General features: G+C 43.6%; 2 protein-coding genes across 4 annotated transcripts; one reads left to right on the top strand and one right to left on the bottom strand.

The window, feature by feature from the left end:
• Positions 1-11,585: 11,585 nt before the first annotated feature.
• On the bottom strand, positions 11,586-16,469 carry znf330 (zinc finger protein 330). 3 transcript variants are annotated; one of them, XM_030788091.1, is made up of 10 exons: positions 16,398-16,469; positions 15,902-16,044; positions 15,401-15,420; positions 15,151-15,221; positions 14,897-14,973; positions 14,127-14,253; positions 13,597-13,701; positions 12,679-12,725; positions 12,271-12,388; positions 11,586-12,026 (listed from the first exon to the last, which is right to left on the bottom strand). In XM_030788091.1, the coding sequence occupies exons 2-10, from the start codon at positions 16,019-16,021 to the stop codon at positions 11,752-11,754; spliced, it is 960 nt and encodes a 319-aa protein (XP_030643951.1). In that variant the 5' UTR covers positions 16,022-16,044; positions 16,398-16,469; the 3' UTR covers positions 11,586-11,751. The 3 variants fall into 3 exon arrangements, with proteins under 3 accessions (XP_030643951.1, XP_030643953.1, XP_030643954.1); XM_030788093.1 differs by having other exon boundaries at positions 16,213-16,430; XM_030788094.1 differs by lacking the exon at positions 16,398-16,469 and having other exon boundaries at positions 15,902-16,101.
• A 2,932-nt stretch (positions 16,470-19,401) lies between these two features.
• On the top strand, positions 19,402-59,466 carry rnf150a (ring finger protein 150a). The gene is made up of 7 exons (XM_030788146.1): positions 19,402-19,855; positions 38,806-39,056; positions 39,238-39,309; positions 48,955-49,037; positions 49,414-49,510; positions 50,081-50,279; positions 59,219-59,466. The coding sequence occupies exons 1-7, from the start codon at positions 19,402-19,404 to the stop codon at positions 59,335-59,337; spliced, it is 1,275 nt and encodes a 424-aa protein (XP_030644006.1). The 3' UTR covers positions 59,338-59,466.
• The last annotated feature ends 12,623 nt before the right edge of the window (positions 59,467-72,089 follow it).

Raw genomic sequence — 72,089 nt, 5'->3', positions numbered from 1 at the left:
CACCACATTGTGTTTAACTGCTCATTTCAGCACTGTTGCTGTGGCTGTTGCATGACTACACTGAACCACAGGAATCTACCCTGGGTCTCAGGTTGCAAGGTGCAGCTGATACCCTGAGATACAAGCACTGCAGTGTGGACTATGGTACTCTCTTCGTAATGTATACCAAGTCCTCACCTCACAATACAACCCTCTGGGATTCATCCTCCCATTCACTAGCCATGCAAAGATCCTTGTGCAGAAGTTATGGGATAAGCAGCATGAACGGGATGACCTACTCTTTCTGGAGGAGCTGCTCCAGGATTGGAACTCTTGGGAAAATGCACTCCAAAGCTGAAAAGGAGCTCAGCAGAGCTTTCGCTGACCTGAGTCCAGCCCTTCAAGAGCAACTTGCCAAACAGAGGATCTCCTTCCATTTTAACCCATCAGGTGCTCCACACTTGGGAGGAACATGGGAGAGAGAAATTCACTCAGTCAAAACTGATCTCTGTACAGTCATTGGAGGACAAAGTGTAACGAAAAAAAGAAGTACTCAGAGCGGTCCTCATTGAGATGGGCCTTTTTGTAGAACAAATATGCACTGCATATTTTGGGGGCGGCTGTAGAAAAGGCCCTTTGAATTACGCAGCATCCTTATGTGCATACACGTGACACTAACCGCAACAGATGCTGGGAGCTCCTCTCAATATGAAGAAGACATTGCATTAGTCACGCATTCACAAGTTATGTTGCACCTGTCTGCGTGGATTCAATTTAGTCTGTATTCCTGTTTATGATGTTTATGACAAGTAAGTGAACCTTTGTTTCTTTAGGTCTTAGACAGCATTGGCAAGTTCGCTACTGGTAACACTCAGTGATTATGGTCACAATGCAAACTAAGTTCTTTTTAGCTGTCATGGCGACATGCCTCAGGTGTAATGACTTAGAATATGTCCATATGTCTAAGATGAAACATAACTTTGTCTTGTTATTTAACCATTTACACTGGCACAAATACTTATAGTTGCTGCATGCATGTGCTGGGCAGATTTTATTTCAAAACATTGTCCAAAATCCAAGTCACCAACACAGGTGCACAGCACTTGGTGACTTGGATTTTGGGCAGTCTTTTCATAGATATGGTGTTCTTTCAAATGAAAGTAGGTCAGGAAATTAGCAACAATAAACAGGAACAGTCCAGGGGGGTATTTCAGAAAGCGGGTTTAGTGAAAACTCTGAGTTTGTTAACCTTGAGATGAAGGAAACTCTGGGTTTTCCGTTTCAGAAAGCGAGGTAACTCAAACTCTGGCTCAGTTACCGTGGTAATTGACTCTGTGAACCTAACCTGCTCGCTGGCAGGTTTTCTTCAACAAACCCTGAGTTTCTCCCTAACTCCTCCCTCCGGCTAAACCTGAAGCAGCTGTCAAACATGGCGTGTCCTTTCGTCGCTAACCCGATCGGCGTTGAAACCAAATTAATTCGCCTAGCCTTACCTCGGGAGAGGATTTTGAGACCCCGATTAGATGTATTATCATTCCCTGATGACTACCTAATTGAGCGTTGCCGTTTTTCATCACAATCTATCATTTATCTGAACAACTGCGGCCTACAACTTTAATATTACACACCGTGGACTTCTTGCTCTCAGATCGGAGCAAGTTCTTTGCTCTTCTTTTTTTTTTTTTTTTTGCGGACGGGAGTTTCCTTTATAACACTGGCGAGGCCGAGTATATCGGGAAAGCAACTGTTTGTAGAGCAGTAAAAAAGTGTCCCTTGTACTTAAACGGCTACTGCGTATTTTCGTAGTCTCAGACCTCTAAGGACCATCAAAGAGGAATTACACAGGACTGCAGGTGCGTGATGTAGAATCATTCAGTTAAAGGTAATGATATTTTAAATTATATTGTGTTCATGACATTCTGCTGCAACCTCAGACTGGGATCAGTCGTTAGTTTTTATGTTGCAGTGTTTCCCAGTATCATGGGCTGCATCGATGGCACACAGATCCCTAGCACTGCTCCTTCAGTTAATGAAGTAGACTATGTGAATAAGAAGTCTTTCTACAGCATTAATGTGCAGGTACACTGACTATTGTCTTACATGACAAAGACTATACATCACAATATACTGCAACTAATATATCTCATTCTCTGCACTGTCAAGATCATATGTGATGCAGTGCACTTTATCACAAATGTTGAAGCCAGTGGCCCAGCTCTGTGCATTATATACGAATGTATCATTAGTGTACCCTGAGCAACAGATTTGCACATGGTAAGTAAAGCTTTGCACAAATACCATTCCTTGTCTCCCTCTTTTAACACCCTTAAAATGTATCCACTATATAATTACAGGAGAGTTTGATGGCCACCTGCTTGGTGACAGAGAGTACCCATGCCAGCCCTTTCTGTTGAGCCCTTACCCTGACCCTGAGCTGGGCCCCCAACAACGTTCCAGTTTGGCCCACTGCAGGACTAGAGCCTGGGTTGAGATGACAATAGGCATGCTCAAAGCCCGGCTCCAGTGTCTGTGTAAACTCAGGGTAACCCCAGAGATGGCGTGTGACACTATTTTGCCATGTGTTGTTCTCCATAATAATATTGCCACAATTAGAGGAGAGCAGCACCCTGCCGCACAAATGAACCACCCTGAGGAAGACAGTCCCATCCACCCTGCAGAGGTCCTGGATGGAGGAGCCATCCGAGAGAATTTGCCAAAAACATTTCACAGATTAAGATACCACCACCCCCAGCAGTCAAATAAAAAAAAAATCAGTCACATTTTATTTGGTCTTCTTTATTTCCTACAACTGCAACAATTACTATATTTAGATTGTTCCAACAATTAACAATTCACCTGTGACCATGCACCCACCTCTAACTGCTGTTCCAGTAATTGAATTTCAAGATAGGCCATTTAATCTGCCACTGCAAGTGCATCATTTCTCAGTCAGTTTTAGCCATTTTCCTCCTTAATTCATAACTGAGAAAACATAAGGATGACATTAAATTCTACAGATCTACATGCAGAATTAACCTGCCATTTATTGAACATCTCACTGTGTCAGTCTGTGCTGTGGAGGCTGATGGACTCTCCTCCTGGTAATGCCCAGTCATGCTCTGTTAAAAAGGATAAGAACATGTCATCCCTTCAATGTGCATTTTAAATTCAAAATTCCACACAAGAATGCAAAATCATTTTAATAGGGAGAGAAATATCAGTAGCTACCATACATAATATTAATGTAAACCACAGTAGGCCTTTCTGAATCCCTCTGTGGCACCAGACAACGTGTCCTCATCATCATCCAGTGATGAAGAAGAGCTCTCTGTTTCAGTATACTTTAAACTAGCATAATTGGCAAAATCTCTGGGAGTATTTACAGCCCAAATGTTAATCTGCTAAGCAGGATATTAGGTGAGAGGACATTTGTGTGTCTTAAAACAGCATTCTGTTGGGGGTTAAAGCTACTCCAAGTTGAAATAGCCACTGAATGACATTTACTTTGTTTAATATGTCAAATATAATTAAAACCAAAATGAGGTACAACCATGAGCCTATAGGCCTAAGCAAAATGTGTCTTACCTGTTTGAACTATGTTTTTATATTTCATTTTCAGTGGCTACCAAGTCTGCTTTGTGCCCATGGGATTGCTCCTAAAAGAAAATAGAATTTTATTCAATTACATTCCACCACCTCCACCTGTAATATTAAAAGAAAGTGTGCTTACATGTTAAATGAATAGACGTCTGCATTCAAACCTACACATTGGTTCAGGCAGCAATTCTCTCCCACAACAATTGTCTCGCCTTTGCCGATGCAGGTGGGAATCGAACCAAACACCTTCTTGTTGTGAGGCGACAGCGCTATGCGCTGCGTCACCATGCCGCCTTAAACTGTGCTCATACTCGCCATAAACACATATCAGAATTTCTAACTGCAGCGGGGTGATGTAACGACTTTTGTTTTCGCTGGTTGCCATGGTGAATCGTAGTATCGGAGCTCGATTGATGATGGCTTTTTAGAATTGTCATGCACGCGCTTAACTCGGAGTTAACATACTCAGAGTTGATCGAACCAACTCAGATCAGCTTTTCTGGAACCGAAAACTCAGAGTTTCCCATCTCAGGGTTCATCAACTCAGAGTTCAGAATTAAACTCGGAGTTTGTTAAACCCGCTTCCTGAAATACCCCCCAGAGCACAAGAAAGGGAATGCTAAGGAGGAACAACAGGAGGAGGAGTTAAGTACACTCAGGTTGTCAGAGGCTTCACAGCTAACAGAGGGAAATCATGTTTGTGTTTTTATACAAGTGATTTAATGAGGTGAACATGATGATTAAATAATGAATTGGTTTGCAGATAAGCAGGCAAACAGAAGTCTGATTGGTTGGAAGAGAGAGTGGCAGAGATGGAGGTGTGCCATACTGGTTATCTGTAACCACTCCCCTTGAGGTTGAGTGGAGTACAATTCAAAGATGTTGTTAGTTGTCTGTGCTAATGTTTATGAACATTGTTTTTTTTGTTTGTTTGTTTGTTTTTTGCAGTGGACGTTTAATACGCTGTCCATCATGTCAGGGATATGTATAATGTGGTAAAAAGTCTCTTTTTTTTTTGTAAGAGAAGTGAGGCTGATTTGATTTAAATGTCTTGATTTGCATGTTAAATTTTGGAAAGAGCATTTACTATAGCCATGGTACTAATCTTTCCCATGGAGTTTTAGTTATTTTGTATAATTTGAATGAGGGTGTACTAGACAGGGGGACTTCAGATGATTACAGATGGATTAATATTTAACTTAACAATACTCGTTGTATATTAACTCCCGTCCCACTCCAATAATAAACTCTTTTGTTGAATGTCTGAACTGTAAGAACAACTTGCTAAATATCAAGGTTCACATACGATTTCAGGGGAGCACTTCAGTACGTGGATGATTTGTTGGATAACAATTCCTTCCTAGGATTGGACATCGTTTAGAAAGTCACAGTCTTAGAATGGGATTATTACTTTATCACTCTGTTCTGATCTCTCACTGATCCGTCTCTCCCTTCTTTAATCCTCACATACAAGATTTCTCTTGGTCCAACAGAAATGTCTCAGTGTTAAAGTGTGCCAGTGTCACAAGGAATAAAAAATGTGATTACATAATGGGTGAAAATGAAGTTTTATGTAATTAAAATGCATTATGTTTGAAGAAAAAAAAAATCCGTTGTACGGTAGCGCAGTGCAGGGGGTGACAGGAGGGTTTGAGCAACACGCACTAAACAAGAGGCAAACGGCGGCACGAAAATCAAGAACAATGGATGATCATGCATTGGGAGAAGGAAACTACAAAAGAATAAAAGAGGAAAAGGAGGAGTCGAGATGGGATCTTTGCAGACTTGTGGATAACAAGGGAAATTTAAAAAAAAAACCCTGCAGAACATTTGTAACGTTTGGCAATTTTGCCTCCAGATATGCTGAGAACAATGTTTTCTCTTAAGCCCTGGACGTTGCGGAATAGTCATTTTTATGGGATATAAGATACTGGTAAAATAAAACATAAAAACTGAACAAAACAATAGATACGCTCATACGCTCATTCTGCACCTGAACAAATTTATTGCCTCCCCTCCTACAATTCAGACATTTTTAGACCTTGAATATCAAAAACTAAATTTAAGACGAAGATTTACGTTTCCCTAGTGGAAATTCCAGTTGAAAACCAGTAGAAAATCCCAGTAGAAATCCAGTTGAAAACCAGTAGAAAACCAATAGCAATTTCAACTGGTTTCTATTGGTTTTTATAGGGAAACTGAAACACATTCAACTGGTTTCATAACTGGTTTCTACTGGAATGCCCAGTAGATAAAACCAAAAGAAATTTCTACTGGAATGTATTGGTCTGAACTGGTCTCAGAGGGTCTGTATTGGTTTTAGCTGGAGACAACTGGTTACACGGATTTTTAAAAATGGCAGCTGCAATCAACCCACACTTATGCCATGCATGGTTCCTCTTGTGCTGAAAATAGGAGCTAAAAATGTCCCTCAAAACGGCGTTCTTAGAACTACGATCATTCTCAGTTCCTGCAGTGCGAGCACGCAAAAAGGGGATGCGTCCTCTAACCATTCTAATAACTATGAAAAAGTTCCTCCTGTGCAAAAGCGGCTATTAATAGATAACGGTCACCCCGTCTGTCACGGCCCTCTGGGCTCTGCCCCTTTCCCCTCATGTTAATTTAGTTCTTTTTGTTTGTCTGCTTTAGGTTGCCCGGGGTGGACGATGTTAATTTAGTTCTTTTTGTTTGTCTGCTTTAGGTTGCCGGGGTGGACGATGTTAATTTAGTTCTTTTTGTTTGTCTGCTTTAGGTTGCCGAGGTGGACGATGGTAATTTTGGAGGCAGCTGGTCGGACCGATGTTGTGTTTACATTCATTGAACTTTTTTAGAAGCCCTGATGGCTCGCATCCGTTTTCTTTTGGGTTGATTAAATGAATTATATTTGTTCAAGCCTAATCCGCATTACACCCCCCCCCCCCCCCCCCCCCCCCTTACTTATTGCTGCACTCACCTTGTGGGCGTAACACCGTCACAGTTTTCAGTGTTGACTATATGAAGTCCTGGGGGGTATTCCAGAAAGCAGGTTTAACAAACTCTGAGTCTAATCCTGAACTCTGAATTGATGAACCCTGAGTTGGGAAACTATGTTAACTCTGAGTTAAGCGCGTGCATGACAATTGTAAAAAGCGATAATCAATGGAACGCAGCTACATCAGCAAAGGCGAGACAATTGGCGTGGGAGAGAATTGCTGCCGAGTCAATGCGTCAGTTTGAATGCAGACGTCTATTCATGTAACCACACTTTCTTTTAATATTACCGGTGGAAGTGGTGGAATGTGATTGAATAAAATTCTATTTTCTTTTAGGTGCAATACAAAGCGCACTTGGTAGCCACTGAAAATGAAATATAAAAACATAGTTCAAACAGGTAAGGCACATTTTGCTTAGGCCTATAGGCTCATGGTTGTACCTCATTTTGGTTTTAATTATATTTGACATATTAAACAGTAAATATCATTCAGTGGCTATTTCAACTTGGAATAGCTTTAACCCCCAACAGAATGCTGTTTTAAGCCACACAAATGTCCTCTCGCCTAATATCCTGCTTAGCAGATTAACATTTGAGTTGTAAGTACTCAATGCTCCAGAGATTTTTCCAAATATAGTAGTTTAAAGTATACTGAAACAGAATGCTCTTCATCACAGGATGATGATGAAGATTCAGAAAGGCCTACAGTGGATTACATCTTAATATTATGTGTGGTAGCTACTGATATTTCTCTCCCCATTGAAATGTTTCTACATTCTTGTGTGGACTTTTGAGTTTAATATGCACATTGAAGGGATGACATGTTCTTATCCTTTTTAACAGAGCATGACTGGGCATTACAAGGAGGAGAGTCCATCAACCTCCACAGCACAGACTGACACAGTGAGATGTTCAGTAAATGCCAGGTTAATTCTGCATGTAGAACTGTAGAATTTAATGTCATCCTTATGTTTTCTCAGTTACTGATTAAGGAGTTGTAAAAAATGCATCTCCTGAAGAAAATGTCTAAAACTGACTTTTAAATGGTGTACTTGCAGCAGCAGATTGAAAGGGCCTATCTTGAAATTGAATTATTGGAACACCAGCTAGAGGTGGGCGCATGTAATGATAATTTAAAATATCATCATCTGCTTCAACTGAATAATTCTACCCCAGTTACCTGCAATCCTGTGTAATTCCTCTTTGATGGTCCTTAGAGGTCTGACACTAGGAAAATGTGCAGTAGCCGTTTAAGTGCAAGGGACACTTTTTTACTGCTCTACAAACAGTTGCTTTCCCGATATATTCGGCGTTGCCAGTGTTATAAAGGAAACTCTCGTCGGCAAAAAAATGAAGAGCAACGCAAAGAATTTGCTCTGATCTGAGAGCAAGAAGTCCACGGTGTCTAATATTAGAGATGTAGGCCGGAGTTGTTCGGATAAATGATATATTATAATGAAAAAGGTAACGCTAGATTACGTAGTCATCAGGGAATGATAATACATTTAATCGGAATTAATTTGGCTTCAACGTCGATCGGGTTAGCGACGAAAGGACGCGCCATGTTTGACAGATGCTTCAGGTTCAGCCGGAGGGAGGAGCTAGGGAGAAATTCAGGGTTTGTTGAAGAAAACCTGCCAGTGAGCAGGTTAGGTTCACAGAGTCAATTACCACGGTAACTAAACCAGAGTTTGAGTTACCTCGCTTTCTGGAACGGAAAACCCAGAGTTCTTTCATCTCAGGGTTAACAAACTCAGAGTTTTCACTAAACCCCCTTTCTGAAATACCCCCCTGGTCTTGGTTAATGCAGTACTATATGCCGCAGTAGATAAGACTGGATCACATGCTAAACACTATGAGCTCATGCTGTAACATGAGACGCTTTGAGCTCGCATGATGCTCATGCAGTGCTTATCTTTTAACTGGACAGCAGCTGAACTACTCTGGAAGGGTTTATATATAAAGAATATTTTTAGCTTTATGATAAACTGTCTTGCTCTTTACACATTTCTCTTTCTCTTAATGACTCCACTGTTGATAAAATGAACTAAATATTTGAAGACTTTATTTGGAAAAATAAATCTCACAAACCTAAAAAAGCAGTGTCATTGTTCATTGTATTTCCAGTAATGCCAGGGAAATTCATTTGACAATTTTACACAAAACATAGCTGTGAACTCCATCATGTCCACATCTGTGCATGTTGAAGGGCTCCTGATCTTTTTGTGGATGTGCTAATGAAAATTTTATTCGTTTTTCATTTATTTTTCTTCCACGTGAAATAAGAAGAAATCCAGTCTGATGTTCAGGGTTCATACACATTTTTACCAATAAATGTCCATGAGTTTTCCATGACTTTGAGGCAGATTTCATGACCATACATTCTCTAAAACGTCACATGGAAAATAAGAATAAAAATCCATGTAAAACTTACCACAGTATATTTTAACTAAAATTAACGACTAGTTGTTAGTTTTGATTGAATCGCCCATTAAATCGCCCATTTCCTGGCAAATGTACATTTCGTTAAGTACAAGCTGCAACCCAGGTCGGAGTCTGACGTTACCCCACACAGAGAACAAAGTGAAGTGACGTGACTGATCTTTGAATATTGAAGTAGGCTATTGTTTAATATAGATTTTTCTCTGTCGATCTTTACTGTACCACATTTTATGATTAAGATGAGCGCTCGAATGCAGTTTTACTGTAATACAAGATATTTCGATGTCAAAGTGGCCTACTTTTATTATCATTTAAATTAAACAATTTTGCCAGTCATTTGCACGGTTTGAATTTCAGCGGAAGCCTCGTGTTGCTCTCCATCAAGGCGTCATAAATTCGCGCATGAGCTAGGAATAATGTTCGTTCGTGATTCTCAGTCCTGGACCATAAAAAGGTCCAAAAACCCCTGGTTTGGAAGCATTTTAAGCTCACTGATGATAGCAAAAAAAAAAAAAAAAAGCGGAGTACCAGACAAAACTCGTGTACCATCACTCAACAACAAATCTGGGAAACCATCTGAAAAGTGTAAGTTTACTTCTGAATTCGTAAAATGACTATCGAGGTAAATTAAGGTCTACAAAAAGTTTAGTTTAGCCTACTGCGCCGATAATCACTGAATTGTTTGTGAATAAAGGTGCGTCCTAAGGAAGGAACGCCAACCCTCGACACCGTAAAGACGGCGAACTCTGGATCTAATGATGTAAATAATGTCTATTAAAGAGTGTCAGACTTAAAAGTGTAACATGCAGTTTCTCATATTCATCATCTCTTTATTCATATTATTGAGTAGAAAGTGGAGTATTCCGAAACAACAGGCAAAAACGATGACGTCTCGTCAGAGACATTTGAAGCAATTCGCTCGAAAAAGGTTGGCTAAAACTCGATTTGCAAAAGATTTCCATGACTTTTCCAAAACTGTGTGGGTTTGTGTATTTTTCCTAAACTTTTCCAGGCCTGGAAGTTACTATTTTCAAATTCCACGGCTTTTTCAGGTTTTTCATGACCATACGAACCCTGGATGGAAACTGTCAGCTCTTCAGTCCAAAGTTACTCCATCACCGTGCCATTCCTGCGGTAAGAGTGATTTCTGTTTGAAAAGTGTGAGGTGAATGAAGCAGAGGTGTTGTCCCAGCGGGGTACAGGGCAAATACACACAGACACTGACACACAGACAGCAGCTGAGGAAATGGCCAGAAATGAGAGTGGGACTCATTACTGCTGTCCTACAGGGCAGGCATCAGACTGGTGCCGTGACATCCCTCACAACTCCTGGTGGTCCACCAGTGATATGTCTCTCTCTCTCACTCACACACACACACACACAGCAAAACCACAAAAATACTAACAGCAGTTGCCTAAGTAGCAAATCAAACTTTGTGAATTGATATTCATCGTGTCTTTACTGAACTCCACCTTTTCCTTGAGAGTTTAAAGTAATAGAGTGAGAACAACATAACTTTATCCCACAGGCCCTAACCTGGAGCAGGTTATTCAGAGTAACAGTTCAACAGCCTGGGACTTCAGCCTAGTCAAACTAATCAGAACCTAATTTGATGAGCTCAGTAAACTTAAACACATTTCATATTTCCCTCAGATTACAGGTCTCACTGCTGGTTCCGTCTAAATCAATTACACAGAAAATGTTTTAATTTGGCCTGGTATCTTTTAACGCCAGAAAGTTTTACCTCAGACGATTCCTGTGCATGCAGCAGTGTGTGTTACTCACTCTCTGTGTGGGACTTTACAGCAACACAGAGAACTGTCCACAGGTTCGCCAGGGGACGGGTCACGCTAACAAACAGCCCCTTCATTTACACTCTCACCTGTAATCTACCATCAGATAAGATACACCTAGGACACACTGAAACATACCAGGACTGCTAAACCTGTACAATCTCAATGATTCTTTAATATAACAAACTGGTCATCCACTCAACACAGAACTGCTACTTTTGCATTATTTTTACTAGGCTAAGACCTGGTCTGGTTGAAAAAATGACTTCTGTAATAAACCACAGAACAGCCATCATGAACATGTCAACTGGACTGTAATTTGTAATTTTTGAAAAGTAGCATACACCTATTTCTCTAGGCCTTCCAGACCAAAAGTGCCTCTCTCCCTGCTCTAAAACACCTGAATAAAATCACCAGCGCTAACACACCTGAGTAAACTCACCAGCGCTAACACACCTGAGTAAACTCACCAGCGCTAACACACCTGAGTAAACTCACCAGCGCTAACACACCTGAGTAAACTCACCAGCGCTAACACACCTGAGTGAACTCACCAGTGCTAAAACACCTGAGTAAACTCACCAGCGCTAACACACCTGAGTAAACTCACCAGCGCTAACACACCTGAGTGAACTCACCAGCACTAAAACACCTTTCTCAGCACTATCAGACTTTGGTAGGAAAGGGTTCATAGATGGAGGCCTTGGCAGAAATTTTCTTTCTTTAGCCAAGCAGCACAGCAGACATGCGGCCATATAGTGTGTGTGCGTGTGTGTGTTATTTGGGTGGGCATGTATAAGTATGTTCTACATTCATTTATTTTTCTCAGTCAATGCAGTAACAAAATTATTGCAAGACAAGTCCAAGTAAGATAATCTGTGATAATTCAGTGAAAAGCCCAGTTAGATTGGCAGGTTATTCCACTGTGTGATTCAGTGGAGTTTTATTCATGTATGAAAAGCAGTCAGTTACTCAGTCCCTTCCCCCACACTGCTACTGTTCTCATCATTCAAACTAAGACAAGTCATCATCTCTGATGTCTCCTCATCTTCATCTTCCTCATCTTCCTCATCCTCGTCGTCATCTTCCTCTTCATAGTCTTCCTCCTTTCCTTCATCCTCATCATTGTCCTGATCCGCTCCACCGAAAGCTGTGCTTTTCCAGTAACTCTCATATCCCGACGCTCCGTAGCCGTACGATTCATCGTCTGCTCCGGTCTGGCGGCCAAACTTCACCGTGCGAGCTGCACAGACAGACGGAGAGAGAGATGGAGAGAGAGACGGATGGACAGAGAGAGACAGACAGTTCTGACTGTAAAACAGGCCCCAGAGTCTGTAATGCTCTTCCCAGCCTCATGTCTAACACTAATGCACTGACTTCACTCCCCCAGAGAACAATCTCATTAGATGAAGCCCCTTCCTGGGGATGAGCACACTAATTGACTTGAAGTGAACGGTCATTTCCAGGAAGATAAAACACAGACTCACTTGACATGCTGAGGTCTTTTGTTTCTTGAGTCTCGTGACCACACTTGGGGCAGGGTGGGGCTTTGCCTTTCTCCTGTTTGAACACTTTGCTTCGGGCATGGTCGTCACAGAAGCACGCCTGCACAGGCCAGCATAGTCAACACATCACCACACACACACAACACACAACCGTGGTACTAAGACAGAGAAACTTTTGTAGATATTTTATACGCACAAGGATATAAAGACACTTATTGCGTCACTTATTCTGATGAATCACAGACGTGTGTTGATAAATATTTAAAGATGACATTACAATGGAGGCAACTGACCAACTACAGGCCCTAATGTCATTCAGCGCACTGGCCCTTTAAATGACTGAGGGCTGCACTGGCTGATGAGTCACTCAGAGCTTCAGCAGCAGCTCACCTTACAGCGCAGACAGGAGTGTTGGCCAAGACGATTACAAGACACACCTGCAAAGGAGGAGCCAAGCATGGTAAACGTACAGAGGTTAAAAAGGGGACTTCAGACATACTAAACTACAACAGCATGAAGCATCATCTGCATTGTCGCCCAGAGCTGATCACTCTGTGCCCTAACAAAGCCCATTTAAACCTGATCACTCTGTGCCCTAACACAGCCCATTTAAACCTGATCACTCTGTGCCCTAACACAGCCCATTTAAACCTGATCACTCTGTGCCCTAATACAGCCCATTCAGGCCTGATCACTCTGTGCCCTAACACAGCCCATTTAAACCTGATCACTCTGTGCCCTAACACAGCCCATTTAAACCTGATCACTCTGTGCCCTAACACAGCCCATTTAAACCTGATCACTCTGTGCCCTAACACAGCCCATTTAAACCTGATCACTCTGTGCCCTAATACAGCCCATTCAGGCCTGATCACTCTGTACCCTAACACAGCCCATTTAAACCTGATCACTCTGTGCCCTAACACAGCCCATTTAAACCTGATCACTCTGTGCCCTAACACAGCCCATTTAAACCTGATCACTCTGTGCCCTAATACAGCCCATTTAAACCTGATCACTCTGTGCCCTAACACAGCCCATTCAGGCCTTGAGAACCAGGCAAGACGCAGCAGCTCAGATGTTCAGCCACCATAGGCAGAACTGGGATATACTGGTCTTCAGGCCAGGCCTCGGTAAAAGACAAACACACAGTATCGTGGGCTGTATCTCCAGGATCACTGGCTGTAAGGTGTTTATCAGTAAATAGTGTCAGTAAACAGTATACAGTGGCAGTAAACAGTATACAGTGGCAGTAAACAGTATACAGGACACTTTGGTGAGACGCAGTCACTGTCGTGGGAAACTCACATTTGAAGGTTTCGGCCTCCAGGACCTGACAGCTAGCCTGGTGCTCAAACTGATCATCCTCACAGAGAAAATTGTGACAGAAAGAACATCGAAATATCCGTCCGCCTGGTACGGGAGCCAGGAATGCCCATGAGCATTGGGAAGACATGAATAGATCAGTTTCATTAACAAGCCAAAATTAGACTGGGAGGACTGAAAGCTATGTGATCTGAATGCAGACACACAGTATTCAAAATTCCTGTGTGGTTGTGTATGTATACAGACAATAGTCAGAACTCCTGTGTGGTTGTGTGTGTATTCAGACAATAGTCAGAATTCCTGTGTGGTTGTGTGTGTATTCAGACAATAGTCAGAACTCCTGTGTGGTTGCGTGTGTACACAGACAATAGTCAGAATTCCTGTGTGGTTGCGTGTGTATACACACATTAGTCAGAACTCCTGTGTGGTTGCGTGTGTATACACACATTAGTCAGAACTCCTGTGTGGTTGTGTGTGTATACAGACATGCATACAGACTGACGGTAATTTACCATGCTCCCAGACGCTGCGATCGCACTCGATGCAGTCGGCGTCCGTCAGGGGGCAGGTGCAGGCGTGTGTACTCAGGCACTTCCTGCCATGGCACACCCAGGCCTCGCAGAAGTCACATACTGCACCCTAGTGGTCAGGAATGATACAACAAGCATCTCTGAGTCCAGCTCAGTCAGGGCAGAACTTCAAAATACCTTTCCTCTCATCCAGTACATTCACCCAGTACCACACATTTCCCCTCACCCAGTATCACACATTTCCCCTCACCCAGTACCACCGTGTTCTACTGAACAGAGAGAGGACTTTGTGATCAGCTTTGTGAGGTGGGTTGAGTGAGCATGTGGTGTGTGTGTGAGGTGTGTTGAGTTGTGTGTGTTGGGTGAGCATGTGGTGGGTGTGTGTGTGTGTGTTGAGTTGTGTGTGTGTGTGTTGGGTGAGCATGTGGTGTGTGTGAGGTGTGTTGAGTTGTGTGTGTGTGTGTTGGGTGAGCATGTGGTGTGTGTGAGGTGTGTTGAGTTGTGTGTGTGTGTGTTGGGTGAGCATGTGGTGTGTGTGAGGTGTGTTGAGTTGTGTGTGTGTGTGTGTGTTGGGTGAGCATGTGGTGTGTGTGAGGTGTGTTGAGTTGTGTGTGTGTGTGTTGGGTGAGCATGTGGTGTGTGTGAGGTGTGTTGAGTTGTGTGTGTGTGTGTGTTGGGTGAGCATGTGGTGTGTGTGAGGTGTGTTGAGTTGTGTGTGTGTGTGTGTTGAGTGAGCCTGGTCAAGTGCTTACCACCATACCCATCCCGGTGCTGTGAATTCCAGCATGTTTAATGACGCAGTCCGATGACTTCATGCATTTTGTTTTTCCTTAAAAGAAAAACAAGAACATCTCCATCCAAACATTTCAACATTCATTATAACAAACACAAGATCTTAAATAATGCCATGCACTATATTCATAAAGTTTTACTGGCTGGTCTGAGATCAGCTTTAACTTTGTGTCACATGAAGACCAAAATTAAGAGAGAGAGTTGGTTTCCTCACCACACTGGGCACACATGGGAAGCTTTTGCACGGAGGAACAGAAGTAGCAGAATGCTCTGTTCTTCTGTCGCCTGGTGGGAAAACGACACGTCAAGAGTGTGAGGAAATAAAGCTGTATCTGTCAATGAACTGACAACAGTTTCCACTGGAAAACTGGACGTCTGACAGTTCCCAAGGTCAAGGTGAGATTAAAACATAGTGGGTCTGAGAAGAGAAACCCTGGGCCACAGGATGAGAAAGCAATACTCACCTTTGGCATTTGTCACATTCCTGTCAATAAAGTAAAAAAAAAAAAAAGTCATTCATGGTTGTTTACATTATGTTTATTCAGTTCATAAAGTGTAAATTACTAAAGTGTATCGGAGATTTAAGTATCAGATCTGTATCAAATTTTCATTCATATTTAAATACAAGACTCTACAACAGGGGTATCAAACTCCGGTCCTGGAGGGCCGGGGTCCTGCTGGTTTTTGTTTTCACCTCTTAGTTACCTGTTGATTTTCACCTTGAAAACAGGTGTGGACAATCTTCAGCCAATCAGAGATTCTATTTAGTTGGTCTACAAGAAAAACAGCAGGACCCCGGCCCTCCAGGACTGGATTTTGACACCTGTGCTTTAAAAGAATCGTTTCATTACAGCGTCAGCGGATGTGCGTGCACGAGGGGCGGAACGTCGCAGAATCTTTCTTTTAAACTTTGATAAACATCCTGTATCATTAATTGACAGGAGAAACTAATCAGACTCCGTTACCATGGCTGAATTGCAAGGATGTTTTGCCACATCCACGTGCTCCCTGTTGGCACGGCTCTGTTTTTCTCTCTCCTTACGGTTCTCCGCCTTCTTACGGGCACCAGTCTTCTTCTTCGGCATTGTTCCGTGAGGTGTCCTCAACTCTGCGAAGAATATCTGGTTATACACTGAAAGAAACACTTTACTACTACAAACTTACCTTCCGGTTATCTAGCCTTATCTAAAAGGTTATGAGTTCATAGCTGCCATTGATATATTGAGAAACACCGTCTGAAAACGTCATTGAAGCAATAAAATCACCAGTAGCTCACGTTAGTGATGACGACAGATTCCCATCAAACATTCGCTATCATAGGCGTTAAAAGCACAAATGCTAAGACAGCTAGCGAATAGGGTGGGTTCTCCTGAACATCAACTGTTTACGAGAGCTTTTACAAAAACATTTACGCTTAACTAAGGCTCAGTCATGAACACTCACTCAGAAGCAATAGCGTACCGTATTAGACACTTTAAAACTAACTATACAATGGTGAATCCCTGCGTTAAACCCAGATTACATGGGTGGGTGTTTGTGCCACTCAAAAGAAAATCCGTACTGGAAATAGCAGGTAGAAATTTTTAGTTCCTATATTTGCCTAGACCTTGCGTTTTATTCTTAGAAACAAGTTTTTTTTTTATAAAATAACTAAATATGTGGTTTAATTATATGGCGTTATTTTGCTGTGTCTTTATTATGAGAGCGCATACATAATATAAACGAGCGCAGGGACAGCAATCGAGCGTGTAAAAACAGAAATTGAGGCGTGAAAAATAATGTTGTGGTGAATAAAGCTGGTATCACGAGTGTACACAAGTTATGACTGAGTACAGACGTGAGATGACGTCTCGAGTTGCTCGCTCTCACTTTAATTTTAAGCACTCGCTCGAGTTTGCATCTGCTCGCCCTGTCTTTCAAATTCTCCTCGTTCTCGATGTATTGCTCCAACCGGAAATGCGTCATGGATTAAGGCTTGACTAGACGATCGCCCTGTGTATCGACGTACACTGCGTCTTAAGAAATGCCGCTAGATGTCAGAAGTGCAACTTCACTAGGCAGCTTTTTTATTTTGATTTGTTTATTTTTTCTTATTTGACAAACATTAATGATAATAATAATAATAATAATAACTTTATTTATACGGAACTTTTCCAAACAAAGTTACAAAGTGCCTTACAAGGATTAAAACATCTCAAGATTTGAGGCAAATTACAATAATACATTCCAGTCAGGCAGTCACAATAATCACAATAAAATGGAATTAAAAAAAATGACAACAACAGTAATAATAAAACAGGTACGACATGTTGGAAATAAAACGGTGTTTTAGAATTAATAAAAGGCTTTCTTAAAAAGAGACGTTTTAAGAAAGGATTTAAAAGAAGACACTGACCGTGCAGGCCTCAGATTCTCAGGCAGGGAGTTCCATAGCTGCAGGGCCCTGACCACAAAAGCCCTGCCACCTTTAATCTTGAGCCGGGAGTTAGGAACAGCCAGCATGCCCTGCCTGAGGACCTGAGGCTGTGGACTGGCTCGTAGGGGAGCAGTAATTCAGCAATGCAGCTGAGAGTTAGAGCATGAAATGCTTTAAAGGTGAAAATCTTAAAATCAGTTCTTAAACTTACTGGTAACCAGTGAGGGAAGGCTAAACAGGACTGATGTGATCTTGTCTGCTAGTGTTTATTTAAAGTCTAGCAGCTTGTACCAACTGAAGAAGTGAGATAGTGTTTTGGCTCAACCTTGATAAATGTAATCTAACCTAGATGAAATAAAAGCATGGATGACAGATCAGGCTGAGAGAGAAAAGACCTGATTTTTTGAGATGTTACGTAGCCTAACTGATAAAAACATACAAGAACTTGTAGAGACTATATACATATAATACACTGTAAATGTTATGAGCATAAATAAAAAAGGGGGTTATGTATGTATGTGTGTGTGTGTGTGTGTGTGTATATATATATAACAGTCATTTCTACATCACTGGGCATAAATAAGAACAATGAAAAAAAGGACCAATACTTCAAAAATAAGTAGCATAACACAAAACAAGAAACGCGATATATCCCCACAAATCTTTCTTGCTATTTTACCAGAGTAGATTTTTTAGTGATGAGAAAAATAATTTGAAATCACTTATAAATCAAACAAAGGAGGGTTTTCTATTTCTCCACTTATTACAATGAATATATTTACCCAACAGCTTCACCATGAGTCAGCAGAAAATATAACTTTTCAATATTTCAAAGAGTACATGTTCATGCTTACACACAGTGAATGTGACACATGCATTTTGTTTTCAAGTTCAAGCTGACATTTTAAAGAGGCATGAGGGAGTATCTATATTCGCGACCAAGGTAACTAGCTAACAGCCAGCAGACGTGCAAACCAGCAACAGCAAGGTTTTCCAGCTAGTTCACGAACCTGCGTATTTCACTAATATATTCAATAATAATATACAGTAATATTTTATATAATGATAATAAGATACAGTTCAGTAATATATCCTGGTGAAGTTGCACTTCTGACATCTAGCGGCATTTCTTAAGACGCAGTGTACGTCGATACACACAGGGCGATCGTCTAGTCAAGCCTTAATCCATGACGCATTTCCGGTCGGAACAATACATCGAGAACGAGAAGAATTTCAAAGAGAGAGCGAGCAGATGCAAACTCGAGCAGTGCTTAAAATTAAAGTGAGAGCGAGCAACTTGAGATGTCGATGCGACCCTCATGTCTGTACTCAGTCATAATTTGTGTACGCTCGTGGTAGCAGCTTTATTCACCACAACATTATTTTTCACGCCTCAGTTTCTGTTTTGACACGCTCGATTGCTGTCCCTGTGCTCGCTTATATTCTGTGTGCGCTCCCATAATAAAGAGCAAAATAACGCCATATAATCGAACATTATTAAAATTGATTTCTATACATCATTTTAATAATGTGTGCCATTTGTGCATTAATCAGTAACAATCATTCTAAATCACTGATAAAAAATCTCATTATTTCCTGTTACGCAAAATGCGGTCTAGGAGCCTGCACCGTTTGCGTTTTATTTAAAGCCCAATGAGCGTGAGATATGAAATAATTCGAAATCTAATTACACTCCCATCCAGATGGTGGCACCGACCAGTCTTTTGGCACATTCTGTCTTTTGCCGATTTATGGGTGCCATGTCTGAAAAGAGTCCCCGTAATCTTGTTTTGTGCTACCGGACGCAACAACTCTGTCTTGCTGTGGTGAAACTCTGGCAACCTATGCCACGATTCATAATACTGGGTGCCAGAAGCTGGAGCCAAGGTGCTGATATGGAGCAGCGCCGTTCTGATCTACAGTATTGGAAATAAAGACTTCTTATAACAGTTTGTTTTGGCTGATCTGAGAGGAAGCACGATTTGCGTTTCAGCAAATAAATATTTGTCGCTCCTGAAAAAGGCGATAACACAGTTAACTAGCGTTTACATGGCCATGTCACTTATTCGAGCTTGTCGCAGTTTGGCTCTGTCCACATGGCTTCTCTCGTTTTGTTTTGTGCATTTGCTTTGTCTGGACTTCACAGTGGCCGAGAAAGAGGAATGGTACACGGCCTTCGTTAACATCAGCTACCTGGACCCGGTTACTTCTGAAATTAAAACAGAGAAGACGGAATGCGGGCGCTATGGCGAGCACTCTCCCAAAAAAGAAGTCAAGGGCTTGTTATTGATGCCATCCTTATTGCAAGACCGACAGGCTTGCGATGCCAACACGAAATTTCCAATACCCCATCCAAACAGTCACTGGATTGCATTGATTGCGAGGGGGAATTGCACATATGTGGAAAAAATCCGACATGCAGCAAGTCTGAACGCGTCTGCAGTTGTCATTTTTAATGTAGGATCTAGCAATGCAAACGAGACCATAACAATGCCTCATCAAGGTAAGTTTTCAGTAAAATTTCTGACTGCAGTTATTTCTGAAATTATACTCTCTCTTGTGCCGCCATAGTTTGCTGAACTACGTTTAAGAATCATCCTTAGACAAAATCAAAATGACGTTGAATCCTAACATAGACCCATGCTATAATATCGATTCGCCTGGTGACACATGAAAAATGTAAATATTCCTCGTCTGTTTACCCAACTGTTCACAAGTCCTTTACGTTGGGATGGCACAGATTTATGTTTTATATGAAAGTTTTATGCGACAGTGTTATACGAAAAGCCATGATAAAGTGTTGAAGAATGGACGTAAGGTGAGTCGTGGAGTCGTCTGAGTAACAATAAAGGTACTGACAAGATTACAAGAGTCCTTTGTCATTTTATCATGCACTCACATACAATGAAATGCTGCTCCTCCTTTAAAACAACATATCCATATATCCATATTCATATATCCATATACAATACACACAGTACACATACACAGTGCAACTCAATACATGTGGTATACCAGAAGAGCAGAAAATTAGCAGTATGTTTGACAGTAAAGGGATGTGCTGTAAATTGTGTTTATGAATATTTGGTGAGGAATAGCAGCATGTACTGTCAATAAATAGTCTTTGTCGTCCGTTCAAAAAGTGCCTGGTGCAGCGTGAGACAGGATTACACTAGAACCCTTTTCCCCCTGCAGGGAACGGGTTCTGTTCTGGTTCATGCATCAAATTTTTAACCGTTGGGAGCATTTTGACCAAAAATAAATTTGTTCAGAACCTGAAAATTTGGTTCCCAGCTGGAACCAAATGATAGCTGGTTTTTCCAGTGCGAACTGTGACCACATCAGTGGGCGTGTCAGAAAGCTCGCAGGTAATCAGTGGGCGTGTCAGAAAGCTCGCAGGTAATCAGTGGGCGTGTCAGAAAGCTCGCAGGTAATCAGTGGGCGTGTCAGAAAGCTCGCAGGTACTCAGTGCGATCTGCCATCTTGCTACTGCTGTTTACTTCCGTTGTGCATTGTTCAGCGCCCTCTGTTGATGATGATGCATCCTTGATTACAATGGTTCCGCTCAAAACTGGTCGAAACTTGGGCTGATCCGCTAGATGGCATCAAGGTTCGAAGACTCCTGAGTAGAACCGGTTCCAGAACCTGTTCTCTGTTGGTGGAAAAGGGGTTCTAGTGGAGAGAAGTGTCTGTGGTGCTATGGAGGGGTTAGTAGTTCGTTGGGGGCGAGGAGGGGGAAGAGTGCTCATGATCCTCACAGCCTTGGCTATGAAGCTGTTTAGAAGCCAGGTGGTCCTGGTCTGGATACTGCTGTGTCTCTTTCCCGATGGCAGGAGGGAAAACAGCCTATGTGAGGGGTGGTCGGGGTCCCTGATGATGCTGGAGGCTGTGCGGGTGAAGCGCTGGTTGAAGATCTCCAGCAGGGATGGGAGAGGGGCACCAATGATTTTCCCCGCTGTTCTCACTGGCCTGTTCAGCTATTTCTGTTTGGAAGTTGTGCAGTCTCTGAGCCAGGCAGTGATACAGTAGGTCAGAACACTTCAAGTGGTGCCCCTGCAGAGGGTGGAGAGGGCTGGAATGGGTTGGCCGGCCTGCTTGAGCCTCTAGAGGGGATGGAGCTGCTGATGGGGCTTCTTAACGATGGACATGGTGTAGTGGTCAATGACAGATTGTCTGCCAGGTGCACTCCCAGGAACTTGATGCTACTGACCAGTGACGTGTCATGAGGTCAGTGGCTGGGTAGGCAGTGGGTCTTCACAAATCCAAATTACATCCTTTTGTGCTATCTGATGTTTTATAACAATCTGATCCTTCTTTTTTTGTAATTTAAGTTTTTATTTTAAACATTGTACAGAACCGCTCATGTGGCACAACATACAGAAAAACAAGTCAGACAGTGGCATGGCAGAACAATGAAAAAACAAGTGCTCCTGGTTAAAGGAAAATAAAGTTGTACATGTTAAACACTCAGGAATTTTGGTATTTAAATATTTCAGAAGAGGGAGGGAGGAAAATAAAGAAAATTATACATTCAAGCTTCTAGTTAGCAGTCAAATGAACCATAAAATAATCCCAAATTTCCAATGCTTGACAACCTTTCCCCCCCATCCTAGCCAACATAACCTCATATGATGCTGTTTCACTCATTAGCACTTTCCATTCTTGAAGTGTCGGACGCGTGGTTGATTTCCAATGTCTCAGTATAATTCTAGCGGCTGAGACTATCCCAACCATCAAAACTGAATATGCACTTTTTGTCACATTTGGTATTTCTGTTTTATCTCCCAAAAGGCATAAGCGTGGGGAAACCGGTAAGGTTTGTCCCACCCATGTCTCCAAAAATTCCAGCACTTCATGCCAGAATGGTTTGGCCTTAGAGCATTCCCATATAAGATGGAGAAAGGTGCCCATCTCTTGTTTACATTTCCAGCACGTACTGCTATTTATTAATCCTATTTTAAAAAGCCTACATGGTGTCCAGTAATATCGGTGCAAAATTTTATATTGAATAAATTTCCCTCTAGCTTCCCTAATATATTTACCACTATTGGCCATAATCTGTTTCCAATCGTCCTTGTCAATTTCACAGTTAAGGTCTCTCTGCCATATCATCCTCAAATTATCACATGTACTACTAATTAAATAAATTGAGTTGTTGTAAAATGTTGACGCTTTAGGGTTGAATGGGTTTTCAAGATATTTAACAATTGGATTATCTGCATCATCTGACTGAGACTTACTAGTGATACAATGTCTGATTTGTAAGTACTTCCAAAAATCTTGCTTCTCTTGTAATTTGTACTTTTGAACTAATTCAGAGAATGACATGAATGTACCATCTTTATAAAGATCATTGATTGTATGTATTCCATTATCCAGCCACCGTTTCCAGAACACTTTCTGCTTCCCTATTCGTATTTCTGGATTGAGCCAAAGTGAGGCATAGCGCTGTTTATAATGTGAGATCTTATGCATCTTTTGTACCTTCGCCCAAACCTCGCTAGAGTGTTTAATAATTGGATTGATTTCTTTTTTTGTGTCACTCAAATGTTGGGATATCACACTGATAGGATGAAATGGTGCAGCAAGACTCTGCTCTATAGTAACCCAGTCCAAACCAGATGTACTTTCCCTCCAGTGGATGGCTATCTTAGTCATTTCAAATGACAAACTGTATAATCTCACATCTGGTAGGCTAAGGCCACCTTTATCTTTAGGGGCACACGTCTTGCTAAGCTTAAATTTGGGTTTCCTCCCTGCCCAGAGGAAGTCTCTAATGAGATTCTCGTATTGTTTAAAAATGTGATCAGGTATACTGAGTGGCAGCATCATGGATATGTAGTTAAATTGGGGGGCTATTATCATTTTAATAACATTTACTTTGCCCCATAAGGACAAGTTTAGTTTCTCCCATTTCCCAAGGTTTGTTTTAATTTTTTGAAGGAGTGGTTCAAAATTCAACGTTATTATCTCGCCTAGGTCTGGACTAAGCTTGATACCTAGATATACCATGCCTTTTGGGATCCATCTAAATTTATATTGTGTTGTTACTTGTGGGTGGCAATGTTTGGATATTGGCATCACTTCAGACTTGTTCCAGTTAATTTGATAGCCTGATAACTTTGAGTAGTCATGAATGGTATTCATTAAGGGCGGTAGGGAATTTTTGGGATCACTAGTCAGTAGCAGAATGTCATCAGCGTAGAGCATTAGCTTATGCTGACTCCCACCACCGTCCACTCCCTTAATGGCTGGGTGTGCTCGTATGGCTGCCGCCAAAGGTTCCAAGGCAATTGTAAATAAGAGTGGTGAGAGGGGGCATCCCTGCCGTGTTCCTCTGGAAAGATTAAAGAATGAGGAAATGAGACCATTTGTCATAACTGCGGCTTTGGGATTGTTGTACATTAGTTTTATCCATGCACTAAACCCCGGACCGAAGCCAAACCCCGACAGGGCTGCATATAAAAAACCCCACTCGACCCCGTCAAAGGCCTTTTCAGCGTCCAGTGAGATGGCCGCCATTGGCACCATGCTTGAAGAGTTTAACCACATTAAGTGTAGAAGCCTTCGTAGGTTATCAGTAGAGGATCTCCCCTTTATAAAGCCTACTTGGTCAGTGTGTATAATGCATGGCAAAACCGTTTCCAGCCTTAGAGCCAGTACTTTAGCCAGTATTTTACTGTCGACATTAATGAGGCTGATTGGTCGGAAATTAGCAGGATCTGTATGGTCTCTACCTTTCTTAGGAATCAATGAGATAAGTGCTTCGTTAAGTGTTGGTGGAAGTGAACTGGTATGAAAAGCTTCCTGGAATACATTTGTTAGTATTGGAGTAATTATATCTATATATTTTTTATAGTACTCGACAGGAAGTCCATCGGTTCCAGGTGATTTCCCTGCCTTCATAGTCAGGATAGCATGTTTCACCTCCTCCTGTGTCACTGGTTCATCGAGAAAAGCTGCGTGCTCAGGAGATAATTTTGGAAGGTGTATATTAGTAAAAAATTGCTGCAGCGACAATTTATTTGGAGTACCAGATGATCTATATAGATTCTCATAGAATTTTTTAAAAGTATCATTAATTTCCTTTGAGGATGTCACAAGAGAGCCCCCTGTTCTAATCGCAGGGATTATGTGGGAGAAGTTTTGTTCCTTTAGCTGTCTGGCTAATAGCCTGCCTGTTTTCTCCCCTGATTCGTAAAACATTGTTTTAAGTCGAAACAGAGCATATTCTGACTTCTTATTGTAAATTTCGTGAATATCAAATTTACATTTGCAAATATTTTTAAATAGGCTCTCAGAATAGTGTTTGGCCAATTCCTTTTCCATTTCACTTAATTCTGTCTCGAGTTTCTTAATTTTATCTATACTTTCTCTTTTTCTCCTGGAAGTTTGTGCGATAATTTTCCCTCTGATGTAGGCTTTAGATGCCTCCCAAACTATCGCCACACTGTCTGTACTACCAACATTGATCTCAAAGAATGATAACAGATCTTCCGCAAGAGCCTTAGCAAATGTCTCGTCCTGTAGCAGAGTTGTATTCATTCTCCATCTGCCTCGTCTAAGTTTGTCGGCATTTATATTTATACACAGTTCGACAGAGGCATGATCTGACAGAGAGATTGTATTAATGTTGCTAGCTATGACAGCACGAGCTAGGTTCTGAGAAACCAAAATAATGTCAATTCTTGAATAGGACTTGTGGCAGTGTGAGTAAAATGTGTATTCCCTTTCCCTTGGGTTAACTAATCGCCAAACATCGATCAGACCATTGTCCTCTATAAGCATGTGAATGGCAGCCCTATCCTTTGGGATTGAGGACCCTGAATATCTGCTTTTATCGAGCACCCCATCTAAAACCTGGTTAAAATCTCCTGCCAAAATTATTTGCCCTTGTGCATTTCCCAAGATACTATTAACCTCATGAAAAAAGGATGGATCTTCTTTGTTAGGAGCATATATATTGCACAGTGTTAGCTGCATGCCATTTATGATGGTTTCAACACAAATAATTCTGCCACTAGTGTCCTTAACTTCCCTAACTACTGAGAAGGTCAACCTTTTGTGCACCAAAATTAAAACTCCATTCTGTTTGCTAGAAAATGAACTATAGTAAACCTGCCCCACCCAGTCTCTTCTAAATTTTTTCACCTCGTCGTCCTTTAGATGTGTCTCCTGAATAAATGCTATATCAGCTTGTTTGTGCTTCAAGTATAAAAGTACCTTTTTCCTTTTCACAGGATTTCCACAACCATTTATATTCCAGGACACTAATTTAACATAAGCACTGTTAGCCATTCACACGTGATAAAAAATAAAAACAGTATATATATAGGGCATTTAGGAGGGCCTGCCTGATTTTGTCTGATGTTTTTGAACCAATAACATATTCAGAAACTGTTGTACCATCGATGAGCTTAATCAGAATGTCTGTGGTTTTTAAGAAAACGAACATGACCAAACTGGTCAACAAAAACCACCCCCCTTCAATAGAGGGGAAACTATTAACACAAATAAGCCTCCGACAACCAAAGGAAGGCATAAAAATGAAACGAAGGAAAAAAAAAAAAAAAAAAAAAATCAATTTGGGTCCGTGGAATGTCCGATCAACCCACTAATCCTCCCCTTAGGCAGCTACAGAAACACTGTCCAGCCCCACCATACCTCACTCACAGTCTCCATTTGGATATTTATGTATTTTGTACAGTCCCTTTAATCTCCTTCAGCCATGTGCTGCTGGATGAACTTGACAGCCTCCGATGCAACTTCAAATTTTTGGTTCCTCCCCTTCCATGTGAAACGAAGTATTGCTGGGAAGGCAAGCCTGAACTTCACGTTCTTGTCACGGAGTAGTTGCTTTGCTGTTATAAAAATTTTTCTCCTCTCGGCTAGCTCCTTGGTCATGTCTGGGAAGAGGGAAAGGTTACATCCATTCCACACAGCCCCTCCTTTCTCTTTCGCAGCTTTTAGGACTTTATCCCTCGCGGTTGAACGCAGAAATCGTATGATTACCAATCTCGGGGGTTGATCCTGATTTGGACGAGATCCGGGAGAACGGTGTGCTCTCTCAATTTCGAACTCGTTATCAATGTCTATACCAAGACCCTCCGATAGGATCTTCTCTATGCATGCAATCATGTTGTCCCCTTCAATGCCCTCTTTCAGACCGATAAGTCTGATATTATTGCGACGACTTCTGTTTTCCAAGTCCTCCACACGGCCCCACAGTGTATCTATACGCTTCCTATGTAGCTCGCGGTCGTTCGCTAATTGTTGAATGGTGTCCTCTATGTCGGATATCCGGCTTTCCGCCTCTGTTAGCCGTTCTTGCATAGCGTTCACTGCATTTTTCAATTCCGCGGTAGTTTCTTTAATCGTTGACACATCTGAGGCCACTGTATGAAGTGTCGCACTAATTTTACTCACTTCTGTGAATAGGTTTTCCAGACTGACATTCTGCGTAGTTTGTTGTCTTGGGCTAGTGGAGGAGTCCATTGTAGTTGTCTGCCTCGATGTCGCCCGTGTATTTTTGAAGTATTTCGAAGTTGTAGACATACTAGCCTCGGGCTAAATCACCTCAGTCGATTCAAGGGTTGCTAACGAGATACTGGGTGCATGAAAATTAGGAAAAATGCGGAGAAAATAACGGATATATAGCCAATTATTTAGTGGGGCTCAGGACAGTTACTAATGTGCCGCCATCTTGCTTGGCGATCCCACGTGACTCCCAATCTGATCCTTCTTAACTCTTCTACCTGCCACAGAATTCTAGAATACTGTGTGCCCCCCCCCCCCCCCCCCCCCCCCCGGCTGAACTACATTCCAACTCAAAGCCTGAACAGAAATACTGTCAACAGTGCTGCCAGATTGGCAGTGTTAAAGTATCGTATCAGAGAATTAAAATGATTGCATTTGAGGAAAATTATTGCACATGACTCATAACCAAGAGAACAAATACGTGTAAATGTGTAATTTCAGAACACACGCACTGAGATGAACGACTGTTTGTTAAAGTATATATGAAGTAGTTTTTTATTGTTTTGTATGGTTTTTGATAGCTGTGAAATGACTAAGTGACACCATTGCCTTTCCTTAGAGCTCCCATACCATTGTGGATTTCACTGTGGTCAGTACAAACAGCAGTTATGAGATACTATGTGTAAATATTGTTGAGACATTACCTGAAAAGAAGTGACCACTTGCGATCAGATCTCACTTCCCTGCTCTATATGCAAATGAGCACATATGTCATTTCTCGTGAAAGGGACAGCTTAGTCTGTAACTGCAGGACTTGGCGTTTGTGTTCTTCGTTTTTGTACATGCATTCTTAAGATGTTTGATTTCTCGTTGGCATTGCAGCCATGACCAACTGTAGCCATTCCCCTCCATCTGTTTTCCGATCTCTTCATAAATCGCTCGGTTGCGATACGCTTTGTCTGGTTTACACTGCACTGATTCTTTGGCCCAAACAGAACTGACCTCAGTGAGTTTGTCTGGTTTACACTGCACTGATTCTTTGGCCCAAACAGAATTGACCTCAGTGAGTTTGGTGTTTGGTCCATTTTGCTTTCTCTTCTTCTCTTGTTCTCACTGAACAGAAAGTTTGGGATGGCGGTTGGTTCTTGCTATTTATCCTTGTTGTATTGCACTTTAATTGTCGAGTACATACTTCCGTGTATGCAGTGGACGTCAGTTGAGTAGGTGGTCATTCAGTGTGGCTGAGATCGCGTTCATGTTTACAGTGCTGAAAGAATATGATCATATGTGGCCCAGACCAACCTCTGAATGTGGTCTGAGCGATTGGATCTTGACGCGACTTCAATGCATCCTGGGTGCGTTTACACCTATACTTTAGAGCTTGTGATCGGATCACCAAGATCAGATCTAATGCAAGGTCTGATCAGGGTGATTGTATGGGCCGTGCATGGCGGGGGTAGGGAGTGGCCTACATAAGTGCAGATTTCCCCTCTCTGGTCCTGCCTCGGTAAATATCACATCCAAACTCGGAGCCGTTACGCAATTTAAAGAAGCCTGAAGTGAAAACGGACAGTGATGACAGAGGTCACCGTTTCTCAGGCCTGATTAAGCCGATCAGCTGATTACGTGGCTGGAGCATTAGGCTTAGGGCAGTCTGTCTTTAAGGGGTTAAGGGAGAAGCAGTACAACAGTAAACTTAACCTGGAGCCAGTGGACTGGTCAGCGTTGCCAAAATGAAGGGAAGCTGGATTGTCTGCTGCAGACTCAGCTGCCTGAACGGTTTCATGTTGTCCTGGACATTATACAATGCTCAGCTAGTGTCCCAGTCATGCTCTTCTTAGTCAAGTGTCCATTGAGAGAGACCTGTCAGCTGTTGAGGTGTTTCAGACTCAGTAACCCTGACCAACACTGACCTGTTCTAACATTTGAACTTCACACTCTCTGGCCATACAACACACATTTGAAATGCTTTAGTGGGAGTATATCTGAGTATAATTGCATGGAGGTGAATGTATGGAAGAAAAGGTGTTGTGTCATCTATCAACCAAAAGCCCATATCGCTCTCTTCTTCCCTGACTTCCACTTTCACTCCAAATCCAAACAACCTTCATGCTGTAAAATTGTGGTGTGTAGTAGCCTTGTTAGGTTAAATGTGAGGACAGTAGAAAGGCCAGTGTCATTCTGTGTGTTCTGTCTGTTTCTCCTGTCTCCCAGGTTTACCGTCTCTTACAGCTGCCGTAGTAACCCTGCTCTGGAAAATGTCTGGAACATTTAGGCATAAAGCTGTATTGTGTTTGTTTGATTTCAGGGATACTCCTATTGCAAGTTTTCTGGTTCTTTCCACTGGGAGTAGTGAGTCTAGAGTGAGACTTTAGAGTTTTGAGACATTCTAGTGTTTACAGAGAGGCACTGAGCTTCACCACAGCTCTGCCCAATCTGGAGACTCTCACCCTCACTCTCAGTCTATTCCTTTTCTCTCTGGAGGATCTTTTCCATTTTAGATACTTTAGTAATCCCCGAAGGGAAATTGGGTCTCTGCAATTTAACCCATCCGCAGCAGTGAACACACGCACACACACACACACACACACACACACACACACACACACACTGAGAGTAGTGAGCAATCAGCACACACACCCAGAACAGTGGGCAGCCACACAGCTGCAGGGCCCAGGGAGCAGTTGGGGGTTAGGTGCTTTGCTTAAGGGCATGTATTGAGGGAGGGGAAAGCTCTGTTCATGCCCCAACACCCCCCCTTTTGGTCCCAAGCTTCACTAACCTTTAGGCCACGACTGCTTTGGCAGAAAAGGCTCAGAAGAGATTCAGTGGTGCAGGGACTACAGGCCTCTCACCATACACAGGCCTCTCACCTTACACACACCTCTCACCATACACACACCTCTCACCATACACACACCTCTCACCTTACACACACCTCTCACCTTACACACACCTCTCACCTTACACAGGCCTCTCACCATACACACACCTCTCACCATACACACACCTCTCACCTTACACAGGCCTTTTACCATACACACACCTCTCACCTTACACAGGCCTCTTACCATACACACACCTCTCACCTTACACACACCTCTCACCATACACACACCTCTCACCATACACACACCTCTCACCATACACACACCTCTCACCATACACACGCCTCTCACCTTACACACGCCTCTCACCTTACACACACCTCTCACCTTACACACACCTCTCACCTTACACACACCTCTCACCATACACACACCTCTCACCTTACACAGGCCTCTTACCATACACACACCTCTCACCATACACACACCTCTCACCATACACACGCCTCTCACCTTACACAGGCCTCTCACCTTACACACACCTCTCACCATACACACACCTCTCACCATACACACACCTCTCACCATACACACACCTCTCACCTTACACAGGCCTCTTACCATACACACACCTCTCACCATACACAGGCCTCTCACCATACACACACCTCTCACCATACACACACCTCTCACCTTACACACACCTCTCACCATACACAGGCCTCTCACCATACACACACCTCTCACCATACACACACCTCTCACCATACACACACCTCTCACCTTACACACACCTCTCACCTTACACACTCCTCTCACCATACACAGGCCTCTCACCATACACAGGCCTCTCACCTTACACACACCTCTGACCTTACACACACCTCTCACCTTACACACACCTCTCACCTTACACACACCTCTCACCTTACACAGGCCTCTTACCATACACACACCTCTCACCATACACACACCTCTCACCATACACAGGCCCCCTTTTGGTCCCAAGCTTCACTAACCTTTAGGCCACGACTGCTTTGGCAGAAAAGGCTCAGAAGAGATTCAGTGGTGCAGGGACTACAGGCCTCTCACCATACACAGGCCTCTCACCTTACACACACCTCTCACCATACACACACCTCTCACCATACACACACCTCTCACCTTACACACACCTCTCACCTTACACAGGCCTCTCACCATACACACACCTCTCACCATACACACACCTCTCACCATACACACACCTCTCACCATACACACACCTCTCACCATACACAGGCCTCTCACCTTACACAGGCCTCTCACCATACACAGGCCTCTCACCTTACACAGGCCTCTCACCTTACACACACCTCTCACCTTACACACACCTCTCACCTTACACAGGCCTCTTACCATACACACACCTCTCACCATACACACACCTCTCACCTTACACACGCCTCTCACCATACACACACCTCTCACCTTACACACACCTCTCACCTTACACACACCTCTCACCTTACACACACCTCTCACCATACACACGCCTCTCACCTTACACACACCTCTCACCTTACACACACCTCTCACCTTACACACACCTCTCACCATACACACACCTCTCACCATACACACACCTCTCACCATACACACACCTCTCACCTTACACAGGCCTCTCACCTTACACAGGCCTCTCACCTTACACAGGCCTCTCACCTTACACACACCTCTCACCATACACAGGCCTCTCACCTTACACAGGCCTCTCACCATACACACACCTCTCACCATACACACACCTCTCACCATACACACACCTCTCACCATACACACACCTCTCACCATACACACACCTCTCACCTTACACACACCTCTCACCATACACAAGCCTCACACCATACACACACCTCACACCATACACACACCTCTCACCATACACACACCTCTCACCTTACACACACCTCTCACCATACACAAGCCTCACACCATACACACACCTCACACCATACACACACCTCTCACCATACACACACCTCTCACCATACACAAGCCTCACACCATACACACGCCTCTCACCTTACACACACCTCTCACCATACACACGCCTCTCACCATACACAAGCCTCACACCATACACACGCCTCTCACCTTACACACACCTCTCACCATACACAAGCCTCACACCATACACACACCTCACACCATACACACACCTCTCACCATACACACACCTCTCACCTTACACACACCTCTCACCATACACAAGCCTCACACCATACACACACCTCACACCATACACACACCTCTCACCATACACACACCTCTCACCATACACAAGCCTCACACCATACACACGCCTCTCACCTTACACACACCTCTCACCATACACACACCTCTCACCATACACAAGCCTCACACCATACACACGCCTCTCACCTTACACACACCTCTCACCATACACACACCTCTCACCATACACACACCTCTCACCATACACAGGCCTCTCACCTTACACAGGCCTCTCACCTTACACAGCTCACACTGAAAGGCAGAGAGCAGCAGGCAGTGAGAGAGAAAGACAGAACAGGGGACAGGATGGAAGAGAGAGACAGAAAAAGAAAAAAAGGGAAAGAGAGAGAGATAGGAGATCAGTGGTAAGAGAGACAGTGGCAGGTGCTGAGGGATTGTGTCTGACTGTGGATGATATTGATCTCGCACTATACGAAAGATGGACAGAATGAGAAGGAAGTAGAGAAATAATGGATGGAGAACAATTCTGTCTTTTCTTCAGTTTTCATCAGTGGCCATATGGACCTCCTAACAGTGTCTCTGTTGCCCCTCACCTGAAATAAAGCACACAGAAATATTTAGTCTGTGTGAGCAGTCAGCCCGTCAGCCTGGGTTTTCTCCTATAATCTTATCACTGCTTGCTGTCGTTCTGATGCTATGGAATCTGGAGTTTATGCCACAGATTCTGAATGTTTAATGATGTCAAAATGGAATCTACCATTTCCCGAAATAATGACCAGATAAGGATGTTTTTTCGTCGGCCTGCCAGGCCATGTTTGCCATGGTGATGTGAGGATTTTGATTGGTGAATGTACAGTGGCACTCTAAAGGTAGGTGCTGGCATTTCCCACGATGCAAAACTGACATAGCAGTGCTTCTTTAAGGAAGGCACTTTAAGTTCCCACAGAACCATTACGCACTACAGACAATGATTATGTCAGGAGACAAGTTTAATGAGCCCTCAAGCCGTCCTAAACCTGGAGTCTGACAGATGAGGATTAACGTTCTCTCTCAGTGGGGATTCTCAGTTCAAAACGCAGTTATTCTAATCTAAAGACAAGGACCAGTCTTACAAGGGATTCTTAGTTCAAAACGCAGTTATTCTAATCTAAAGACAAGGACCAGTCTTACAAGGGATTCTCAGTTCAAAACGCAGTTATTCTAATCTAAAGACAAGGACCAGTCTTACAAGGGATTCTCAGTTCAAAACGCAGTTATTCTAATCTAAAGACAAGGACCAGTCTTACAAGGGATTCTCAGTTCAAATGCGGTTATTCTAATCTAAAGACAAGGACCAGTCTTACAAGGGATTCTCAGTTCAAAACGCAGTTATTCTAATCTAAAGACAAGGACCAGTCTTACAAGGGATTCTCAGTTCAAATGCGGTTATTCTAATCTAAAGACAAGGACCAGTCTTACAAGGGATTCTCAGTTCAAAACGCAGTTATTCTAATCTAAAGACAAGGACCAGTCTTACAAGGGATTCTCAGTTCAAATGCGGTTATTCTAATCTAAAGACAAGGACCAGTCTTACAAGCCTCGTCTCTAGATTCCTCATCTGGAAAGCAGCCTTTGAGCTGCCTTATGGTCTGAGATGTGTCCAGACATCAGAGGGTCCACCCTAAAGCCCCTTTCCCACACGCATTGCATTTTGGACAAAATGCAAACCTGATTCTGCAGATATAGTCCATAATGCATATGCGAAAACGGCTTGACAGACACGAATAGTACGCGTGTCACTGAGCACGTAACAGAGTAATAAACCTCCATATATCCACGGCTCACCCCCCCCACCAGGGCTCAACCCCCCCACCACGGCTCACCCCCCCCACCAGGGCTCACCCCCCCCACCAGGGCTCAACCCCCCCACCAGGGCTCACCCCAGGGTCAGTGCTCAGTAATAAACCTCCATATATCCACGGCTCAACCCCCCCACCAGGGCTCACCCCCCCCACCAGGGCTCAACCCCCCCACCAGGGCTCAACCCCCCCACCACGGCTCACCCCCCCACCAGGGCTCAACCCCCCACCAGGGCTCAACCCCCCCACCAGGGCTCACCCCCCCACCAGGGCTCACCCCAGGGTCAGTGCTCAGTAATAAACCTCCATATATCCACGGCTCAACCCCCCCACCAGGGCTCACCCCCCCCACCAGGGCTCAACCCCCCCACCAGGGCTCAACCCCCCCACCAGGGCTCACCCCCCCACCAGGGCTCACCCCAGGGTCAGTGCTCAGTAATAAACCTCCATATATCCACGGCTCAACCCCCCCACCAGGGCTCACCCCCCCCACCAGGGCTCAACCCCCCCACCAGGGCTCACCCCCCCACCAGGGCTCACCCCAGGGTCAGTGCTCAGTAATAAACCTCCATATATCCACGGCTCAACCCCCCCACCAGGGCTCACCCCAGGGTCAGTGCTCAGTAATAAACCTCCATATATCCACGGCTCAACCCCCCCACCAGGGCTCACCCCAGGGTCAGTGCTCAGTAATAAACCTCCATATATCCACGGCTCAACCCCCCCACCAGGGCTCACCCCAGGGTCAGTGCTCAGTAATAAACCTCCATATATCCACGGCTCAACCCCCCCACCAGGGCTCACCCCAGGGTCAGTGCTCAGTAATAAACCTCCATATATCCACGGCTCAACCCCCCCACCAGGGCTCACCCCAGGGTCAGTGCTCAGTAATAAACCTCCATATATATTCACGGCTCAACCCCCCCACCAGGGCTCACCCCAGGGTCAGTGCTCAGTAATAAACCTCCATATATCCACGGCTCAACCCCCCCACCAGGGCTCAACCCCCCCACCAGGGCTCACCCCCCCACCAGGGCTCACCCCAGGGTCAGTGCTCAGTAATAAACCTCCATATATCCACGGCTCAACCCCCCCACCAGGGCTCACCCCAGGGTCAGTGCTCAGTAATAAACCTCCATATATCCACGGCTCAACCCCCCCACCAGGGCTCACCCCCAGGGTCAGTGCTCAGTAATAAACCTCCATATATCCACGGCTCAACCCCCCCACCAGGGCTCACCCCAGGGTCAGTGCTCAGTAATAAACCTCCATATATCCACGGCTCAAGCCCCCCACCAGGGCTCACCCCAGGGTCAGTGCTCAGTAATAAACCTCCATATATCCACGGCTCAACCCCCCCACCAGGGCTCACCCCAGGGTCAGTGCTCAGTAATAAACCTCCATATATCCACGGCTCAACCCCCCCACCAGGGCTCACCCCAGGGTCAGTGCTCAGTAATAAACCTCCATATATCCACGGCTCAACCCCCCCACCAGGGCTCACCCCAGGGTCAGTGCTCAGTAATAAACCTCCATATATCCACGGCTCAACCCCCCCCACCAGGGCTCACCCCAGGGTCAGTGCTCAGTAATAAACCTCCATATATCCACGGCTCAACCCCCCCACCAGGGCTCACCCCAGGGTCAGTGCTCAGTAATAAACCTCCATATATCCACGGCTCAACCCCCCCACCAGGGCTCACCCCAGGGTCAGTGCTCACTGGAGGCTGAGTTGATCTTTCTTTGTGGCAGTTAAAATCGACAGGTTTTGAACATGCCCTACTGTAGTATTTACTCTCTTAAGATGCGCTGCACGCCAGAACTTGTTCTCAAGTCTGTAGCTTTGGGACAGTTTTTCTTAGGTTTAGGAACCTCACACACCCTTTCCAGACATATATGCAGTGAATCAATATGCAAAAATCAAATGGTGAAAATGTGGGAAAGACGGCTGACCGTACTCACTTTGGGTTTTCCACAGTTCAGTATTTCACTGGGCCGTTACACCACAGAGCTGTCACTCAGCGTTCCTGGGTTTATTCCTGAGACAGGGTCCTTACTGGATGACACCAGCTCTTTTTTTTTGCCTGTCGTAGTGGGGCTCATGATTACACATTTAATTGTATTACAGGTTGTTGGTGCATTTTTCCTTGGGCTGATTTTGTTACATAAGCTAAACGACACCCCCCCCCCCCCCCCCCCGTCGAGCGCGGGTGTCTCGGGTCAAAGCACAGGCCAGTGGAGAAATGCGCTTCTATTCTCTCAATGATCAGATCTGTTTGTTTTTTTATCCTGCTTTGTTTTGATTCATTTGAAAGATAAAGTGAAACCAGGTTGTACAGTCTGAAATAGCACACACTGTGTACAGATCAATACCAGACACATTTGAGAAAAAATATCAGTCAGCAGATTTGTTCCATCTCCTGTTGTGAGTGTGCTGGCCTTGGCTCTGACTGGGCAGGTGTGTGGTGGTGGAGTGAGTGTTGGCTACAGAGTGCAGCCGTTCTGAGAGCAGAGGTGGCGTAAGTCAACGCTGTTAAAAATGCCACTGTGAGCAGGTTTGTGTTGGCATGTGGGCAGGTTTGTGTTGGCATGTGGGCAGGTTTGTGTTGGCATGTGGGCAGGTTTGCAGAGCCTTTTAGAACTTTAGCCGCACCAGCCATCTGACTTTTTCTGTTTTGATTGTTTATTGTCACATGAAGAGAAAAGAATTCATAAACCGCCCCTTACTCCTCAAACTGGGGTTTAGAAAATACCATGTCACAAATAAAACATCAACATTATACTGAGCTTAACCAAAGAGTGCAAAAATCCATTAAGCCATCAGTAAATGATCTTGTGTTTACTTGCACAACTATTTAGCAGTAACATCCCACTTCATTGTAAAATTGAGATGCATCAGCCTGTAGCTTTTTCTCTTCGGCTGAATTACTGAGGACTCTGTTCCAATCATCCTGTTCTACTCATCTCGCTCAGTACCTGCTTTATGCTCACAGAGGTGAGGTTCAATTGTACGTTTCTCTGCGTGAGGTTCTACTATACGCCCCTGAGTGTGAGGTTCTATTATATGCTCCTCTGTGTGAGGTTCTATTATACGTTTCTCTGCGTGAGGTTCTATTATATGCTCCTGTGCATGAGGTTCTATTATACGCTCTTCTGCGTGAGGTTCTATTATATGTTTCTCTGCGTGAGGTTCTATTATATGCTCCTCTGCGTGAGGTTCTATTATATGCTCCTCTGCGTGAGGTTCTATTATATGCTCCTGAGTGTGAGGTTCTATTATACGCTCCTCTGCGTGAGGTTCTATTATATGCTCCTCTGCGTGAGGTTCTATTATATGCTCCTCTGCGTGAGGTTCTATTATACGCCCCTGAGTGTGAGGTTCTATTATATGCTCCTCTGCGTGAGGTTCTATTATATGTTTCTCTGCGTGAGGTTCTATTATATGCTCCTCTGCGTGAGGTTCTATTATACGTTTCTCTGCGTGAGGTTCTATTATATGCTCCTCTGCGTGAGGTTCTATTATATGCTCCTGAGTGTGAGGTTCTATTATACGCTCCTCTGCGTGAGGTTCTATTATATGCTCCTCTGCGTGAGGTTCTATTATATGCTCCTCTGCGTGAGGTTCTATTATACGCCCCTGAGTGTGAGGTTCTATTATATGCTCCTCTGCGTGAGGTTCTATTATATGTTTCTCTGCGTGAGGTTCTATTATATGCTCCTCTGCGTGAGGTTCTATTATACGTTTCTCTGCGTGAGGTTCTATTATATGCTCCTCTGCGTGAGGTTCTATTATACGTTTCTCTGCGTGAGGTTCTATTATATGCTCCTCTGCGTGAGGTTCTATTATATGCTCCTCTGCGTGAGGTTCTATTATACGTTTCTCTGTGTGAGGTTCTATTATATGTTTCTCTGCGTGAGGTTCTATTATATGCTCCTCTGCGTGAGGTTCTATTATATGCTCCTCTGCGTGAGGTTCTATTATATGCTCCTGTGCATGAGGTTCTATTATACGCTCTTCTGCGTGAGGTTCTATTATATGCTCCTCTGCGTGAGGTTCTATTATATGTTTCTCTGCGTGAGGTTCTATTATACGTTTCTCTGCGTGAGGTTCTACTATACGCCCCTGAGTGTGAGGTGGCTGAAAGCAGTGGCGAATGAATGTGGAAAAAGGACAGTGACTGGGAGACAGAGACGTCTGTCCTTGGTTTGACCTTTGCAGCCTCAGCCAAATATGAGTTACCAAGCGACTAATCGAATGTTCTGAGAGATGGTTGGGCTGCGCGCTGATTGGCAACTGGTTGCCAAGGCAGCAGGCAGGGCTGTTGTTAGGTCCCACCCTCAAGCTGTGTATGAGGTCAAAGGAGAGGAGGGCTTACTGCGTGTGAGGATAATTACAATGTAACTGTGCAGAGTAATCTCTGGGTTCTCCTCTGTGTTTGTTTTGGAGGAATCTGCACAGGGACGTGTTTCAAATGCCCTGAATCTGACCCTAAACCTGGCCCTAACCTTAACCCTAACCCTGACCCTGACTCAGTGTGGGACAAGGAAGAGATGTTGTGGTTTGGTCAGGGCACCCTTTTCTCTTTATAGACTGTTTTCCATCTATGAAATAGGAGCTGTTTTGGCAGAGACTGATTTCTGCCTGCGTAACAGGTGCGTATGATCAGCTGGTTCATAGACTCTGACTAATGGAAAGCCGAGGGATGTCTGGATTTAAGGGTCAGAGGTGAACAATATGTTTTTATAATTTGTTTTAATGAATGAGCACCTCCCAGCCATGCTATGCATCAGAGCCCACTGAGGAGGGGAATTTCTCTACACGTATCAGCAGTCAGGGGAGGCGGGGCTTCATATGTGTGTGTGTGCAATCACAGAGATTTGCATTTACATTTACATATAATGATTCCCTGTAAAGTCTCCATGGTTACCTGAAGTTATAGATGAAGGCCGTCTTAGGCCGCCAATTACAGTTCATTCAGCCGAAGAATACAGGCATGTCAGTTTGTCCTGGGTGGAGTGTTCACCTCCGTGTTTGAGGGATATGTTTTTGAGTTGTGATTTTTGGTCCACAGGAACAGGTGACGTGGTGGCTATAATGATCCCGGAACCCAGAGGTCGTGAGATGGTTGCCCTGCTGGAGAAAAACATCAGGGTCACCATGCACATCACCATAGGAACCAGGAACTTGCAGAAGTTTGTGAGTCGAACATCTGTGGTGTTCGTCTCCATCTCCTTCATCGTGCTCATGATCATCTCGCTGGCCTGGCTGGTCTTTTACTACATCCAGAGATTCCGCTACGCCAGTGCACGAGACCGTAGTCAGGTGCACACACACACACACACACACACACACACACACAGGCATGCGCAGGCTCAGTCAGTACCTAGCGAACATATTAAACTTGAGGGAAAATGCTTGACATTTTTTTTTTTTGCCCAATAACACATTTTGCTCAGTATTGACCGCTGCCTGTCAAACTGATTGAGATGCCCTTTGTTTGCAGAGACGCCTGGGAGACGCTGCTAAGAAAGCCATAAACAAACTGCAAGTACGCACCATTAGGAAAGGAGACAAGGTGAGATCTGTTTACGTCCTAATAAGGCTTTTTCTGTATGTGTGCGTTTAGCCTTCTCTGTTCTCTGTTACGTGTTAAAACTTCACTCAACTGAATTTAGTAGAGTAGGCATTTTATTTATTTAAAGACTGTTACACTTATGTTGGGAAACAAAAGATTTGTGCGGACTTGCGTGGACTTGTGTGGTTTCGCGTGGATTTGTCCGGACTTGTGCAAACTTGTGTGGACTTGTGTGGTTTTCAAGTTCAAGTTCAAGTTTATTTAGAGCCCAATATCACTGTTTACAGTCTCAAAGGGCTTTACAGGCCACAACAGTCAAATCAAAATATGACGGCACCCCCTGACTTAATCCTCATGGTGGGCAAGAAAAAACTCCCCAAAAACCCAAAAGGGAAATGGGAAAATGGGAGAAATCTTGAGGAGGACCACAGAGAGAGGAGACCCCTCCTTGGCCAGACAGGTGTGCAATAGGTGCCGACCACGTGGGCAGTTACAATTGAAAGTAAATTGGGGCATGAACAAAGGGGATGGCAATGCTGACAGGAAGCTGACAGGGGATGAAAGATGATAACATTAGGATGGATCAGTCCACAGGGCTGGAGGAGTCAGGATCACTGGTGTCTCAGGAGTAGCATGTGTGGCTCGACAGAGAAAGAGAGAGAGACACATTGTTAGATGTTCATTTCCACATAATGGTTAAGGTAAATATACATCGTGTGCCGAGTGCAGGCAGAGACTCCAGCAAGACTATCTAGTACAGCATAGTTAAAAGGGAGAGCTAGAAGGTAATACAGACATGATTGCACTCTGGGACACAAGGCGGCCACCCACTCCACAGTCAACAAACCTGAGTGAACATGTTAGAGTGGGGGGGCGACAGCATCCAAACATCCCAGTTCACCAAACAATCTATGCCCGAGAACCCTCCAGATCTGCTCCTTTGCCTAGTAAAGAGCTATTAACAAAAGGCTTGGCTAAACAGATAAGTTTTCAGCCTTGACTTAAACATAGAGACTGTGTCTGAGTCTCGAACATTAATTGGGAGGCTGTTCCATAACTGTGGGGTTCTGTAAGAGAAGGCTCTGCCCCCTGCTGTAGCCGTCATAACTCGAGGCACCAACAAATAGCCTGCACCTTTTGATCTAAGTTGGCGTGGTGGATCATAAAAGACCAGGAGTTCGCGCAGGTACTGTGGCGCAAGACCGTTTAATGCTCTATAGGTTAATAGTAAGATTTTATAATCAATACGAGATTTGACTGGGAGCCAGTGCAGTGTGGATAAGATAGGGGTGATGTGATCATATTTTTTGGTTCTAGTAAGAACTCTGGCCGCTGCATTCTGAACTAACTGTAGCTTATTTATACACCTATTAGAACATCCAGACAGTAAGGCATTACAGTAGTCTAACCTAGAGGTAATGAAAGCATGAACCAATTTTTCAGCATCTTGAAATGACAATGCATTTCTTATCCTGTTAATATTTCTAAGATGAAAGAAGGCTATCCTGGTAATATTATCTACATGAGCTTCAAATGAAAGACTGGGGTCAATAATTACACCAAGGTCTTTCACTGCCGCACCTGATGAAAGAGAAAGGCCATCCAGAGTAACTATGTGATCGGAAAGCTTACTCCTAGCTGCATGTGATCCTAGTACAAGTACTTCTGTTTTTTCAGAGTTGAGTGAGAGGAAGTTCGTAAGCATCCAGTGCCTAATATCCTTTAGACATTCCTCAATTTTGTTAAGTTGGTGTCTCTCGTCTGGCTTCGCTGAGACATACAACTGTGTGTCATCAGCATAGCAGTGGAAGCTAATACCGTGTTTACGAATGACATTACCTAGAGGTAGCATATATAAAGAGAAAAGCAGTGGGCCTAAAACAGAACCTTGCGCGACTCCAAACTTTACCTCAGTATGTGCAGAGGACTCACCATTTACATCAACAAACTGATAACGATCAGTCAAGTAGGACCTAAGCCATAAGAGGGCCGTTCCCTTAACTCCAACAACATTTTCTAGTCTATCAAGGAGAATGGTATGGTCAATGGTGTCAAAGGCTGCACTGAGGTCAAGCAACACAAGCAAGGAGACACAACCCTGATCAGAGGCCAGTAATAGGTCATTTGCAACTTTAACCAGTGCTGTCTCTGTGCTGTGATGAGGCCTAAATCCTGACTGATACAGTTCATGGATGTTATTCTTATGTAAGTATGAGCATAACTGCTGTGCTACAGCTCTTTCTAGGATCTTGGAGATAAAGGGGAGGTTAGATATTGGCCTGTAGTTGGACAATGAACAGGGGTCAAGGTCAGGTTTTTTTAATTAGGGGTTTGATAACTGCTAGTTTAAAAGATTTAGGTACATAGCCAGTGCTAAGGGAGGAATTGATTATTTTAAGAAGCGGTTCGATGACTACTGGTAGTATCTGCTTAAGGAAACGTGTAGGTAAGGGATCTAGTACACAGATTGGTGACTTTGATGAAGAAATTAGTGAGGTCAATTCGGTCGCCTGAAGGGGAGTAAAACATTCTAATCGCTGATCTGATGTAGTTATATTGTTATCTACAGTGTTAGTGATCAAATTATCTGGTTTAAAATTTATAGCCTGGATTGTTTGCCTGATATTTTCAATTTTGCTGTTGAAAAAGTTCATAAATGCGTCGCCACTGAATATTGATGGTGTGCCTGTTTCTGAGGTGCTCTTATTCCCAGTTAGGTTTGATACGATATTAAATAAAAATCTAGGATTATTTTTGTTGTCTTCTATTAGGGTGGAGAGATACATTGATCTAGCGGCACTAAGAGCTTTTCTATAGCTCAGGAGGCTCTCCTTCCATGCTAACTGGAATACTACCAATTTAGTTTGGCGCCATTTACGTTCTAATTTTCGAGTGGTACGTTTTAAGGCGCGTGTGTGCTCATTATACCAGGGAGCTAGTTTTTTCTCTCTGATTATTTTCCTTTTAAGTGGGGCCACATTATCTAAGGTGTTGCGGAACGTTAACTCTAAAGATTCAGTTGCCCGATCAAGTTCTGTAGGGTGTGACAGTGTTCCAATCAAAGTTGATAACTCTGGGAGATTATTGAAAAAGTTCTGCGTAGTAGCTGGCGTAGACGTGCGTTTATTATGATAGCGTGGCGAGGTGCATATATTATTACTAAGAAACATTTTGAATGAGATAAGATAATGATCTGAGATGGCTTCAGATTGTGGAAATGTGACTATACTTCCTACATTTAATCCGAGTGTTAGTATAAGATCGAGGATGTGGCCACCATTATGAGTGGGCCCTATGACCGTCTGATTAATCCCTACTGAATCTAGAATGGACACGAACGCTGTTCTCAGAGGGTCCTGTGGGTTATCAAAATGAATGTTAAAGTCTCCGACAATTAGAGCTTTGTCTAAAGAAATAACAAGGTTTGAGATAAAATCTGCAAATTCACAGAGGAATTCAGAGTACGGCCCAGGTGGTCTATAGATAATAATTAGTGTGATAGACTGGGTATTTTTTGTGGCTACATATGTTATGTTTGTATAAAGAACTTCAAATGCATTGAATTTATGTAGAGGTTTTTGTATGATGCCTAGGTTATCATTATAAATAACTGCAACGCCCCCTCCTCTGCTAGTTACACGAGGCTGGTGTATATAACTGTATCCGGGAGGACTAGCTTCATTTAATGCGACGTACTCATTTGGTTTGATCCACGTTTCTGTTAAACACAGTACATTAAACTCCTGATCAGTAATAATTTCATTGACAATGAGCGCTTTAGGAGTAAGAGATCTAATATTTAACAGTCTTAGTTTTAGATCGAAGGTGCTGGCGGTACCTTCAGTATGATTTAAATCTATGTTAATTAGATTACTAGAACAAATTCTCTGAGTATTTCTACATTTTCGTATAGGTCGGGGAACAGACACAGTCTCAATATAGTTTAACCTGGGTGACGACTCTGTGCAGCTAGCAGACGGTCGGTTTAGCCTGCTTGTCTGCTCCCTGGCCTTGGCTCTGGATTGTCACGGATTAACTGTTCTGAGACTATGCGCTATGTTACAAGAAATGAGAGCAGCATCTTCCCGAGTGGGATGGACACCGTCTCACCCTAAGAGGCCAGCCTTGCTCTCAAAACTATTCCAATTGTCTATAAAGCCCACATTGTTGTCAGAGCACCACCTGGACATCCAGCAGTTCAGCGACCATAACCTGCTGTAAGCTACATCGCCTCGCCGGATTGGGATGGGGCCAGAGCATATTACTGCATCGGACATCGCCTTCGCTAATTTACACACCTCTACGATATTACTTTTAGTAACCTCTGATTGACGAAGGCGTATATCGTTAGCTCCTACATGAAAAACTATCTTAGAAAACCTGTGCTTACTTAACACTTTAAGATTACTTGCTATGTCCGGCGCCCTGGCTCCCGGTATACAGCTAACTAAGGCTGCTGGTGCCCCTAAAGGTCTAGCTAATTTCACGTGCCGTAGAATGGAATCTCCTATAACCAGAGCTCTTTCAGGTTTCTCAGCGGGTGTTTCACTGAGGAGGGCAAACCTGTTTGACACGTGAAGCGGGTGTGTTTCTCGTGGGCTAGCCTTAGCGTTAGCTTTGGCTTTGCACTTATGCCGCCGAGTCGTCACCCATTCGCCCCGCTGTGAGGGCTCTAGTGCCGGAGTCGGGGAGCTGCTAACTCTTCCTGAGCCATCCAGATTTTCTTTTACAGGAACTAGGCTATTCTCACTCTCACTAAACCTCTCTAGCATCTGGATGCGCATCTCTAATGCTACAATCTTCTCCATCAGGGAGCTAACTAATGCACATTTAGCACAAACAGAGCTATTATTAATGACGGAGGAAGAATGGCTAAACATCCTGCACTCGACACACTGAACAGGCTGAGTATTTGCCATAGTGAAAGTTTCACGTACCTTAGTTGGAGATTTAATTGGTATTAAATTAGGCGTTGGTATTTAAATTAGGCAGTTCACGCGTAGGGCTGTTTTGTTTGGTTTTGTGTGGACTTGTGTGGTTTTGTGTGGACTTGTGTGGTTTTGTTTGGTTTTGTGTGGACTTGTGTAGTTTTGTGTGGACTTGTGCGGACTTGTGTGGTTTTGTTTGGACTTGTGTGGTTTTGTGTTGACTTGCGTGGACTTGTTTGGATTTGTGTGGTCTTTTGTGTGGACTTGTGCGGACTTGTGTGGACTTTTGTGGTTTAGCGTGGACTTATGTGATATTGTGTGGATTTGTCTGTACTTGTCTGATTTTGTGTGGACTAGTGCGGACTTGTGTGGATTTGTGTGGACTTGTGTGGGTTTGTGTGGACTTGTGGGGTTTTGTTCGGTTTTGTGTGGACCTGTGTGGTTTTGTGTGGAATTGTGTGGACTTGTGTGGACTTGTGGTTTTGTTTGGACATGTTTGGACATGTTTGGATTTGTGTGGACTTTGTGTGGACTTGTGTAGATTTGTGTGGACTTGTGTGGTTTTGTTTGGTTTTGTGTGGACTTGTGTGGTTTTGTGTGGACTTGTGTGGTTTTGTGTGGACTTGTGTGGTTTTGTTTGGTTTTGTGTGGACTTGTGTGGTTTTGTGTGGACTTGTGGTTTTGTTTGGACATGTTTGGATTTGTGTGGTCTTTTGTGGCTTTGTGTGGACTTGTGTGGATTTGTGTGGACTTGTTTGGTTTTGTGTGGACTTGTGTGGTTTTGTTTGGTTTTGTGTGGACTTGTGTGGTTTTGTGTGGACTTGTGCGGACTTGTGTGGTTTTGCTTGGATTTGTGCGGACTTGTGTGGTTTTGTTTGGACTTGTGCGGACTTGTGTGGACTTGTGTGGTTTTGTGTTGACTTGCGTGGACTTGTTTGGATTTGTGTGGTCTTTTGTGTGGACTTGTGCGGACTTGTGTAGACTTGTGGTTTAGCGTGGACCTATGTGATATTGTGTGGATTTGTGTGTACTTGTCTGATTTTGTGTGGACTTGTGCCGACTTGTGTGGGTTTGTGTGGACTTGTGCGATTTTGTTCGGTTTTGTGTGGACTTGTGTGGTTTTGTGTGGACTCGTGCGGTTTTGTGTGGACCTGTGTGGTTTTGTGTGGACTTGTGTGGTTTTGTGTGGACTTGTGTGGTTTTGTTTGGACATGTTTGGTTTTGTGTGGACTTGTGTGGTTTTGTGAGGACTTGTGTGGATTTGTTTGGACTTGTGTGGTTTTGTTTGGTTTTGTGTGGACTTGTGTGGTTTTGTGTGGACTTGTGTGGTTTTGTGTGGATTTGTGTGGACTTGTGTGGACTTGTGTGGTTTTGTGTGGACTTGAGTGGTTTTTTGTGGACTTGTGTGGTTTTGTTTGGTTTTGTGTGGACTTGTGTGGATTTGTGTGGACTTGTGTGGACTTGTTTGGTTTTGTGTGGACTTGTGTGGTTTTGTGTGGACTTGTGTGGACTTGTTTGGTTTTGTGTGGACTTGTGTGGTTTTGTGTGGACTTGTGCGGACTTGTGTGGTTTTGCTTGGATTTGTGCGGACTTGTGTGGTTTTGCGTTGCCTTGCGTGGACTTGTTTGAATTTGTGTGGTCTTTTGTGTGGACTTGTGCGGACTTGTGTGGACTTTTGTGGTTTAGCGTGGACTTATGTGATTTTGTCTGGAATTGTGTGGAATTGTGTGGTCTTGTGTGGAGTAGTGTGGACTTGTGTGATTTTGTGTGGACTAGTGCGGACTTGTGTGGATTTGTGTGGACTTGTGTGGTTTTGTGTGGACTTGTGCGATTTTGTTCGGTTTTGTGTGGAATTGTGTGGGCTTGTTTGGATTTGTGTGGTCTTTTGTGGTTTTGTGTGGACTTGTGGATTTGTGCGGACTTTTGTGGTTTTGTTTGGTTTTGTGTGGACTTGTGTGGATTTGGGCGGACTTGTGTGGACTTGTGTGTGGACATGTGTTTACTTTTGTGGTTTTGGGTGGACCTTTGTGGTTTTGGGTGAACTTGTGTGGACTTGTGTGGATTTGTGGATTTGTGCGGACTTTTGTGGTTTTGTTTGGTTTTGTGTGGACTTGTGTGGATTTGGGCGGACTTGTGTGGACTTGTGTTTACTTTTGTGGTTTTGGGTGGACCTTTGTGGTTTTGGGTGAACTTGTGTGGACTTGTGTGGATTTGCGTTGACTTGCGTGGACTTGTTTGGATTTGTGTGGTCTTTTGTGTGGACTTGTGCGGACTTGTGTGGACTTGTGCTGACTTGTGTGGATTTGTGTGGACTTGTGTGGTTTTGTGTGGACTTGTGCGATTTTGTTCGGTTTTGTGTGGAATTGTGTGGGCTTGTTTGGATTTGTGTGGTCTTTTGTGGTTTTGTGTGGACTTGTGGATTTGTGCGGACTTTTGTGGTTTTGTTTGGTTTTGTGTGGACTTGTGTGGATTTGGGCGGACTTGTGTGGACTTGTGTGTGGACTTGTGTTTACTTTTGTGGTTTTGGGTGGACCTTTGTGGTTTTGGGTGAACTTGTGTGGACTTGTGTGGATTTGTGGATTTGTGCGGACTTTTGTGGTTTTGTTTGGTTTTGTGTGGACTTGTGTGGATTTGGGCGGACTTGTGTGGACTTGTGTTTACTTTTGTGGTTTTGGGTGGACCTTTGTGGTTTTGGGTGAACTTGTGTGGACTTGTGTGGATTTGCGTTGACTTGCGTGGACTTGTTTGGATTTGTGTGGTCTTTTGTGTGGACTTGTGCGGACTTGTGTGGACTTGTGTGATTTTGTGTGGACTAGTGCGGACTTGTGTGGATTTGTGTGAACTTGTGCCGACTTGTGTGGGTTTGTGTGGATTAATGTGGATTTGTGTGGACTTGTGTGGTTTTGCGTGGACTTGTGCGATTTTCTTCGGTTTTGTGTGGACCTGTGTGGACTTGCGGTTTTGTTTGGACATGTTTGGAGTTGTGTGGACTTGTGCGGACTTGTGCGGATTTGTGTGGACTTGTGTGATTTTGTGTGGTCTTGTGTGGCTTTGTGTGGTCTTGTGTGGAGTAGTGTGGACTTGTGTGGATTTGTGTGGATTTGCATGGACTTGTGTGGACTTGTGTGATTTTGTGTGGACTTGTGCGGACTTGTGTGGTTTTGTGTGGACTTGTGCGGACTTGTGCGGATTTGTGTGGACTTGTGTGGTCTTGTGTGGACTTGTGTGGACTTGTGTGGATTTGTGTTGACTTGTGTGGTTTTGTGTGGACTTGTGCGGACTTGTGCGGATTTGTGTGGTCTTGTGTGGCTTTGTGTGGTCTTGTGTGGAGTAGTGTGGTCTTGTGTGGAGTAGTGTGGTCTTGTGCGGATTTGTGTGGACTTGTGTGATTTTGTGTGGTCTTGTGCGGATTTGTGTGATTTTGTGTGGTCTTGTGTGGCTTTGTGTGGTCTTGTGTGGAGTTGTGTGGACTTGTGTGGATTTGTGTTGACTTGTGTGGTTTTGTGTGGACTTGTGCGGACTTGTGCAGATTTGTGTGGACTTGTGTGATTTTGTGAGGTCTTGTGTGGCTTTGCGTGGTCTTGTGTGGAGTAGTGTGGTCTTGTGTGGAGCTGTGTGGTCTTGTGTGGAGTTGTGTGGACTTGTGTGGATTTGTATGGACTTGTGTGGAATTGTGCGGACTTGTGCGGATTTGTGTGGACTTGTGTGATTTTGTGTGGTCTTGTGTGGAGTAGTGTGGTCTTGTGTGGAGTAGTGTGGTCTTGTGTGGAGTTGTGTGGAGTTGTGTTGACTTGTGTGGAGTTGTGTGGACTTGTGCGGATTTGTGTGGACTTGTGTGATTTTGTGTGGTCTTGTGTGGCTTTGTGTGGTCTTGTGTGGAGTAGTGTGGACTTGTGTGGATTTGTGTGGATTTGCATGGACTTGTGTGGTCTTGTGTGGAATTTGTGGGGATTTGTGTGGACTTGTGTGTTTTTTTTTAGTTTTGTGTGGATTTGCATGGACTTGTGTGGACTTGTGTGATTTTGTGTGGACTTGTGCGGACTTGTGTGGTTTTGTGTGGACTTGTGCGGACTTGTGCGGATTTGTGTGGACTTGTGTGATTTTGTGTGGTCTTGTGTGGAGTTGTGTGGACTTGTGTGGACTTGTGTGGATTTGTGTTGACTTGTGTGGTTTTGTGTGGACTTGTGCGGACTTGTGCGGATTTGTGTGGTCTTGTGTGGCTTTGTGTGGTCTTGTGTGGAGTAGTGTGGTCTTGTGTGGAGTAGTGTGGTCTTGTGCGGATTTGTGTGGACTTGTGTGATTTTGTGTGGTCTTGTGCGGATTTGTGTGATTTTGTGTGGTCTTGTGTGGCTTTGTGTGGTCTTGTGTGGAGTTGTGTGGACTTGTGTGGATTTGTGTTGACTTGTGTGGTTTTGTGTGGACTTGTGCGGACTTGTGCGGATTTGTGTGGACTTGTGTGATTTTGTGTAGTCTTGTGTGGCTTTGTGTGGTCTTGTGTGGAGTAGTGTGGTCTTGTGTGGAGTTGTGTGGACTTGTGTGGATTTGTGTTGACTTGTGTGGTTTTGTGTGGAATTGTGTGGACTTGTGTTGCCTGGTGTGGTTTTGTTTGGATTTGGGTGGTTTCGAGTGATTTTGTATATAATGTGATATAAAAAAGGAGAAGAATTTCGGCCCAAAGTATGTTTCTAACATTGTTTTATTATTCTGCTGTTTCCAGGAAACAGAATCAGATTTTGATAACTGTGCTGTGTGCATTGAGGGCTACAAGCCAAATGATGTAGTTCGGATATTACCGTGCAGGTAGGCGGATGGCTACTCTGTCACTCTTTTACCTCTTAAAGCCTTATACACACACTGCACACATATACACACCCTGCACACTTATCACACACTGCACACTTACTTATCATACACTGCACACTTACATATCACACACTTCACTGAAACAGATAAACCTAAAAGAACAACTGGGTCACAGTTTGTTCTGATGTGTGTAAATAAATGAGAGACATTTCAAAGGAAAAGCATTCTGAATAATAATTCTATTTCACTTTCATTTCCATTGCTTTCATAGAGATTATCTCTCATAGATTTTGTTCTGGCTGTCATCTGATGGATTGATCTTATTTGATTATTAAAAATTAACACTGAGTCACCTGTGTTTTTGCCCCATCAGGCATGTCTTCCATAAAAACTGTGTGGATCCCTGGTTACAGGACCACAGAACATGCCCCATGTGTAAGATGAACATCCTCAAAGCCCTCGGCATCCCGGTAAGACCACCAGTCCTAGTGCCTTGTCTTTTCCCTGGACCTGGTATTTTGTTCTTAACTGAATTTATCAGAGCAGGTCCTGATTAACTGAATAAGGTGTTTCTGACTTAAGGGCTGGAGCTATGTTAAGGGCTGGAGCTATGTTAAGGGGTGGAGGTATGTTCTCCTGGAGTGTTGGCCACAGTGCTGGACACGCCCTCTCTGATCACAGTGCTAAGTGTGGGGTGCTTTTTCCTTGCTAAATCAAGAGCTGGTTTTACTGTGTGTTGGATTAGTGTTGCTAGGTTACTGTAAACACGTTCAAGGTTCAAGAGTTACGGAACACAATGTCCACAACTTCAAGGATATGCAGCTGGTGTGAGTGACACACTGTGAGCGGAACCAGATAAGAGCTAGATTTACAGGAAGGTACCTGTCATTGCTAGCAACGAGTACTGCTGTTGCTCATAGCTACAGTGCCAGATCACACATTTTAGGAAGAAAAAAAAGTTACAAATTTGGTTACTTTTTTTCTATTTTACATTTTTTGCCTGCCAGTTATGTCACAAAAAGTTCTTTTGACATGCCCAGCCGAACGCAGACTGCTCCGATGACACCCCTCCAGACTACGAGATGTCTGTTGGTGGAACGCCCACAAACCCAGTGACCGGCGCCAGTGAAGTGACAGTCAGTGAAAGTTCAGTGGTGCTGGACCCAGCTATGCGGATGCTCGGACTACCGCAGATCTATCACGAAGTCGACTCTATTGAACACCACCACATTGCAAGCAGTGAGTATAAATATATACAACATATTTATAACACAGTCTGAACTTCGAGTCCATACTTCCTACAGATTTAGCAAAGAGAGCTGTCTTCTGCATTCGGCCCACTCCCTCACTGCAGATGTCTACACACTGCGTGAGTGTGCGTGAGTGTGCGTGAGTGTGCGTGTGTGTGTGCGTGTGTGTGTGCGTGTGCTAGGGGTATGCGATATGTATTGTCTACAGTAATTGTTGTTTTAACGATGTGTGAGTTGACATTATTGCATATGTCACTCACTTTGCAAAAACCAAAACGCGCCTTGGGAGTCATTCACTGTGTCATGTAGCCTAGTAGGATACAGACTACTGCATGTGCGCACTGAGAGTGCATGCAGTGTGCTAGTGTAGGCATACATGGTCACCGCATGACAAGTTAAGCTAGCGTAGCTGCCTAAACATGCATGACTGAAGTTAAAAATGAGTGAACAAACAGCGCTAGGAAACAAACTACAGACACCACCAGCCTCACAATCTACGTCGTTAGATTTAATGGCTTTGAGGAGATAAATAATGATCAAAAGACGACATTCTGCAAACTACATGGGAAATGAAAGGAAAGTATCTGTTTAAAATGCTCTCGTTATAATAGTTTTTGTTGGTATTTGTGCAAATTTTTACAAAGTAAATCCTGTCGGCCACTTTGAAATGGTTTACTCATACTTGAACTGTTTGGTCTCAGTCATACTTGCACTGGTGATTTCAATGTTCAAGTTCAAGTTCAAGTTCAAGTTTATTTAGAGCCCAATATCACTGTTTACAGTCTCAAGGGGCTTTACAGGCCACAACAGTCAAATCAAAATATGACGGCACCCCCTGACTTAATCCTCATGGCGGGCAAGAAAAAACTCCCCAAAAACCCAAGAGGGAAATGGGAAAATGGGAGAAATCTTGAGGAGGACCACAGAGAGAGGAGACCCCTCCTTGGTCAGACAGGTGTGCAATAGGTGCCGACCACGTGGGCAGTTACAGCTGAAAATAAATTGGGGCATGAACAAAGGGGATGGTGATGTAGACAGGAGGCTGACGGGGGATGGAAGATGATGACACCAGGATGGATCAGTCCACAGGGCGGGAGGAGTCAGGATCACTGGTGTCTCAGGAGTAGCATGTGTGGCTCGACAGAGAGAGAGAGAGAGAGAGAGAGAGAGAGAGAGAGAGAGAGAGAGAGAGAGAGAGAGAGAGAGAGGGAGAGAGAGGGAGAGAGAGAGAGAGAGAGAGAGAGAGAGGCACATTGTTAGATGTTCATTTCCACATAATGGTTGAGGTAAATATACATCGTGTGCCGAGTGCAGGCAGGGACTCCAGCAAGACTAACTAGTACAGCATAGCTAAAAGGGAGAGCTAGAAGGTAATATGGACATGATGGCACTCTGGGACACAAGGCGGCCACCCACTCCACAGTCAACAAACCTGAGTGAACATGTTAAAGTGGGGGGGCGACAGCATCCAAACATCCCAGTTCACCAAACAATCTATGCCCGAGAACCCTCCAGATCTGCTCCTTTGCCTAGTAAAGAGCTATTAGCAAAAGGCTTGGCTAAACAGATAAGTTTTAAGCCTTGACTTAAACATAGAGACTGTGTCTGAGTCTCGAACATTAATTGGGAGGCTATTCCATAACTGTGGGGCTCTGTAAGAGAAGGCTCTGCCCCCTGCTGTAGCCATCATAACTCGAGGTACCAACAAATAGCCTGCACCTTTTGATCTAAGTAGGCGTGGTGGATCATAAAAGACCAGGAGTTCGCGCAGGTACTGTGGCGCAAGACCATTTAATGCTCTATATGTTAATAGTAAGATTTTATAATCAATACGAGATTTGACTGGGAGCCAGTGCAGTGTGGATAAGATAGGGGTGATGTGATCATATTTTTTGGTTCTAGTAAGAACTCTGGCTGCTGCATTCTGAACTAACTGTAGCTTATTTATACACCTAGTAGAGCATCCAGACAGTAAGGCATTACAGTAGTCTAATCTAGAGGTAATGAAAGCATGAACCAATTTTTCAGCATCTTGAAATGACAATGCATTTCTTATCTTGTTAATATTTCTAAGATGAAAGAAGGCTATCCTGGTAATATTATCTACATGAGCTTCAAATGAAAGACTGGGGTCAATAATTACACCAAGATCTTTTACTGCTGCACCTAATGAAAGAGAAAGGCCATCCAGAGTAACTATGTGGTCGGAAAGCTTACTCCTAGCTGCATGTGATCCTAGTACAAGTACTTCTGTTTTTTCAGTGTTGAGTGAGAGGAAATTCGTAAGCATCCAGTGCCTAATATCCTTTAGACATTCCTCAATTTTGTTAAGTTGGTGTCTCTCGTCTGGCTTCGCTGAGACATACAACTGTGTGTCATCAGCATAGCAGTGGAAGCTAATACCGTGTTTACGAATAACATTACCTAGAGGTAGCATATATAAAGAGAAAAGCAGTGGGCCTAAAACAGAACCTTGCGGGACTCCGAACTTTACCTCAGTATGTGCAGAGGACTCACCATTTACATCAACAAACTGATAACGATCAGTTAAGTAGGACCTAAGCCATAAGAGGGCCGTTCCCTTAACTCCAACAACATTTTCTAGTCTATCAAGGAGAATGGTATCTTGGAAATAAAGGGGAGGTTAGATATTGGCCTGTAGTTGGTCAATGAACAGGGGTCAAGGTCAGGTTTTTTAATTAGGGGTTTGATAACTGCTAGTTTAAAAGATTTAGGTACATAGCCAGTACTAAGGGAGGAATTGATTATTTTTAAAAGCGGTTCGATGACTACTGGCAGTATCTGCTTAAGGAAACGTGTAGGTAAGGGATCTAGTACACAAGTTGGTGATTTTGATGAAGAAATTAGTGAGGTCAATTCGGTCGCCTGAAGGGGAGTAAAACATTCTAATCGCTGATCTGATATAGTTATATTGTTATCTACAGTGTTAGTGATCAAATTATCTGGTTTAAAATTTATAGCCTGGATTGTTTGCCTGATATTTTCAATTTTGCTATTGAAAAAATTCATAAATGCGTCGCCACTGAACATTGATGGTGTGCCTGTTTCCGAGGTGCTTTTATTCCCAGTTAGTTTTGATACGATATTAAATAAAAATCTAGGATTATTTTTGTTGTCTTCTATTAGGGTGGAGAGATACATTGATCTAGCGGCACTAAGAGCTTTTCTATAGCTCAGGAGGCTCTCCTTCCATGCTAACTGGAATACTACCAATTTAGTTTGGCGCCATTTACGTTCTAATTTTCGAGTGGTACGTTTTAAGGCGCGTGTGTGCTCATTATACCAGGGAGCTAGTTTTTTCTCTCTGATTATTTTCCTTTTAAGTGGAGCCACATTATCTAAGGTGTTGCGGAATGTTAACTCTAAAGATTCAGTTGCCTGATCAAGTTCTGTGGGGTGTGACATTGTTCCAGTCAAAGTTGATAACTCTGGGAGATTATTGATAAAGTTCTGCGTAGTAGCTGGCGTAAACGTACGTTTATTATGATAGCGTGGCGAGCTGCATATATTATTACTAAGAAATATTTTGAATGAGATAAGATAATGATCTGAGATAGCTTCAGATTGTGGAAATGTGACTATACTTCCTACATTTAGTCCGAGTGTTAGTATAAGATCGAGGGTGTGGCCACCATTATGAGTGGGCCCTATGACCGTCTGATTAATCCCTACTGAATCTAGAATGGACACGAACGCTGTTCTCAGAGGGTCCTGTGGGTTATCAAAATGAATGTTAAAGTCTCCGACAATTAGAGCTTTGTCTAAAGAAATAACAAGGTTTGAGATAAAATCTGCAAATTCACAGAGGAATTCAGAGTACGGCCCAGGCGGTCTATAGATAATAATTAGTGTGATAGACTGGGTATTTTTTGTGGCTACATATGTTATGTTTGTATAAAGAACTTCAAACGCATTGAATTTATGTAGAGGTTTTTGTATGATGCCTAGGCTATCATTATAAATAACTGCAACGCCTCCTCCTCTGCTAGTTACACGAGGCTGGTGTATATAACTGTATCCGGGAGGACTAGCTTCATTTAATGCGACGTACTCATTTGGTTTGATCCACGTTTCTGTTAAACACAGTACATTAAACTCCTGATCAGTAATAATTTCATTGACAATGAGCGCTTTAGGAGTAAGAGATCTAATATTTTTGTATCGTTTTTTACTCGAATGCTTCAGTTTAAGTAGATAAATAAGATCTGTTTTCCTTAAATATATTGTTTCCATTAATATCATTTGTTACGTTCCCCAGTCCTGGTGGCCGCCTAAATAATTGCAGCAAGGCAGCGCTGGCAACCCCTTCTGGTGGAGATTATGTTTTTGTTTGTTTTGTTTTGGTATTTTTTCTAACCTTTTGATTAGGGGCACCTGAAACCTGTGGGCTGAGCCTATTTGTAGAGCCTCCTGGCACCGTTCCCGCGAGACGTGCATGGGTGCCCTAGAGGATACTGGTCCATCCCAGCACAACGTGATGGTGTTCCCGCTTCGCTTCCTAAATTCGCTTTGTTAATTCTTTGTCTACATATTTCGGATAATAAAACCCCTAGATATTGACCCATTATCGTGTGCGTCTCCCCCTTAATGCTACGAGCTGGTGATCGGCCGTAACATCATTAATAAGCAACAATTAATATCAACAACAGCGAGCCAGTACAATATAAGACTTTTACAGACACATTTTTGAAGGATGCAAAATATCGTCTACTTATTGTTATCAACAAAACCCCAGAAAATATCGATATCATTTTTTGTCAATATTGCACACTCCTAGTGTGCATGTGTGTGCAAGTGAGTATGCGTGTGTGTGTGTCTGTGCGCATGTGTGTGTGCGTCTGTGCATGTGTGTGTGTATCATGAACTGAGTCCCCTCAAACTCTAAAAACTATCTCTGCAGAACGATTGGTGTTTAAAAACTACATTTCCTTCACTTCTTCAGTGCTAACATTCATGCGGTCAAGGAGGAGCACTTGCAAAACTGTGAATTCCACTCGAGCCATCAGCCGCAACCTGTGACTCTGTTGCTCACTGTAAATGTAGTCCAGTTAACGCTGGCGTAGTCGGCCAGTCCTGCGTAAACTAGGCCAGCAGTGATCTGCCCTGCTTTAGCCAACCCAATCTGACTAAATGAAAAATATGTTTCCCTTTTGTAGGTCATGAGCCAAACCCAGTTCTATGTGTGTCTCTCCTAGGCTACCACATAACCTCCAGTCTAGATGATGTGCTATAATTAAGAGCCATCTTAATCATGGGTTATGCCGACTGTGGAGTGTTTTGTCTTATGACACCAGCTGAGCTGAAGTTCCCATCAGCGTTCGACTGATGGCTGATCATAAAGTTGGTGTAAAACAAATGAATAAGGCTTTTGCGAGTTGGGCTACCCTTGGCCTGTGTGTGGTAAAACAGAGGGCACTACTGAAAACAAATGCAATACAACAACTCAGCTCTTTCTTCACAGATCTAAATGTTTAGCATTTTTGTCACATTTATGTGTCTGTTTGTTTGGACTGCAGCTCTGTTGGGTGTCGCCAGAAACATCCTCAGTGTCAGTGACAGTTCATCCACCGTGAAGAAACGTTCCCACGTAGAAACACTTTTTTTGCTTTCCCCTCTCGGTTTATTCTGGCTCTCTCTCTCTAGAGCTCAGATGTTGAACAGTATCATTGGCAATGCCATGTTGATGGAGTTGATTTGGAGAGTGACTTGTGGCCAGGTTTGTAAAATCAAAGGGACCTTCTGTTTGTCACTCGATAGATGTGATGGAGCCATTGCTTAGATTATGGAGGAGTGTGTGTGTCTGTGTAACTGTCTGTGTGTCTCTGTCTCAGTGTGTGTGTGTGTCTCTGTCTCAGTGTGTGTGTGTTTGCACGTATATGATGGTGACTTTAAACATCAAAACAAAACCATAGCAGCTCTGTCTGAGGGAGTGGCAGGTCTGTCTGAGGGAGTGGCAGGTCTGTCTGAGGGAGTGGGAGCTCTGTCTCAGGGAGTGGGAGCTCTGTCTGAGGGAGTGGCAGGTCTGTCTGAGGGAGTGGCAGGTCTGTCTCAGGGAGTGGGAGCTCTGTCTAAGGGAGTGGGCAGGTCTGTTTGAGGGAGTGGCTGGTCTGTCTGAGGGAGTGGCAGGTCTGTTTGAAGGAGTGGCAGGTCTGTTTGAGGGAGTGGCAGGTCTGTTTGAAGGAGTGGCAGGTCTGTCTGAGCAGGTCTGTCAGGTCTGTCTGAGGGAGTGGCAGGTCTGTCTGAGGGAGTGGCAGGTCTGTTTAAAGGAGTGGCAGGTCTGTCTCAGGGAGTGGCAGGTCTGTCTGAGGGAGTGGCAGGCCTGTTTGAAGGAGTGGCAGGTCTGTCTCAGGGAGTGGCAGGTCTGTTTGAAGGAGTGGCAGGTCTGTCTGAGGGAGTGGGAGGTCTGTCTGAGGGAGTGGCAGGTCTGTCTGAGGGAGTGGCAGGTCTGTTTGAGGGAGTGGCAGGTCTGTTTGAGGGAGTGGCAGCTTTGTTTGAGGGAGTGGTCAGGCAAACTGCCAGGTAAACTGAAAATGGCCAGTGCTGAGTCAACCACAGTGTAGTGGACTCAGTCATAAATCAGACACCCTACACTCTAGATATGTAGGAGGTTATATGTGTCTATGCATTGTGTATACTCCCCATTTTGTAATAATGTTACATAAATGCTAAAGGCAGCTTGTTGTTCACGTTTGTTCTGTCACTATTTGCCACTGAGCAGTGATTTGTTCAGATGACTTGGTGTGTCTCTGTGTCTGTGTCTCTGTGTCTGTGTAACTGTCTGTGTGTCTCTGTCTCAGTGTGTGTGTGTTTGCACGTATATGATGGTGAATTTAAACATAAAAACAAAACCATAGCAGCTCTGTCTCAGGGAGTGGCAGGTCTGTCTCAGGGAGTGGCAGGTCTGTCTGAGGGAGTGGCAGGTCTGTTTGAGGGAGTGGCAGGTCTGTCTGAGGGAGTGGCAGGTCTGTTTGAAGGAGTGGCAGGTCTGTCTTAGGGAGTGGGAGCTCTGTCTGAGGGAGTGGCAGGTCTGTTTGAAGGAGTGGCAGGTCTGTTTGAGGAAGTGGCATGTCTGTTTGAAGGAGTGGCAGGTCTGTTTGAAGGAGTGGCAGGTCTGTTTGAAGGAGTGGCAGGTCTGTTTGAGGGAGTGGCAGGTCTGTTTGAAGGAGTGGCAGGTCTGTCTCAGCGAGTGGGAGCTCTGTCTGAGGGAGTGGCAGGTCTGTTTGAAGGAGTGGCAGGTCTGTTTGAAGGAGTGGCAGGTCTGTTTGAGGGAGTGGCAGGTCTGTTTGAGGAAGTGGCATGTCTGTTTGAAGGAGTGGCAGGTCTGTTTGAGGGAGTGGGAGCTCTGTCTGAGGGAGTGGCAGGTCTGTTTGAGGGAGTGGCAGGTCTGTTTGAGGGAGTGGCAGGTCTGTTTGAAGGAGTGGCAGGTCTCTTTGAATGTTTGGCAGGTCTCTTTGAATGTTTGGCAGGTCTGTCTGAATGTTTGGCAGGTCTGTTTGAAGGAGTGGCAGGTCTGTCTGAGGGAGTGGCAGGTCTGTCTGAGGGAGTGGTAGGTCTGTCTGAGGGAGTGGCAGGTCTGTCTGAATGTTTGGCAGGTCTGTCTGAGGGAGTGGCAGGTCTGTCTGAGGGAGTGGCAGGTCTGTTTGAGGGAGTGGCAGGTCTGTTTGAGGGAGTGGTCAGGCAAACTGCCAGGTAAACTGAAAATGGCCAGTGCTGAGTCAACCACAGTGTAGTGGACTCTGTCATAAATCAGACACCCTACACTCTAGATATGTAGGAGGTTATATGTGTCTATGCATTGTGTATACTCCCCATTTTGTAATAATGTTACATAAATGCTAAAGGCAGATTGTAGTTCACGTTTGTTCTGTCACTATTTGCCACTGAGCAGTGATTTGTTCAGATGACTTGATGTGTCCCTGTGTCTGAGTGTCTGTGTAACTGTCTGTGTGTCTCTGTCTCAGTGTGTGTGTGTGTTTGCACGTATATGATGGTGAATTTAAACATCAAAACAAAACTATAGCAGCTCTGTCTGAAGGAGTGGCAGGTCTGTTTGAAGGAGTGGCAGGTCTGTCTCAGGGAGTGGCAGGTCTGTCTCAGGGAGTGGCAGGTCTGTCTGAGGGAGTGGCAGGTCTGTTTGAAGGAGTGGCAGGTCTGTCTCAGGGAGTGGCAGGTCTGTTTGAAGGAGTGGCAGGTCTGTTTGAAGGAGTGGCAGGTCTGTCTGAGGGAGTGGCAGGTCTGTTTGAAGGAGTGGCAGGTCTGTTTGAAGGAGTGGCAGGTCTGTCTCAGGGAGTGGGAGCTCTGTCTCAGGGAGTGGCAGGTCTGTTTGAAGGAGTGGCAGGTCTGTTTGAGGGAGTGGCAGGTCTGTCTCAGGGAGTGGGAGCTCTGTCTGAGGGAGTGGCAGGTCTCTTTGAATGTTTGGCAGGTCTGTTTGAAGGAGTGGCAGGTCTGTTTGAAGGAGTGGCAGGTCTGTTTGAGGGAGTGGCAGGTCTGTCTGAGGGAGTGGCAGGTCTGTCTGAGGGAGTGGCAGCTTTGTTTGAGGGAGTGGCAGCTTTGTTTGAGGGAGTGGCAGCTTTGTTTGAGGGAGTGGTCAGGCAAACTGCCAGGTAAACTGAAAATGGCCAGTGCTGAGTCAACCACAGTGTAGTGGACTCAGTCATAAATCAGACACCCTACACTCTAGATATGTAGGAGGTGGCAGGTCTGTCTGAAGGAGTGGCAGGTATGTCTGAGGAGGTGGCAGGTCTGTCTGAGGGAGTTGCAGATCTGTTTAAAGGAGTGGCAGTTGACCGTTAAGTGTGGCAGTATTTCACTTATGTGACGTCTGACCCTGTGAAACATTCTCTCTCTCATCAGAAGTCCATTTGTCCTGGTCTTTTTGCTGCATCTTTTCTTTCTCTTGTTTCTCAGGTGAACACCAGCCCCCCCTGAGCAGTGACTCGGACACCTCCCTCATCCTCCCCGCCGAGGTCGGCCTGTCCGACGTGGAGCTTCCCTCAGCGGCACGGCGTGAGGACGTGAAGTCTTGATCGGTGGATTTCTGCCGCTATAGAGAAGACCAGGAATGGGCTCCTACGGAATGGGACCGGAGTGGAACAGGTTCCTCCTTAAAAAATATAAACAAGCAATAAGAAAACAGAAACAGCACAAATGGCACCTGTTCTCCTGGCTTCATGGTCCTCTGAGTGTGTTCCATCTCTGTTTAACTTGTCTCTCTGACTTTTGTGATGTCCAGTTGGTTTCCACCTTTTCTCCTGTAACCTTACACCTCTTGGCCTGGAGAGCACAAAGGTTCTGAGCAGTCTGTCATTTGGCTTCTGAAAGGAGTTACCTTGTTTTCGTTCAGTTCTCTCCTGTGGGATTTGATGAAAATTATGACTTCAATTTCTGTGAGATCACTGCCAATATACATATAAAGTCTAGGATGAAAGAGATCTTTATAAACACATACATGTGTGCATGTGCGTATGTATACATGTGTGTATCTCTTGCGGACCTGTGTATCTCTTGCAGACTCACACACACACAACATTTGTTTGAGTGTTGAAAAGCTGTTTGTGTGTATCCCAAGCAGCACTAGTGAACTCATGATTCCGTGTTGATAACAGAATCACAGTCATGTGACCTCTGTCTCTCTGCTTTGTTAAAGACCTGGTGACAATGCAGAGAGGCCTATGCTCCTCTTGCACTTCAGTGTCAAACGATAAGAGACTCCACTTTAGCTCCAGACTCTTCGGTCAAGACTTCAGACAGTTAGGATGCAATATTATAGTATGCCAACTGCTATTTTCATCTTCAGTAGTTCAGTATTCATGCTAACACACTCTTGGCTACTCACTGCATGCTCTCTCTCCTGCTGTTTTGTCTGTAACATTGGTGCAGAGAACAAACATGATAAAGAAAAGTGCCAAATACAAAGCTAGGGTCATGCAACACTGATGGTGGTTGTGGTCGATTAGGGCTTAGAATAACTAATGTTCTTTACCTGCTGTCAGCGCGCCTGTTGACTAGCGACCCAACTGTCTTCCTCTGTCTTAGGTTGCTACTATGTTTCTGATTGGCTGTCTGACTGGCGACTGTACAATCAGTAACTGTTTTACAGCACAACAGAAGGTGTAGAGCTATTGTAGTGCTATTGAGCTGGTACGTTATGTGGCTAGCCGTTGTTGTGGACGACTTTAGCATTATATAAAGATGTTGTAAATCTCGATAGAATGTTGCCGCTCAATGGTTTTGCTTTCAAAAAGAAACTGGTGAATTTACTTTTGACTTGTTATTTGATGCTTACTCTTTCGAAAAGGACCTGAAACTTGACCCTGACTTTTTCTCAGAGTCTGTTGGTCAGGCTGCTCTCTGGTTATGTTGTCGGTCAGTGTATTTCTTTTTCAATTTCTTTCATTATCCACCAGTAATGACACCTTGTCTGTTATGCTTCTAGGTCAGTGGAATCATTCTTAAAAACGCTTCCCCACAGACAGTGAAGATGAGTTTTAGTGTCTGTTAGTGGGAGGGAGGGAAATCTTCACCATGGGGTGTGAACTGATGGTATGGTTTGGAGATAATACAATATCAGACAGGCCATTTACAGCAAATGCAACAGGAATAAAGTAGGCTATTTTTATGGTGAGTCCTGTATGGGAACGTGAAATTTGGAGGATGTTTATTTTAATACTAAAACCTTTATTTTTGTATAAAATAAATAAATAAAAATAAAAATTCTAAAGAAGAAAAATAAAAGAAAATGCAGGATAGTGTTTACAGAAGAGGAGAATAGAGTTTACAGAAGATGGAAGAGTTGTTTCATTAGCAGAGACCTTGTAATAATTATTATTCTTAAGTGACAAGATTTTGTTTCCGTTTAAGAGTATAGATATAATATTGAGGCACTAATTTTAATATACAGAGCTTAGATATGCACTTTGTTTAAATGGAGCTGCATATGTCTGCAGAGACAGAGGTGGGAACACAGGCTGGTGGTCAGATCACACCAGTATAGACCTGTCTGTGGACAAATTCACGGACTCTCCTGGCACAATAATAAAAAACCACACAGTCAGAATCATTCCTCAATCCTCTGTCATACTCTTAGGCTCTTTTGTCTGAAAAGAGTAAAATAAAAAGCACACAGACTGTAGCAGACTCCAGTATGCCCAGTAGATGAGAGATGGTAGAATGTTGAATGCAGTGACCAAAGCTCCTGATTTTATGATTCACCCCCCCCCCCCCCCCCCCCCCTTTATGTCTCACACTCATGCCGTAAAAGTGAAGTCCCCTGTTTGCTGTGTCTGAAAGGTTTGTTGAGATTTGCGTGTGTGCGCATGTGTATCACCTGGAGAGGATGATTGACAGGTCGGTGAACGGCTCCACTGATCTGTTACTGCTACAAGCAGGTAAATATTTCTGAGAGACTTTTAATGAAAACCGCACAATTTTGTGAGACAGCAGAAACAGTTACTTTCACTGAAGTACAGTACTGCATGTCATTTTATCTTTTTTACATTGGTTCACTATAGAAGCACATTGTTGTTTTGGGACTTTTTCAATGAATTCAAACTGTGACATAGCTAATTAATAGCTAAGAGTTTCTCAGAAACAGAATTAACGTCACTCAAAAATTGGATAGTTATGTTTCAAGGTGTGCTGTGAATTGCGACCCATGTTTAGCCTGAATGGTAAAAGTTAAAAACTTTATTTTAGGCAGGAACTACATTAGTTCAGCTTAAATCAGTAGAATCTGAGTGTTCCTCACCGATTGTTTTTGTGCCAAGTGAAGAGAGGGCGGAGCTTACACCAGCCTGATTTTCATTGGAGGCCAAGTCTGTTGTAGTTTTCTAGGCGGCCAGAACTGAGTGTGAGGTTACATTACTTATGTATGTATGTATGAGATTAGATTACTTATGTATGTATGTATGTATGTATGTATGTATGTATGAGGTTAGATTACATATGTATGTATATATGAGGTTAGATTACTTATGTATGCATGTATGAAGTTAGACTACTTATATGAAGATATGTATGTATGTATGCGCTATGATTACTCATGTATGTATGTATGTATGCGGTATGATTACTCATGTATGTATGTATGTATGTATGTATGTATGCGGTATGATTACTCATTTATGTATGTATGTATGTATGTATGAGGTATGATTACTCATGTATGTATGTATGTATGTATGTATGCGGTATGATTACTCATGTATGTATGTATGTATGTATGTATGCGGTATGATTACTCATGTATGTATGTATGTATGTATGAGGTATGATTACTTATGTATGTATGTATGTATGCATGTATGTATGAGGTATAGGGATGTGCAAAAATGTCGTTTTTTCAATTAATTGTTTTTTAAAATTCGTCTGATTCAATATCGATCCGTAAAAATTATGGATTGATCTTTTAGGCTAATATGCATTTTTTCCCCGGTTTTCTAGGTTAATTTCCGCAATGGTTAAACATAGCCAAAGACGGGCTCTGACATAGCCTGACTGTCGTATGAAAGGCAATTACAATAGGCATTTAATAGGCATAGGCTGAATTACAATTCATTTAATAAGCATAGGCTGAATGAAGAAGCAATTGGTTCTAAAATAAAGTAGTAGGCTGATCGGTCTGAATTCCGAAACCGCATTTGTCAAATTGCCGCTTATTTGCGGCGTGACTTCGCTTTTTTTTTAAAAAAAAAATGGCCGAGGGATGCCTGCTTTGCCGTTTCGGAGTCGTGCTAATATGCAGAGTCGAGCCAAAGCGCAGGGCTGTTGCTATGGAGTGTAGGCTTTTGATATCGCGCAACGCTTAGTCACATGACCAAAACACTCAATGAATCCATCATTGTCATAACAGCGGAGGTAGAACCAAACTTTTGTACAATATAAGTTTATATCTAAGTTGTTGTTTATATTGAAGTTTAATTATGAACTCTGATTTATGTTTTGACACATATCTTTAAGTGCTTGTGAAACGTGTCATGCGACTTTTAGACTCGCCCATTTTTATTTTCTGCTATTCTCTTCAGTCAAAAGTTGATTTTTTTTTATGCTTTGAAAGAGACGTGTTGGTTTTGTTTTTAAGGAACCATACCCATGTGTTCTTCACATAAAAAGATGTTGGTACATGAGCCTTTGGCCTTTAGTGATTTTCACAGTTTGTTTCCAGTGACTCTGCATTTGTCAGTCTGTGTTCCCTTTAGAGCCTTTTAAACGTCTCTCCAAATATGGAAAGCTGCTATATAGTCTTTCAAACCTCGTTCTTATCGAATCGATATCGCATCGGAATCGAATCAAATTGGATTGAATCAAATCGTTAGCTTGTGAGTTGGAATCGAATCAGGGCATCTGTGCCAATACCCAGCCCTAATTAGGTACGATCACTTATGTATATATGAGGTATATGATGTTTGATGAGTTATGTATGTGCAGTAGGTGTGAGGTTGGACTACTTATGTATGTATGAGGATTGATTTGTCATGTATCTATGTCAATATGAGTTTTGATTACTTATGTATGTACTGTATGGATGAGGTTTGATTGGCTATGTATGAAGAGCTGTCATGTGGTCTCTCCTCTCACCTCAAATGTGGTTTTTTTTTCTGATGTTGGCCTCAGTACAGTTGAGTGTCTTGGGCTGAGGAGATGTAAAATGCTTATGCTGATGTTAGTTACTATTCATATTACAACCAGCATAGGCATCTAGTGATTCATAGTATTTCAGCCTGTATTTGTGTCATGATGTTTTAAGGTTTTTTTTGGGGGGGGTTCTGTATTTTTTCATCCTCTTTTGTTGGTCTTAAAATGGAGACAAGTTTGAGCAGGGCCTGTTACATTCAGCATACATTTCCCAGAGTGCTTTGCACTCAGCCTCCTACAATGCTCCGTGTCATGCTCAGCTGTAGGCAGATGAAGTATCTGCTGCTGTCGTCTTTAATAGTTTGTCTGGAGAGCATGTGAACAGTGCTGCCTCACTACAGTCCAGACCAAATTTTTCCCATGTTCACTTTCATTTTCTTTCTCTTTTTCTTGGAACACCACCCTGTTTTCTACTTTATCCTTTGTGTAGCAGATAGATAACCAAGATCAGTGTTTATAGAGCTAAATATGTGTATAACATCTGCTGTTTTGTTCTCTGTTGAATAAATGCCTGATTGTTTTATGGTCCACAATCCAGATCATTTCAGGAAAAAAAAAGTTTCTATAGAATTTAATTTTGTTTTGTTGTTGTTGTTGTTGTTGGTTTGTTTGTTTGTTTGTTTGATTTTTGTTACAGTTGGGTAAAAGCTGCCTTCTTCACTCAATTATTTTTCCTCAAAAAATAAAACACTGAAATCTTCAACCATTTGGTGTCTCTTGTCTACACCCTTCTCCTGGAAATGAATTTTGTTTGAATAAGGGAGACGTGATGTTTGTAACAGAGTTGAATAAGGGAGACGTGATGTTCGTAACAGAGTTTGAATAAGGGAGACGTGATGTTTGTAACAGAGTTTGAATAAGGGAGACGTGATGTTTGTAACAGAGTTGAATAAGGGAGACGTGATGTTTGTAACAGAGTTGAATAAGGGAGACGTGATGTTTGTAACAGAGTTTGAATAAGGGAGACGTGATGTTTGTAACAGAGTTTGAATAAGGGAGACGTGATGTTTGTAGCAGAGTTTGAATAAGGGAGACGTGATGTTTGTAACAGAGTTGAATAAGGGAGACGTGATGTTTGTAACAGAGTTTGAATAAGGGAGACGTGATGTTTGTAACAGAGTTTGAATAAGGGAGACGTGATGTTTGTAACAGAGTTGAATAAGGGAGACGTGATGTTTGTAACAGAGTTTGAATAAGGGAGACGTGATGTTTGTAACAGAGTTTGAATAAGGGAGACGTGATGTTTGTAACAGAGTTTGAATAAGGGAGACGTGATGTTTGTAACAGAGTTTGAATAAGGGAGACGTGATGTTTGTAACAGAGTTTGAATAAGGGAGACGTGATGTTTGTAGCAGAGTTTGAATAAGCAAGTAGAGGCTTCCTCATGACAGTGGGTTTCAGAGGGCTGGGGTTTGTCAAACAAAATGTTGTATACAGTATTAAGCACATTTTAGCAGGATGACCTTCATCACATTTAGTACAGTGTAAATATGTGACATTTTGTCATATAGAGCACAGTGTGCAATACATTTTACTGTAAGTTTTTTATTTTTTTCCCAGATACTGTTATTGAATCAGGGCTCATCTAAATCTGTGCCAACCCCACCACTGGGCTCCATCAGAAAAGCAGTGGGGTTTGTGTGGACTCAGGATACAGGACAGGCTATTTTATTAAATGGTCCTCTGTCCCTCAAAAATTTGAAAGAGCTTTGATTGTCAGAATAGTTACAGAACAAACCAGTCATGTAATGTCAATTTAGAGTGTGTCTCTTGCCCTGTTTGCTGTCTTTGGCCTGAGAGATTGTCTCTTACACAACCACCGTTTTTCCAGCTATAATGGACCATAATGGCTTTGGTGTCAACAAATAGTGCGGTTTCCAGGCAACCGTTCACACAGAGATGATTAGCACTATCCCTGCAGTACGTCGTACGAGGCCTCCGTCAGCTTGACCTCACAGGGCCTCTGACATTGCTCCTGGCAGCAACAGGGTCACCGTGATAACACCTCTCACATGACACACCAGTCACACTGTCTTCCACTCACCAGCTCACAGGAACCAAGGTGAAGCAGGATTCCCAGATTACGTTTCCAGTGGGGACGGTTCTGCTGTCACACCTGATTATGGTTCATACAGCAGTGCAGCCTACAAGCGAACGCTCTCTGTCTGTCTCTGCTGCTAAAATGCCTGACAGCCCCCAGCTCCAGAGCAAAGAAGCCTTTGATTTGCTCACTTGTTTATATTGGTGCGAAAATATGCAAATCCCCAGACAAAGCAATATCACACCACCGAAAACGTCTACACCAATGAAAGCCATCTGTGATTTTGGTCTGCACTGTAATTACCCACACATTCCAGCCCTTCTCCGCTGGAAGAAGCCCTGTTTACTCTGAGACTGAGCTGGTGCTTGATTTCCATGTAATGTGTTTACAGCAGATGCCTGGCATGTTCAGGCTTCATCTCTGGAGACACTGGACACAGTCAGAGTTTATGGTGGAATTACCACTGGTCCTGCAACTGCTGGCGCAATGTACCAACGTGATCTAAAATCAGATTTAAGTGTGTGGAGACCCTCATTCTGGTACCAGTTTCCATGTTGAAGTATAAAGCGTGTGCTCTTGCCCTGGATAAGTTTCTCCACAGAATCCTCAGCAGAACTGCAGCTCTGTTGACTGGATACGGCACTGTGCTGGATCTTAGTCAGCACCACATTGGACACCTGACTCTCCTTAGAGTTACATTCCTACAGAAAAGTAACAGAACCAGTAGTTGCCACAGAGAGTTCATGTAGCTAATGGTAAAAGTCCTGTATTTACTGAATAATGTATACTGAATAAATCTGACTGCCTCAGTTATGAGATGCATAAACAGATTTTAATCCAGCAGAGTGGCTGAAATAAACACGGAAAGTCTCACAATATGAAACTTACAGTGTGTGAGCCTGGATTGAGGTTAGCAACTTAGCAACTGACCCTAAAAACCTACAGTCTGCACTCCAGTCAAAACGTGAACTCTGCTGACCCTAAAAACCTACAGTCTACACACCAGTTATAACATGAACTCTGCTGACCCTAAAAACCTACAGTCTGCACTCCAGTCATAACGTGAACTCTGCTGACCCTAAAAACCTACAGTCTACACACCAGTCACAATGTGAACTCAGCTGACTGGGGCTCAGGTCATGAGACAATACATGTATTCAAACTTAATGACGAGACATGCATTTTTCCCTTTAGCATTATAGCATAGAGAAACACTGCCCTCTGCTGGACACTAATGAGAATTACACAATAACAATTAGCCATTACAATATTTCCAGCTACCAGTAGGGGTCACTAATGCTCTGTCGATCTTACGATGCAATGGTTTTTACTTCAGTGTTAAAAAACGGGAGAATTATAATGAAAATGGCATTATAATGTGACAGCAATTCAAATCAGTTTTAATGTTTCTTTTCCATTTCTCAGAACAAGAGCTCACCTCTCTCTCTCTCTCTCTCCCCTTCTCTCATTCATCTCTCTTTCAAGTATCTGTATGAGTCATCGGATGATGACACAGAGAGAGAGAGAGAGAGAGGGGGAGGGAGAGAGAGAAAGAGAGAGAGAGGGGGGGTGTACATGTTTTGCTGTCTGTGTTAGAGGCTGTCTCTCTTGCTGTCTCCTCAGCTCCCTCCGTGAGTGGAAACAGGTGAGCTAAAATTAGCCACTGGAAAACCTTCAGTGCTCGTCAGAGCACATGCATAGTAAAGGAGAAGATGGAGATTGAAGTGAGATGGTGAACAGTCAGCCGTGACTCACTGAGTAACGCAGTCCCTGATGAGAGCTGATCTCTTTGGAGCCAAATGTAAGAGCAGCATTTCCACACTATCAAGAAGCAACACATTGTTTTTATATTGATATCATTCTACTTGACAATTTTTTGACATCTGCCTTTGCAGGAACACAGTGCAGTAACTTTGGGTGAAACCCTCATCATAAGTCAAAGAATAAAAAATAAATGTCATCAAAATTAATTTATTCTGAGTCCTAAAAGGGTATTTCTAAAGTCAGGCTTTCTTGTCGGCGTGTGTTTGTGGTGGCAGCTGGTAGTGTGTGAGTGTGCTGTGCTCTGTGAGATTTCATAATGTTTGCAGTTTGTGGTGGGTGGGAAAGGACAGGGAAACTGTTCCCAGAACAGATGGAGTTTGGTTGAAGGCCACTGAAAAACACGGTTTATGTTTTTGGTCAGCCTGTCACTTTGTGAAACAGCGGTCTTTGTCATGTAGGTGATGAGGTGAGTGCTAACGCAGACTTGTCATACATGGGGGTGATTATGGATGAGAGACAAAAGGTTCTAATAATGGTTAATAAAAGTCTAACCCACACTGAGAAGCACAGTTCCTCCCATCATTACAAAATGCCTCATGTCCACCTTTGATTCTGTTTTGTTTTGTTTTTGTCGGTCCTTTGGGTGAGAGCTCCCTAGGTCAGTCCTTTCTTTCCTGGAGAAGTTCCAGTTTCAGACGGATATCCAACAGAGTGTCTGAGGCGTATATGAGCAGAGTATCCAGTGACTGGCTGCTGCTATGGGACAGAGATGAGTCATATGAGGAACACTGACAGTAAAAGTACAGTTTACTTGTTTGCTTGGTTTTGGTCTGAGTTGGGAGTCGATGCTTTTTGGTGAAGAGGAGCAGGTGAGAGAAACTGATGGTTCCCAGACTGAGAAAATACTGAAAATAATGAAAATGCTGACGACTCTCACGGAGCAGGTAAGCAGGTGGAGAGCAGTCACCTCTGAACCTCTGAACCTCTTAACCTTTTAACCTCTGAACCTCTGAACCTCTTAACCTCTGAACCTCTGAACCTCTGAACCTCTTAACCTCTGAACCTCTTAAACTCTTAACCTCTGGACCTCTGAACCTCTGGACCTCTTAACCTCTGAACGTCTTAACCTCTGAACCTCTGAACCTCTGAACCTCTGAACCTCTTAAACTCTTAACCTCAGAACCTCTGGACCTCTGAATCTCTGAACCTCTGAACCTCTGAACCTCTGAACCTCTGGACCTCTGAACCTCTGGACCTCTGGACCTCTGAACCTCTGAATCTCTGAACCTCTGAACCTCTGAACCTCTGAACCTCTTAAGCAGCTTCTCCTCTGGAATGAAAGCAGCGTCTGTCTGTCTCCATCACCGGCCACACCGACACATTATGTATAAAACAGACACTGTACTGTATGACTGTGAATGGAATGGTTTAATAAACCGTATATTCCAAACAGAGAAGCTTTTGACTGTTCTGTTGGCGGATCATTCTCTTCCTTCTCTTAAGTCACAATCCAATCCCTTTTGTACTTTAATATAAAGGCTGCGTCGAGCTCTGGGACGGAACAGGGTCCACTGGTAAAATGCAAGTCACTGCTGTTATGGAAATTTTAATCTCTTGATCATGCTCTGGTTGGTTAAAGCAGAAATTGTGGTCTCTGTCTCACACACACACACACACACACACACACTGTTATCTGGCTGTGGTCTGACACAGAGACAAAACACCTCCACCAAATTGAGAAAACCTTAAACCAGAAGCTCCCTAATGACCCCCTCCTCCCCCTGGCTGGTGGTTTGGTTGGCAGCCCTGCTGTTGTAATGGGACTGTGCTTGTTTAGAGGGAAAAAGTTTTCTGTCTCCCACTACAACCCTGTAACTGTTACTCCTGTCTCCCACTACAACCCTGTAACTGTTACTCCTGTCTCCCACTACAACCCTGTAACTGTACTCATGTCTCCCACTACAACCCTGTAACTGTTACTCCTGTCTCCCACTACAACCCTGTAACTGTACTCATGTCTCCCACTACAACCCTGTAACTGTTACTCCTGTCTCCCACTACAACCCTGTAACTGTTACTCCTGTCTCCCACTACAACCCTGTAACTGTACTCATGTCTCCCACTACAACCCTGTAACTGTTACTCCTGTCTCCCACTACAACCCTGTAACTGTTACTCCTGTCTCCCACTACAACCCTGTAACTGTTACTCCTGTCTCCCACTACAACCCTGTAACTGTTACTCCTGTCTCCCACTACAGCCCTGTAACTGTTACTCCTGTCTCCCACTACAACCCTGTAACTGTTACTCCTGTCTCCCACTACAGCCCTGTAACTGTTACTCCTGTCTCCCACTACAACCCTGTAACTGTTACTCCTGTCTCCCACTACAGCCCTGTAACTGTACTCATGTCTCCCACTACAACCCTGTAACTGTTACTCCTGCAAGCACGGCAGCTTACCACACACAAAAACAACTGTTTACAATCTCCCTCCATCCATCCATCTGTCTATTCATCTGTCTATCTGTCCATCTGTCCAACTGTCTGACAGTCTATTCATCTGTCTATCTGTCCACCTGTCTGACAGTCTATTCATCTGTCTATCCATCTGTCTGACAGTCTGTTCATCTGTCTATCTGTCCATCTGTCTATCCATCTGTCTGACAGTCTATTCATCTGTCTATCCATCTGTCTGACAGTCTGTTCATCTGTCTATCCATCTGTCTGACAGTCTGTTCATCTGTCTATCTGTCCATCTGTCTATCCATCTGTCTGACAGTCTGTTCATCTGTCTATCTGTTCTGACAATCTATTCATCTGTCTATCTGTCCATCTGTCTGACAGTCTATTCATCTGTCTATCTGTCCATCTGTCTGACAGTCTATTCATCTGTCTATCTGTCCATCTGTCTGACAGTCTATTCATCTGTCTATCTGTCCATCTATCTATAGAGACATTTTCACTGTGAATTAGACAGTAAAGGTTGTAATGTGTTGTGTGGTTTGTCAAATTCCATTTTTAGAATGTCTCTAATGTGAGTGGGTTTGACTCACTCTGAGAAAAAACACGACTCTGACCCCATTAGTCACACGATTCAAATGTCACAGAAATACCAAGCCTTCGGATTGATATGGATCATTCAAGAATAATTATCTTCGTAATGTCTATCTTTTCAGTCAGATTATTTCACATTAAAATGAGGCCAAACTTAATCACAGAGACACCCTGACAGGTCACTGTAAAAAATGCTTTTAAAACGCTGTTTCTGGTCATTCTGTGTTATCCAGCGGGGAACGCTGGTCTACACTCTGCGGTTTTACACAGTCATTTGAAAAGAGAAGGGGAAAAACAGGTTCTCTCTGTTTTTATTCCACAAGCTCAGCTGACTGGATCAGTAAACATGCCGCCAAAAGTCTGAAGTGTACGGGGGGGCGGGGTCCCGTTGGACAGTCCAGAGCGACATAAACTCCAACAGAATCTAAATTTCTTCCATTTAAAATACCTGTTTTCCTGCATGAGAGGGAAAGAACAGACTGGTATTACTGGAACTGTGAATGTCAGATTAGAACTTTGATTCTTTGTGCTTAAATATTACTGGAATAAAGATCAATTGAATCAAAATTTCTTAGATTCAGAGCTGAAATCAGTTTATGTTTGGAAGAAAAAAAAACCACACAGTACATGCACCAACAAGAGCCGACTCAAAATCGACTCTATTACACATCATACTACTGAAAGACACTGGCCCCGGTTTGGAAGTCTCCTGACATAAATGCCCAGACCGTGAAGCTCATATCCTCTGAGAAACAATTACTACTGTGCGTGCAATGCGTCCACTCCTCACTTCTGGCGTTTACAGATTTTTTTTTAAAAATAAAGCTATCAGAGCTGTTTACATTCCTAATTAAACGATCTACTAACTAAAAATATTCATGTAAACCGCTACACGCAACCTTTCTTTCCTTCCCCAAAACATTCGCCTCCCACTAAAGTGACGTAACGGTAAGGCCCAATGACGCGTGTTGTAAACCCTGTGCAAAACTGTGCGGCAGCGGCGCTAGAGAGCCAGTTCCGTGGGCACATTGGGAAAATTACATTGTTTGTTTGGTCATATAAGAAGCATATGGAAGACGACGCGCATATCAGTGTTTTGTCACTAACGTGTGGGTTTGCACATGTGATTTGATGTCTGAAAAATCTACGCATCAGTTCGACGGTTCATGTTCGTTCAGCATCGAAGCGCACCTGACGGCGACAGCTGATCCTGTGGACTGTGTTGGGCGAACAAAGGCAGGATTGACGCTCCGCAGCACGCACCATCCAACCGATGTTGCACAAAA

The sequence above is a fragment of the Chanos chanos genome, chromosome 11 (genome assembly GCF_902362185.1).
Source record: "Chanos chanos chromosome 11, fChaCha1.1, whole genome shotgun sequence".
In the NCBI taxonomy this organism is placed as follows: domain Eukaryota; kingdom Metazoa; phylum Chordata; class Actinopteri; order Gonorynchiformes; family Chanidae; genus Chanos; species Chanos chanos.
The sequence above is the reverse complement of the archived record's forward strand: the minus strand, read 5'-3'. Positions and strand labels throughout refer to the sequence as shown.

Coding starts and splice junctions, on each gene's coding strand:
- rnf150a (XM_030788146.1), top strand. CDS start 19,402: ATGGCCATGTCACTTATTCGAGCTTGTCGCAGTTTGGCTCTGTCCACA. Junction 39,057..39,237: donor GTGCACGAGACCGTAGTCAG/GTGCACACACAC, acceptor CTTTGTTTGCAG/AGACGCCTGGGAGACGCTGC. Junction 49,038..49,413: donor GTTCGGATATTACCGTGCAG/GTAGGCGGATGG, acceptor TTGCCCCATCAG/GCATGTCTTCCATAAAAACT.
- znf330 (XM_030788091.1), bottom strand. CDS start 16,021: ATGCCGAAGAAGAAGACTGGTGCCCGTAAGAAGGCGGAGAACCGTAAG. Junction 15,421..15,901: donor ATCCTTGCAATTCAGCCATG/GTAACGGAGTCT, acceptor CTTTATTGACAG/GAATGTGACAAATGCCAAAG. Junction 12,726..13,596: donor GGAGGCCGAAACCTTCAAAT/GTGAGTTTCCCA, acceptor CCTCCTTTGCAG/GTGTGTCTTGTAATCGTCTT.